We start from the raw sequence: 71,850 nt of genomic DNA, 5'->3' as shown, positions 1-71,850 counted from the left end.
GCACCGGACACAACCGTCTCAACGAAGACCGGAGACAAGCGCGTATCTACCCAAGACAGAGTCTCTCCCGACTTCCTCCCGGTAGGCATGAAAGGTATACGAGGGTGTCTACTATCACAATATATCGAATGCCAACAGCGCAGAATCATCAATATGCACTTATGAGTATGATCACATCATCACATGAAGTAATGGAAACTTCGTGTCGAGGTGGTATTGCGATCGTATCAAACAACACACACAATAATATTATGCCAGGGTTCAAAAATGCTTGCCTTCAAGGTGTGGAGAGGTGAGGTACTCTCCAAAACTTTTGAAAGTCATAAACCCCCCCTTCAAGTTCCTATTTTAAATAAATTTGAATCAACACATACTTTAAAAACAGTACAAAAAATTTGTTTGGAACATTTTCAAATAAATATGAAAATAAACTAGACAATATTTGGGAAACAACAGAAAAAGAATCAAGTCATTTGGATTTATATTTAAAAAGTTATAGTTAGTCAAAGTTTAGTCAAAATTCTGTTTTAATAAAAACCAGAAAAGAAAAACGTTTCGGGAAGAATACGTTTTTGAAGCAGAGGAGACGTGCTTCAGTGTTTTACGCCTCCACTTAAACCACGTGGCGGCGGGGCTGGTCACTGACAGTGGGTCCAGGGGGCCCACTGGTCAGGTTTGACCAGTCGTTCCCCGCCTCCTTCCTCCTCTGCCCGAGCTGAGGCGGGGCTCCGGCGATCGTCGCCGACGAACGGAGGCTCCCCACGGGGATCCAAGGGCATGGATGGATCCGCAAGATCGGGACGGTCCTCCCGGTGGTTGTTGGGTCGGTGGGGGTGGAGGGAGTCGCCGGCGGCGAGCTCCGCGACGGAGGAGGCTTCGGGTGGGTTTGGGGCTTTGCTCTACGGTGGTTCCCGATCACGACTGAGAGGCTGGGCAGCTCCGCAAGACTTAGGGGAAGGGGATGGTAGCGTTGGATGGGTGGGGGAGGCCCTGGTTGCGAAGCATGGCGCTGGGGTGTGGCGGCGGCCGAACCGGCCAGAGTCGGGGGAGAAGGCTTCCCCCCGATGATTTCTGGCCGCGGGGGCTTCGAGAGGATGACCTGAGGCTGCCTGAGTGGCTGATGAGCTCGGGGGCCTCCTTTTATAGCGCGGCTAGGTCGGTTCGCGGCGGCCGTGGATAGGATCGTCGGCGACTGCCGTTCTGTAGTTGCAGGGCGACGTGGCGGCGACGTGCGCTAGCAGACGAGCTTGCGGATGAGATCGAGCTGCTCCAGAGGGCAGCTGGCGAGCGAGGGTGGCTCGGGCGGCGCCGTCCATGGCAGAGCTGTCGGGGCTGCGGTGGTGGCATGCGTCGGTGGCGCTGTGGGGCGCCAGGAGGGGGCCAGGGCGGCTCTGCGGCGAGGGAGGGGTCGGGGCGCTGGCTGCGAGTGGGGAGAGGCCAGAGCGGGCGCGGGGAGGCGGCAGTGCGACGCGGCGACACGGTGTGCGCGCGTGCAAAACGTGCGCTCTGGGCGCGCCCAGAGCACGCACGCAATATGCTCGACATAATGCCAGGGTAGCCTAGAGTGCTTGAGCGAGGCTGGCAATTAACAGGACTAGGTTAGAGTTAGTAAGGAGATTAATGGACATGGTGGTTAGGCCAAGGGATCAAGTTTACAATGTAAACTTAAAATCATGCCAAATCTGGTTATGTGCGCAGGGTGTTTGACAGAACACCAAAGGCATCTTGGTAACTCTTGGGGTGGCCAAAATATCCAGGTTGGGGTCTCTTTAGATGCAGGTGAGGATGGCAAGGTTAGTTTGTCAAATCTAGAAACTTGTTAGTGCAAGTTTTACAAAACTTCAGTTCTGGACAGAAGGTGAATGGCATTATTGCATGTACCAAAAATGCTCCAATGAGTTCAACCTCCTGGACTTTAGGGTTTGGTATGGTTTAATACAAGCAGGAGAAAGCTCATGGTCAGTAGAGCAAGCATAATTAGGGATGCAGTAGAAAACACCCAACTGGGCCAGAATGAAGATGGGGTTGATTCACTCAAATTTTTCAAAGAACATCAGAGGATTTTTGCATAAAGTTGAATAACATATTACTACTAACATCCCATAATTTTGGTGGAAGCTTTAAAGAAATTTTTAAATAGGTTGTAGTGCAAAATTGCCAACTAGACCAGATTTGAAAACTTAGGGTAGAGCTCAAAATATACAACGAATGAAATATATTTTTGCATAAAAGTGATTTAAAAACATCACATGACATCCCCAAATTTTGGTTGGAATGTTAAATAAATTTATCAAATGGTTGTAGTTCAAATAGGTGGGCAACCACTTTCAAGAAATAAGGATCAGGAAAATAATTATGTAATTAATTCCATTGATAAAAGAAATGTTTTTCCTGAGAGGGTAAACAAGTCCAAATAATATATTTGGAAAGTTTTCACTTGGGGTAAAACTCCATAATAGCAAAGAAAAGAATGGTTCTGAAATCAAAAGGAAGTCCAGAAAATAAAAATTTTATTTCCTGGCAAAATTTTAATTAATAAAACAAGGTTAAAAATTTTGGGGTGTCACATTACCACGATGAAGGCATCGTCAAGCAACTATCGTCAACCTGCTTGTGCCGCTCCGAGAGAAATCCTAACCGGATCAGACGATGGCGGTGCTGCGGTGTCGTGTTCCCTCTTGGGGGCATCGTTTGTGGAGCGGTGCCGGATGGAAGAGGCGGGAGGTGGTGTGGCGTCCCTTCTCTCGCGTCGACGACGGCGGGTCTCAACGGCATGGAGTAGCGGGGTCTCGCCGGTGGGCGTGTGATGATGGACGAGCGCAGGATGGTGGCATTGTCTGGCGTCGTGGTGGCGTCAACGGCAGCTAGACTGGGCAAGGTAGATGCAGCAGTACGGCACTGAAGATGTATTGGTGGCAGGTGGCTGCGGCGGCCTCATACCCGGCAGGTGTCCTGGTTGAGGAGTCCGACGAATGCGTCGGATTGGTGGGTGCCCCATACCCGGCAGACGTCCTGGTTGGGATCTCAGGTCTTAGATGTTAGGTTTGGCTGCGAGGTCTGTTTGGTATTAGGCCCAGACTATCAGCATCCCTTTATCAACTGGATAGAAGTAGCGACAAATGTTCCCTAAACGATGGCTTTAGTCTTACTAGTGTATGACTTTGTAAGGTCTTGTGTGAATAATTAATAAAGTGGCTGTATGCATCGTCCAGATGCAGCGGCCGGGAGTCCTCCTCCATTTCTAAAAAAAAAGGTATCAACCCAGAAACATACAGATCATATAAGTGAAATCAGCTAGCTATATCAAGTAAATATGCTGCTGAAAGATATACATGCTAGATTAATGGAATTTATTTTAACTATGGCGATTAATTTTGAAATATCATCTAAGAAACATTTTTTTAGAGATCATTTTACATATCAAGTACCCCCTCTGTCCCAAAATAAATGACTCGATTTTGTACTAACTTTAGAGGGAGTATTAGAGACCATTTTGCATCAGTTGTGCAAGTAAGAAGCAATGGTAAGCTACCAAGCTGGGCAGGCCGGCAGGGCATGCAGTGCCATGATCTTCCAGGATACTGCCATGTACCTTTCACCATAAGAACCTATCTACCTAATTATATATGTTGCACATTATATCCGAGAAAAGAACACATCAGATGTTGCACATTATTCAGTTCCGTCATCAGTCGAAAATTAAGACTCTAGGAATGCAGGCTTGCATAAAACAAATAGACACAAGAAAGTATATAGGGGTACACAAACACACAATCTTGATATTGTACAGAAATGGGTAGTAGGATTCAGACATAGTGTGAATGTGATACAGTATGTAATGGGTGAAGAAAACAGAACCATCTTGTACATTTTATTTTGTCTGGTGGTTTATCTTGAACGAGAAAGTATAAACCCTAGAAGAATATATATAAATATTAGCAATGAGAAATTGATCCATCAGAGCAAAAAGATGCTTACTCTAGTTTCAGTTTATCCACTGTAAAGAATGCACTGTTGCATCATCATCAGTCTAATGGAGGAGGGTCTAGTGTGTCTGCCTGCTTCTAGCATACAAGTTTACACGATGATGAGCACCTACTAGATGTATTTCAGAACGAGAGGTAAAAAATAGGTAAAAATACTGACGCAGGCTATGCTCTACAACAAGTGCAGAGCAACTACACAAGAAAAATACAAGCTCCTATGGAATTGGTGGCTCAAAATCAGGGACGGTGAAGGCATGATTTGAAGAAAAATGTATTTGGGTGGGGGGGGGGGGGGGGGGGGGGGGGGGCTTGATCAGATGAGATGAATACATCCGCGAAACCGTCGTCGTCGTTATCGCCAGAGGGGATCGGAGCATGGAGGCGGAGGGGAGATCTGGGGAAGGAGAACGGTGATGGCCGCGGTCCGTCGCCGTCGCTGGAGGGGCGGAGCTCGGATCCTTGGCACCGGAGGGAGGGAGTCGTGGGTGTCGCTTCTGTCGCCGGCGGGGGAGCTCGGAGGTGGTCGGGGGTGCTGGATCTTGGTCGACGCCGCTGCCATTCGCTCGTCTCGCTCAAGCCGTGGGTTTCCTCCCCGAGCTCTAGGGTCGTGGGTTTCCTCCCCGTGGAAAGGGCGTGGGTCGGGCAGGGTTACCCCGAGAATGATGCGATCCAAATGACCAACTCAATTTTCCTGGGCCAACTCGGCCCGTGGTTCTCCATCCCGAGGAAACAGCGGGGATCCCTCCGGGAAAGCCTGCAACCAAATGAGGCATTGAGGAGGAGGACAATCATCTTTTCGGTTAAAGGGAACAAAAAATAAATTAAAATATATGGGGACAATCATTTTTACTTTGCATATTACATTTCTCAGAAGTCAAACTTCATAAACCTTGATCAAATTTATATTAAAAATCATCAACATTTACTATACCAAATAAATGTGTCGAAAATGCAACGACTTTGGTCCGATTTAAATGAAGATCACACGGTTGCATGAAAATCGTCCGGTTTATTCAAATTCAGTTTGAAATATGCACGGATATTTGGATGACAACATTGGATGACCAGCTCTAGTATCAATGTCCACAAACGCATCCGCACGCATCCGCACAAAGATACAATGTCCGTTTTAGGGTCCACATTAGAGATGCCCTAAGCTGCACACTGCACCCCCGCCACCTCCCATGGACCCCCTACACTGCGCATACCCAGACGCACTTTGCATCAAGAGAAACCACATTCTCCTCTTGCGCTTCCTCGGGCAGCATCCGGTCGTCGACGAGTTCATTCCTGGCGCATGTCGAGCGCATCGAAGAAGGAGTCATCCCGCCCCGTACAGAACGAGGTCTCAAGAGCGTGGAGGACATGGTTGCGGAAGCCGGGAGGCGAAGGGAGGCAACTTAGTATGTGAGGAGGATAGAGGCGCAACGGTGGTCGCCGGTGGGTGAATGGCGTTACAGGGGTGGTTGTTGTCCTTCGCACGGGCGGAAGATAGCAGAGGAGATGCGTCCGGCAGGAGTGAGCCGGTGCGGTGCTCTGCTCGCTGGCTTGGTTGATTGGCCTGGTTCGCGTGTTTGGGTCAAGGTGTGCACTACTTCGGTGTGTGTGCGCTATTTCATTTACTTTGTTCGAAGTGATGCAGTATGCAATTAGTACAACCAAATTCACGTAGGGAAATGAGAAATTCAAATTATACCCCAAATCATAGCCAAAGTTGATATGATAAAATATTTTATACGTTTTTGTTTCTCGATGTATGTGTAGGATTTTAATTTAAAATTGGAGCTTGTGATATTTAACCAAGGTTCAATCGACTGAATAGCCATTAGATCTTTGCATCAAGATTCGTGCTGGACTGAGCACCATTCAGCGGACCACACAATATTTTCTAACATCGTGTGCAACATATCTTCCTACCGGCTGCAGCATCCACTGTCATCGTTCTAAGTCTGACAGTAATGCAGGGGGGTAGGTATGGAGAGGCAAGATCTTAGCTATGGAGAAGTTGTAAGCACGCGAGGTTTACGAGTTCAGGCCCTTCTCGGAGTAAGTAATAGCCCTACGTCTCGGAGCCCGGAGGCGGTCGACTGGATTATGCGTGTATGAATTACAAGGGTGCGAACCCTTTACACTGAGGAGGGGGGTGGCTTATATAGAGTTCGCCGGACCCCTCCGGCCCTCAGTTATGCAGGGTTTTAAATACATTAAGGTCGGGCGTTACTGGTAACGCCCTTAATAAAGTGCTATGATGATCATAAAAGCTACTTAATAACCGACCATTAGCGTGCGGAGTGCCTTTAGGTCTCCTGGCCGTCGAGTGGTTTGGTCTTGGTCGAGTGATCGCTTCTTGGTCGAGTGTCTCCGAGTCTGTCGAGTGGAACACTTTCAAGTCGATTGAAAGGTGATTTCTTCTAGAGATGTCCTTGGGTAGGGCAGTTTGGACAGGTCCATGACCCTACCCTAGGTACATAGCTTCATCATTAGCCCCCGAATGAATCGAGGTTTGAGTGGGGAAGGAGTTGAGAATTTCCCCGACTCATTTTCCATGCCATGAGCATATCTGGTTTCGGATCAATGAACCTGAGTGATGACAGCAACTTCCTTTTTCAGTCGCCTTGATCCATTCTTAGTTTTTTTTTGTCGAGTGAGTTTCTTTACTTGAAAGGATCTGAGTGACGGTGCGGAGGAGATCTTCGGTCTGACAAGTTGTTCTGCTGCCCGCAGATTTCGCGGGATCCGAATTTTGGGAAGCGCGCGGGACGGGGGAGGCCGCAGTAATCGGATGGGATAGAGCGGAGCCGCCTCGATTTCTGCGCCACCTTTTTCGCCATGTATCGCGCGTGTGATTGTTACGGGATTTGACAGGGCCGCTCGGGCCTACCAGTCAGGCACTCGGGAGCGGCCTCATATAAGGCGTCGGACCGGGGTCTCTCGAACAGTGCGTCCCCATTATCTCTTCTCCTCTTCACGCTCCCTCGCCGCGCTCGCTCTCGCCCCAACGCCACCGCTCCGTACGCGTCTCGCCGGCGACGATGGGGAAGGAGAAGACGGCGGCTCTGGAGCGGGCAAAGAAGGCGACGGCGAGGTCGAAGGGGAAGGCGACCAGTCGGGGCGGATCCTCCTCGCGAACCGGCCTGCCGAAGGGCTGGATCCAGGGCGACTGGATCCGCTCAACGATCACCCAAGAAGACCTCGACGACCTAGCCGAAGGAGGGCTGATCCCCTATGAATCGGCGCGGCTTCCGAGGAAGGAATCCGAGCCGCAACCTCGGGAGGGTGAGCGCGTTCTCCTTGCCACCCACGTCGACCGTGGATTTTCCTTGCCTCCTCACCCTTTCTTTCGCGGATTTCTGGACTTCTTTGGGGCACAACTCCACCACTTCACTCCCAACACAATCGTTTATCTCGCCGCTTTCGTTTCTTTGTGTGAGAATTTCCTGGGTTGTCGGCCTCACTAGGGCCTTTTCAAGCACATTTTCACTTGTCGCTCCCAGACGGTGAAAAAGGCCAATCCGAGTGAAGAGAGGACTCAAGTGATTCAGATGTGTGGGGGTCTTGGTGTTCAGATGAGAGGGAAAAGTTCCTTTCCGACCATGATTCTTCCCGACTCAGTTCGCGGATGGCAGTCGATCTGGTTTTACTGCAAAGATCAGTCGACGCCAGGGCAGTCGACTGGCCTCCCTCCTTTCACCATGGACCGAGTGAGGAAACCCTCCCCTTTGAAGCTGCTCCCGGAGGAGAAGGCGCAGGTGAGGGTGCTGGTAGAGCGAGTGGTCCAGCTTATCCGTGACGAGGTCACCGGTATGGATCTCTTGGAGGTCTTCCTTCAGTGGCACATCCAGCCTCTTCAAGCCCGAGACCATCCGATGTGGATGTATTCGGGTCTTGAAGACTCCACTCGAATTCACCCGGAGGAGGTCGATGATGACACACTGGAGAAGTGGCTGTCGGGCATGACCGAAAACAAGGACAACCCCAGGGGAGCCAGGAGAGTTCCTCCATTCGACCAGTCTCATGTACCAGAGAAGGTCCGATTCTGAGTTTTTGTTTGTAATCTGAATTCACTCACGCAGCTGCCTACACTGAGTCGACTGACTTTATTCTTCCTGCTTTCTTTCAGGCCATTATTGAAATGTATTCAATGCCCAACGGAGAGCAAGAGCAGGACCCGGAAGGAGAAGCGAGCGGCGGCGACAGTGGCGAATGGGAGTCTGACGGTGGAGGGGACAAAGAAAGCGACGATCCAAGTGACGAAGAAGAAGTCGAGCCGCCTCCTCGCAGGGAAAGGCGGTCCAAACTTGACCAAGAACGACCGAGCGCCCGTGAAAAGGCGATTGCTCAAGCTGGTCAGTCTTCAAGGCGTCCTCGGACCTCTTCGGCACTTCCAACTGAAAAAGCGTCAAAGTATCCCAAAGTCGCAGAGCCGAAGCTTCGGAAGGCGTTGCCGAAGATCAAGATTGACATCCCAGTCACTTCTGCGTGAGTGTCTCCTTTTATATTCACTCGACGCCCTGTGCTATTTGTTTTTCTTGTTTTAACCGGACGAACTTTGGAGCTGGCAGCGCTGCTACTTCCGAGACCTCAGCTTACAGGGACGATGATGAGGTGATGGAGGATGCGGTCACTTCTAATCTGGGCATGATTTCTGCCATTCTATCTTTATTTTGGTCGATTCAACTGCAATGTGTACCATTGGGTGATGTGATTTTGTTGATTGAACTTTGAACAACCCCTAACATTATTGACCTCCCTGATGATGATGATGAAGAGCCCGAGAGGCCTTTGACGAGGAAAAATAGGCAAGCTCCTGCGAGCGAGGTGCAACAATCGACGCCGAGGGCGGAGCCAGTCGTTCAGGACGCTGGTGATGCCAATCGGGGTTCTGTTACCTTCGTCGTGCCATTGTCGAGTGCCTTGCCTTCCTCGTCGACTGCTCAGGCCCCTGTCGACCCGCCTTCAGTTTTTGCGACCCATCATGTCCCAGAGGACGAAGTGAATGCTGCCAAGGAAGCCATACGCCAGGCGGGCATTATGATGGAGAAGATGAAGACGATGCGGGACGCCAGCCAGGCCACCTACGATGCCAGCTCGGCTCTCCAGAGCAACGTTCAGGTTAGTTGGTCGCCGCTTGTTCTGTTAGGATATTCTATCTGAGGGCTCTTTCCGAAAATCTTTGCATCTGTACACCCACTGGGTGCGTCGATTGAATTTTTGAACTAGTGGGGGCACGCTGAGTGCACCCATTGGGTGTAGTCCCCGAGACTACGGTTGACTGCTGGCAGTTGACTGTAGTCTTTGTATTTTGTCGAGTGTAAACCAAACTGGTAGTTTGTCTCTTCCACTCGATCTGGTCGAGTAGGATCAGAACCGGTGGGGGCACGCCAAGTGCACCCACTGGGTGTAGTCCCCGAGACCACGGTCGACTGCTGGCAGTCGACTGTGATCTGAGTTCTACTTTCTTTCCCCTTTTTTTACTCCCTGCACTCGACTCCGGCGGGCCGGTCGAGTGGGATCAGAACCGGTGGGGGCACGCAAAGTGCACCCACTGGGTGTAGTCCCCGAGACTATGGTGGACTGCGGGCAGTCGACCGTAGTCTTAGTACTTATTTGTCTTTGTCGTTTTTCATTGTAAAATAACTTCTCCCCTTTGATTTCAGAAATCTTGTGATCTTGGAGCTCGCTTTGTTGACTTGGAGAGACAGCAGATCCAACTGAATCTTGACTTGAAGCTGGCCAAGACAGAGCTGCAAAAGGTCAAGGACGACGCCACTAGTAAGACGAGTTTGTCGACTGATCTGTCTTAGGCTTGAGTACCCTTCTGCTCTTTCTGAATCAAGCATCATTTCTTTGCAGAAAAACTAAGAGAAGCTCTGGCGAAGAAGGATCAGGATTTGGCTGCTGCTCGAAAGGAAGCTGACGACAGAACCGCTCTGGCTGAACAGAAACTGGCTTCGGTCGGCCAGTTGGAAGAAGAGAATACCAAGCTGAAATCTGCTCTGAACGAAGCCAACAAGGAGTGCTCGCGCTGGAAGAAGGAGAACCTCAACCTGTGCGAGAAGATGGAAGGCATCGCTCGCAGGAGGGACGATCTGGAGAGCTATCTGAGGAGCCTTGCCAAAAAGTTGTTCATCAAGCTTGAAGGTGCACATGTTGTTCCGACTGATTTTTTTTGTGTCGACTCAGCGTGTGAAAATTGACTTATCCTTGGATCGTGAATACAGAGTTTTGCCAGAACTTCGAGGAGGAGACTGGGTAGATCGAACCAGGTTTGGATCTAATCAATTCTCCCGTGAAAGATGAAACTGCCATGAATCTGCTCCGACTGGAATCCCGCATCGACGGTGTCGTGGACTACTTGGCTTGACTGAAGGTCGCCATGTCACGGATCGACCCGGCACTTTGGCCAGAGGCCACGCTCCAAGATGATCTTGAGTCCCTGATGACTCGACTTAACGAAATCCCTGACCGAGTGCAGGAGTGGAAGCAGTCTTCTGCCCAGTGTGGCGCTGATGTGGCTCTGTCTTTGGTTCGCGTCCATTGCAAGGAGGTGCAACAAGATAAGCTGGCAGCAATCAAGGTCGCCAACACCCAGAAGCATGACTTCCGATCTTTTATGGAGACTTTCATCGCTGTAGCCACTCGGATCGCCGACGGCGTCGACTTAGACGAGTTCGTCGAGCCTGCTAGTCCTCCTCCCGCGGAGTGAACAAACTTTAATGCTTCACCTTAAATTTGCCTCAGAATGCCGAGTGGTTTTTGTAACCGTTAAACTCTTTCGGGCTGAATGCCCGAGCACTTCGATCTGTGCTCCGAAACCTTTAGGATTTTTCTGAACTTGGTTTATCGTTGAATATCTTCATGAATCCACTGCCGAGTGAACTCGTTCTTCACTCGAGACAACTTTTGTATTTGTAGCGCGGCTCCAAAGGAGAAGGAAGCAGTTGACCTATGCCTCGTTGCCCTTGCGGGTCGGCGATGGAGTGCGCATTGTATTTGTGGCGAAGCTCTCCAGGGGAAGGCGGCAGTCGACCCGCACCTAGTTACTGCAGAGCGGGATGGAGCGCACGTTGTATTTGTGGTGAAGCTCCCCAAGAGAAGGTGTCAGTCGACCTGCACCTCGTCGTCCTTGCGGATTGAGATGTGTTTCATACTTAGGCGAGTACTGGACTGCAACTAAGCCCCCGAGTGGGAGGATTGCTCTCCCCTCGGTAGGATTTTTTCAAACTTAGGCGAGTGCGAGACTGCAGCTAAGTCTCCGAGTGAGAGAACTTAGGCGAGTACTGGACTGCAGCTAAGCCCCCGAGTGGGAGGCTGGCTCACCACTCGGTAGGAAATTATTTTTACAAACTTAGGCGAAGCGGATTCGCAGCTAAGCCACCCACTGGGGGATTTCTTACGCAAACAAAAACAATAACAATCACTGGGAAAATTATAACGCTCTTGTCTTTGATAAATAAACTACATGAGTTTTTTTTTCTTACTACATCTCATCCGAGTGAGAATTCAAGTATAAAAGGGGCGGAGTAGTTCCGCATTCCAGGCTCGTGGCTCATCAATCTGGCGATCGACATTATAGAGGTGATATGCTCCATTGTGGAGGACTCTGGTGACTATGAAGGGGCCTTCCCAAGTAGGAGCGAGTTTGTGTGGTTTCTGCTGATCCACTCGGAGGACTAAGTCTCCTTCTTGGAAGGCTCGACTCTTTACATTTCTGGCATGGAATCGACGCAAGTCTTGCTGATAGATGGTCGATCGGATCATGGCCATTTCTCTTTCTTCTTCCAGGAGGTCGACTGCGTCCTGCCGGGCTTGTTCTGCTTCTTCTTCAGAGTAGAGCTCGACCCAAGGGGCGTTGTGAAGCATGTCACTCGGCAAGACTGCTTCGGCTCCGTAGACCAGAAAGAATGGGGTTCTTCCGGTCGATCGGTTCGGGGTCGTCCTCAATCCCCAAAGAACTGATGGAAGCTCGTCAACCCATGCACCTACTGCGTGCTTGAGATCGCACATCAATCGAGGTTTCAGTCCTTTGAGAATTAGGCCGTTTGCTCTTTTCGCCTATCCATTCGACTGAGGGTGAGCGACCGAAGCATAGTCGACTCGTGTGCCCTGAGAAGTGCAAAAGGCCCTGAATTTATCGGAATCGAAGTTCGACCCATTGTCAGTGATGATGCTGTGCGGAACTCCATATCTGAATATCAACTCTCTGATGAAACTGATAGCAGTGCAAGCATCAAGATTCTTGATAGGCTTAGCTTCAATCCATTTGGTGAACTTGTTGACTGCTACTAGCACATGAGTGAAGCCGCTCCTGCCCGTTTTCAGTGGTCCAACCATGTCCAGCCCCCAAACAACGAAGGGCCAGACGAGTGGAATGGTTTTCAGAGCTGACGCGGGCTTGTGCGACATATTGGAGTAATACTGACATCCTTCACATTTGTCGACTATCTCTTTTGCCATTTAATTGGCCCTTGGCCAGTAAAATCCCGCTCGGTATGCTTTAGCCACTATGGTCCGAGAGGACGCATGATGACCATAGGTCCCCGAGTGGATATCATCAAGGATCATCTGACCTTCTTCTGGTGTTATACACTTCTGACTGACTCCAGTCGCGCTTTCTCTATACAACTGTCCCTTTATGACTGTAAAGGCCTTGGATCGACGGACGATCTATCGAGCCTCTTCTTCGTTCTCTGGGAGTTCTTTCCTTAGGATGTACGCGATGTACGGTACTGTCCAGTCGGGAGTGATGACCAAGACTTCCATGATCAGGTCGACCACAGCTGGAACTTCAACTTCAGTCGGATCCGTGGTGCTTTTTGGCTGCGGGGCCTCTTCAGTGAAGGGATCCTCCTGAACTGATGGTGTGTGGATGTGTTCCAAAAACACATTGCTGGGAATGGCTTCTTTTTTGGAACCTATTTTTGCCAAATCATCAGCTGCTTGATTTTTCAGTCGGGGTATGTGATGAAGCTCTAACCCCTCGAATTTCTTCTCCAGCTTTCTCACTACATTGCAATAACCAGTCATGGCTGGACTTCTGACGTCCCATTCCTTCATCACCTGATTAACCACCAAATCTGAGTCGCCATAGACCATGAGGCGACGGACGCCGAGTGAAATGGCCATGCGCAACCCATATAAAAGTGCTTCATATTCCGCCTCGTTATTGGAGGAATCAAAGTGGATTTGAAGAACATATCTGAGCTTATCTCCTCGGGGGGAGACCAACACCACCCCGACACCGGAACCATTCAGCATTTTGGAACCGTCGAAGAACATGGTCCAATGCTCCGAGTGAACCTGAGTCGGCAGTTGCTGTTCAATCCACTCGGCGACGAAATCTGCTATTGTCTGGGACTTGATAGCCTTCTTTGCCTCAAACTTGATATCTAGAGGAAGGAGTTCAATCGCCCATTTTGCCACTCGACCAGTTGCATCTTTGTTATGCAGGATCTCTGACAATGGAGCGTCGCTGACGACTGTAATGGAATGATCAGAGAAGTAGTGAGCAACTTTCTTTGTGGTCATATAAATCCCATATACAAACTTCTGATAATGAGGATATCTTTGCTTTGACGGGGTCAAAACTTCAGAAATATAATATACTGGGCGCTGAACTTTGAAGGCTTTTCCTTCTTCTTCCCGCTCGACCATAAGTACCGTACTGACGACTTGTCCCGTGGCTGCGATGTAAAGCAGCAAAGGCTCCTTGCTGATTGGGGAAGCAAGCACCGGCTGGGTGGAGAGCAGAGCTTTGAGCTCTGCAAACGCTGCATCAGCTTCGGGAGTCCACTCGAACTTGTCGGACTTCTTCATCAATCGGTAAAGAGGCAATGCCTTTTCACCGAGACGAGATATGAATCGACTTAAAGCGGCCAAGCAACCAGTAAGCTTCTGGACGTCGTGCACTTGCACAGGACTTTTCATTCGGAATATAGTACCGACTTTTTCTGGATTGGCGTCGATTCCCCGTTCGGAAACGAGAAAACCGAGTAATTTTCCGCCAGGAACTCTGAATGTGCACTTTGATGGATTAAGCTTGATATCATACCTGCTGAGGTTGGCAAAGGTTTCATCAAGGTCAGCTAGAAGGTCGGAACCCTTCCGTGACTTGACCACAATGTCATCCATGTATGCTTCCATATTCCGACTGATTTGAGTGAGCAAACACTTCTGAATCATCCTCATGAATGTGGCTCCGGCATTCTTGAGGCCGAACGGCATGGTAACATAACAGAAGCACCCGAATGGAGTGATGAAAGATGTTTTGATCTTGTCAGGTCCATATAGACGGATCTGATGGTACCCGGAATAGGCGTCTAAAAAAGACAGTCGCTCACATCCCGCAGTCGAGTCGACTATCTGATCGATGCGGGGAGAGGAAAATGATCTTTCGGGCAGGCACGATTGATATGTTTGAAGTCAATGCACATGTGAAGTGACTTGTCCTTCTTGGGGACCATGACAACGTTGGCGAGCCACTTGGAGTGGTAGATTTCTCGGATGAACTCCGCTGCTAAGAGCCGAGCCACCTCCTCGCCAATAGCCTTTCTCTTCTGGACGGCGGACCATCAGAGATGTTCCTTGACAGGTTTTACTTTTGAGTCGACTCTTAGGCGGTGCTCAGCCAGCTCCCTGGGAACACCCGGCATGTCAGAAGGCTTCCATGTGAAAATGTCCCAGTTCTCACGGAGGAACTGGATGAGCGCTTCTTCCTATTTGGAGTCGAGTGTTGTTGAGATATGAGTTGGAGCAGCGCTGGGATCGGTCGGGTGGATGTGAGCTGTCTTCGTTTCGCTAGACGACTGAAAAGCTAATTCTGTAGCGGGCTTCTTGGCTCGCAACAAATCACTCGGGTCTGCGGTCTTCTGGTATTCCTGCAGCTCCACCACTGCCATCTGAGCATCAACGATCTTTGAACCTTTGTGAAAACATTCTTCCGCTTTCTTCCGATTGCCCGTAATAGTGATCACACCTTTGGGGCCAGGCATCTTCAACTTGAGATACACATAACATGGTCGGGCCATGAAGCGTGCATAAGCCGGCCTGCCCAGAATAGCGTGATAGGCACTCTGGAAGTCTACAACTTCAAACGTCAACTTTTCTTTGCGGTAATTCTTGGAATCACCGAAAACCACATCAAGAGCAATTTGGCCGAGTGATTCAGCCTTCTTCCCAGGAATGACTCCATGGAAACTCATGTTGCTGGTACTGAGTCTGGACATCGGAATGCCCATCCCTTTCAACATCTCAGCATATAATATGTTCAAACCACTGCCACCATCCATCAAGACTTTGGTCAGTCGAGTGCCTTCAACAACTGGGTCGACCACCAAAGCTTGCCTCCCAGGGGTGGCGATGTGCGTTGGGTGATCGGACCGGTCGAATGTTATGGCAGTTTGAGACCACTTCAGATAACTGGGTGTCGCCGGAGCAACCATATTCACCTCTCGATTGATAACTTTCAGTCGACTTTTGCTTTCAACATCAGCAAAAATCATCAGGATGGAATTGACCTGGGGGTATCCATCGTCACTATCTTCCTTGTCCTCAAGTTTGTCCGACTCCTTTTCCTTATCTTTGGGATGCTTGCCCTGGAACTGCTGGATCAAGAGTCGGCACTGTCGAGTGGTATGTTTCGGGTAAATGAAATTACCCTCTTCATCTTTTTTGGTGTGGACGAGACATGGCAAATCCAACACATCATTTCCGTCCTGGTCTTTAATTTTCTTGGGGTTCCAAGGTCCTTTGGGTTTCCCTTTAAACTTTCCTTGGGTTACAGCCAAGGCTTCCCCAGGAGCAGCTGGCTCGGCTTTCCGCTTCTGTTTCTGATTGGAATTTCCTCCGGTTTCTTGAGCGACTGACTTGAGCTTGCCACTCCTGAGTCGATCTTCATCTTCACCATTAGCGTACTTGGTGGCAATCTCCATCATCCGATTCAGAGACATATCTTCGGTCCGACCGAATTTCAGATTCAGTTCTCTGTACTTGACGCCTTCTTTGAAGGCACAGACTGCTTGGTGGTCAGGCACATTCTCTACCATGTGATGTAACGTGATCCATCTCTGGATGTAATCCCTCAAAGTTTCATTCGGCTTCTGCACGCAAGACCGCAGTTCAGTCAGCCCTGCCGGTCGCTTGCATGTTCCTTCAAACGTGGTGACAAACACTCGGGCGAGATCTTCCCAAGTGTAAATGCTGCTGGGGGCTAACTGGTTCAGCCATGCTCTGGCCGAGCCCTCCAACATGAGAGGCAGGTGCTTCATGGCCACTTCATCATTGCCACCGCCAATCTGGACGGCCACTTGGTAGTCTTCAAGCCAAGTATCGGGCTTGGACTCACCAGTGAACTTACTGACTCCAGTCGCCAACCTGAAGTTGGGAGGAATCACAGCGGCCCTGATGGCTCTACTAAAGCACTCTGGCCCCGAAACATGTGCTCTGCTGCTGGTAGGTGCATCTCTGTCGTGACCTTCTCGGTGAGCTCTGTTCCTGTCGACCAAACCTTGAACGAGAATGGATCTCGCATCAAAGCCTGGCTCGCTGGAGTCGACTGGAATCCTTCGCCCAACACTACGAGGGCGCCTGTCATCCTGCTGTCGAGGCGCATACGACCCGCTCCTCGAGGGAGGGGTGGGCACTCGACGTTGATCGTCACGATCGAATCGGTGATCATATTGCTCACGGTTCCCGTACTGACTATGCCGGTCCCCACGTCCCTCACGCCTTGGAAGCGATCTTGGGCTATGAACCGACTGGATTGTGTCTGCAGCAACGAATCTGCTATGAATCCTGTTCCGCGACTGAGAGACAGCGGAATTCTGGTCTCCTGCTGCCCAGAGTAATGCTCTGATCTGCAGTAAGCCTCTGCCAGCCTCCGACTGGGAAGGCTGAATCGATTCTGCTATACGGGTTGCAGCTGCTAAATTCCGAATCGGAGTTCTATATACCTACGGGGGCGGAAAGAGCTGACGCCGACTGGATTCTGGAACCCGTTGTCGCGCACGCTCGTCGAGTGCTCGCTAGAGGTTCTCCAGTTGAGTGCGCTCGGCCAAGTTTGCCAGGCGTGCGTCCTCCAAGGCACGAGCCTCGGGGGTTTCTCCAACGATAGGAGTGTGTAGTGCATCCATGTTCCGGCGACGAAATTCTTCTCTCTACAGCGACGTGAGAGGCTCGGGGAGATATTCCTCATGGGGACGCAACGGGTCGCCTCCACCTGCGCCTCCGTCGGTGCGGGGAAAACCGGGAGGACTGGGCGGTCCATCGACCATCAGAACCTCCGCCGCCGGATCGCTGCTGTCGCACTCGGATGCGGTCTCTGCGGAGCCAGTCGACAGATCGAACAGGCCGTAGAGGGATTCATCGGGCTCGATCGCCGCGACTTGAGGGGTGGCCGACTGGCGTGCCACAGCGTGTCTCACCCACCGCTGAAGTCTCGACCGACCGGAGCGCTTGCGCCGGCGGGAAACAGGGAGGGAGGACAACACAGGAGCCGACCGGTAGGGGGCGACGGTTGCCGCAAAAGGATGCCGCGGACGCACGCGCGAAAGTGCGTCGCCCCGCGGACAGGGAGCGCGTCCGCATCGAGCGCAGCCTCCTGAAGCCAAGCGGAGTCGTCAGCGATGAACGTGAGCGCGCCGAGACGAATCTCGCAGCCCTCCATCAAAACTCCACCGGAAACCATGATGATTCGGATCGGAAAAAATCGCAACTCCTCCAACAAATCGCTAAAACACCTGCCCCAAGGTGGGCGCCAACTGTCGTGGTTCTAAGTCTGACAGGAATGTAGGGGGTAGGTATGGAGAGGCAAGATCTTAGCTATGGAGAAGTTGTAAGCACGCGAGGTTTACGAGTTCAGGCCCTTCTCGGAGGGAGTAATAGCCCTACGTCTCGGAGCCCGGAGGCGGTCGACTGAATTATGCGTGTATGAATTACAAGGGTGCGAACCCTTTACACCGAGGAGGGGGTGGCTTATATAGAGTTCGCCGGACCCCTTCGGCCCTCAGTTATGCAGGGTTTTAAATACATTAAGGTCGGGCGTTATTGGTAACGCCCTTAATAAAGTGCTATGATGATCATAAAAGCTACTTAATAACCGACCGTTAGCGTGTGGAGTGCCTTTAGGTCTCCTGGCCGTCAAGTGGTTTGGTCTTGGTCGAGTGATCGCTTCTTGGTCGAGTGTCTCCGAGTCTGTCGAGTGGAACACTTCCAAGTCGATTGAAAGGCGATTTCTTCTAGAGATGTCCTTGAGTAGGGCAGTTTGGACATGTCTATGACCCTACCCTAGGTACATAGCTTCATCATCCACCTTGTTGGTTATAGCATGTCGTCTAACTCGACACAACATCTGCCCTGATCGATTGTAGCACGTCGTCTCACCGGTCGCAACATCCGCCATCGATGGGTGCAACATTTAGTCACAACGGTTGTAGCATATGTTGTTGTTGCTTGCAACATTTTTCATCGTCGTTTACAACATCTGTTTTGTATCCCATCCATCATCCGATGTCCTGGTCGATTGTAGCACGTTGTTTCACCGGTTTCAACATCCGCCATAGATGGTTGCAACATTTGGTCACAACGGTTGTAGCGTCTGTTGTTGTTGCTTGCAACATTTTTCGTCATCGTTTGCAGCATCTGTTTTGTATCCCATGCATCATCCGAACTGAACATGTGATCAGTTCTGTCACAATCCCATGAGCTTTGTACATCTACCTCCCATCGGTTTTGAGCAAGTCACCAACGCGTGACCCCCTGCACATAATCCTCACCAAGCAGCTTCATACTCTCTCTTCTTGGGATCCAATTGTGATGGGGGATATGGATTGTAACGACATCAACATCAGTAATTGATACTCCCTCCGTCCCACAATGTAAGACGTTTTTTAACACTACATTGATGTGAAAAAATGTCTTACATTATGAGATAGAGGGAGTAGATGATTACTATTCAACATCAACAATAAGAAAGACACTAATCGCTAAGCGCGATTTAGGAAAATAAAATTACAGTCTTTATATTACAATCTAGAGGATAAGTAGCACGACTGTGATTATTTATTTCTAGCGAAAAGTATGTTTTTGGTCCCTTAAGTTCATCAAAAGTATATACTTGGTCCCTCAAGATTTTTTCTAGAAAAAAGTATGTTTTTGGTCAACCCAGTCAAACCCGTCAACGTGGTCAAAATCTGGTTTTGGACCAAACTTATCCGGTTTTGAGACATGAAGGATGAAATGTCTACCAAAAATTCTTAAAAGACCAAGCTTATATTTTTGAGGAACTTGAGGGAACAAAAACATACTTTTTTTTATTTCTATAAGGCATACAGAAAGTACGTACGCACATCCCCAAGTTTTACTTGTTCTGGTTTGCTTCCTTCCTTTTCTGGGCAATGGACTCGAACAGGCTTCCATCGAAGCAGCCACGAACTGCCTCCTTGAAAGGAGCCCGTCGTCGCCTTTGGCGAGCACGTACAACAGTATCCACTCCAGCTTACTCGCCATCCTGAATTAACGCCATGATAACATAAGCATCTCAGCTATTGAGAAACTGGAACTGACAGCATTGCAGAAGTGTTCACCGTCCAGGTAAGTCGAACGCCAGCCGCTGGCCTTCGGTCATCCTCCAGATCTCACCGAAGGTGAGCTTGTCCGGCACCGTGCGCGCGTTCTTGCTGAATATGTTGTCGAAATTCACCGGCATGAACCTAAGCTCCCACGACCGCACAAGCCGGTCATGCATGTAACCAAGCGGAGCAGACAGCGAACAATATGACGTTTTCTGAACTAGTAGAAGGAATTCAAGCTACGTATGTACCTTCCTTCCGTGTCGTACGTTGAGGTGTCGCTGCCATGCTTAGCCCTGTGGATGTTGCTGATGTAGACTGGGAACAGGGGAGATGGTATCCAGCCCTGTGGAAGATGAGATGAATGAGAGCTTCAAGTTCAGGAAAAGAACGCAGTCCAACATTCATTTGAACCTTTTCAAGTTCTGAACCTTTTTGCACTTACAGGCAGAGTCGGAAAGCTTAGGCCAACGTTCATGACGACTGCCATGATGAAGGACGCGACCACGTTGAAGCCCAACGCCCTTAGTCCTGGAATTCGTGCAGGATCAACGATGAACTGAACAGTCGACCGGCGGCAAGTTCATGCCATGAGATGTTTTCCAGAGAACACTACGGATCACCGTGCCTTACCTCCGTAAGTCTCCCAGGGATAGACGACGCCGTCGCCGTCGAGGTCGAAGAAGGCCACATGCTGCTGCAGCACGCTCCTCTGCCGGTGCTCGTGTGGCCCCTCCTTGGTTCCTTCGGGATGGTTCACGTCGGGCGCAATCAGAGCTCGTGCCAGATCTGCGCACATGTTAACCATGCGTTAGTGCAGTGCTGTGACACCATGAATATGGTAGGGAGGAATCGAAGAAGCTGGCCGGGCACTCACAGGGCTTGGGAACGAGCGTCTCCAGGTCTGCCCGGACCGGCCGGTCGGCCGTCACCGGCGCCGCCTTCGCCACGGATGACATCGCGTCAGTGGGCACCTTAGCCTCGTCCGCCATTATGCTCTCTGCCTCTGTGCCACTCTACGTTGCAAATGGCGATCAGTGGTAACGGAGCTCTTCTTATACACGCGCGAGGAGTGCGGACAATGGGCGCGGGAAAGCCCGGCGGAAGTCACGAAGTGTGCGTGCAAGGCAGAGTACGCGAGCTGCCGTGCCGCGCAGAACCTTCTCTGTGCTGCTCGGGAGCTGAACGTACGTACGCCGTGGCGCTCGTTCTCGCCGTCCATCGGAAGACGACAGTGCGGCACGCGTTCATGCACGCCGCGCCAGTCTTTTATCTCCTCACGTGCCGTACGTGCCAGAAACATATAATTGCACTCGATTTGCCGATATGAAAATGTTCATATGCACATCCTACCCCTATGAGTATCTCCGAAAGACTGAGCCGACATATCATTTTAAAATTTATGAAGTTATCGTAGGCACCTCGTCGTCGACGGGAACGTATTCTCCCACTGAGTACGCCTCACCGGAAATTCTGAAATAAATTCATAAATAAATGCGAACATCAGGATTTAAACTCTGATAGACTGAGGATACCACAGTCCCTCTAACCATCCAACCACAAATTGTTTCGCAAAAATGAACGATACAAGTCTGCACGTACATATACAAACTCTCCTCTCTACCTTCGTTCCCGTATCTCCCATACATTCCTTATCGATCAATTAAAGCAACACCTTGTCGATCAATCGCTTAAAGATATTCTGCTATCTTTTCAGTTTTATCATATCAATCTTTACGTGACTTGTACTTTGTTCTTTATGATATAAATGTGACACGTATTATCATGCTAAAAAAAATTAAAGCAACGCCTTGTCGATCAATCGCTCCACCGGCTCGTTCCCTAACTCGATTGCGTTTGCTGATAGTTTGACCTTTTATACACTGATCGTTTGACAGTTGCCAATTTGACCCTTTGACCATTTGACTATGTTGGCCATCGACTTCTTAAAGAATTTGAAAAGGTTCACAAATATGCAAAAGTTTATGAATTCTACTAAACAAAATCATGAATTTGAAAAGGACCGCGCTACAAATCTGATGCCAGATGTTTAAACATGCCAAATCAAACATTTTTTACGGGAAATTACATGTCATGAACCTCACAATTCCCTTCGGCAAGCATGGAAATCTTGGCATGTTCAATTTTTTTCACCAACATTTGCCATGTTTGCTGAAGGAAATTACCTTGCTCTTGACACGTAATTTGTCATTAAAAATGTTTGATTTTCCATGCTTAGAAATATGACGTTAGATTATTACCATTTTCTTTTGAAAATAGTTCACGTATTTGAAAACTTGTTCATGAATACAAAAAATGTTCATGAATTCGAAAAAAAGTTCAGAAATTTGAAGAAAGTTTATGTATTTAGAAAAAAGTTCATGAATTTGGAAAGAAAAGTTCATCCAAATTAAAACTAATAAATAAATACTAAAATAATACATACACGAACAAAAGCTGGCCAAAAACGGACAGAAACAAAACACAAAGAACCGGCCACCAAAAAAGCGCTAGAAGAACCCACTACGCTACAGTCATAAGTGGGCTGGCCCGTTTGGTCCGGGTGTGTGCGCCCCTTACGCATTGGCTCTACTCCGCATTGCATCTCTGCCATGGTTCTAATTAAAGCGTTCAATGTGCATTACAAGATCATAATTATGTACGGCCCGTCCTCCCGCGCTCTCAAGGACGCATTCTTCGCCGAGCTCATCACTCAGAGGCCTCCCACTGGTACCCTTTGGCTTTATCTGGGAGATTTTAACCAAATTTACAGAGCGTGTGACAAAAACAAGAGAAACATCGACACTAGACATCTTAAACGTTTTCGTGCAACGCTCCAAAGTTGTGGCTTGATGGAGATCCACCTCCAGAATAGACGTTTCACGTGGTCAAACGAGAGGGAAACCCCGACCCTTTGCAAGCTCGACTCGTTCTTTTGCAACGCGGAGTGTGACGATCAGTTTGGCAGCCACATCCTTCATGCACTCTCGTCCTCGCTCTTTGATCACTGCCCCCTCCTCCTCGCCGAGGTTAGGGGACCCCAGAGACCGCGAAGCTTCAAGTTCGAGAATTTTTGGGTTTCTCTTCCAGGGTTCAAGGAGGTCATCCTCAAGGCATGGAATGAGCACACAGACCATACCGAGCCGTATCAAATCCTACACTACAAGCTCAAGAAGACCGGTGCCCGCCTTTCCGAGTGGAGTAGGGGGTTGTTCTCCAAAGCGAAGGTCCATCTCCACGCCGCCCTCTTGATGATTTTGCACCTTGACATGGCCCAGGAAAATCGGCAACTCTCTGTGGAGGAAGGGGACCTCCGCAAGCGGCTCAAAAGACGAGTCATCAGCTTAGCGGTCATGGAGAGGGCTCGTAAGAAGCAGTGCGCGAGACTGGCCAACATCAAGGAGGGTGATGCAAACACCAAATTTTTTCACCGGAGGATCAATGGGAGACGCCGCAAAAATTTCATCCACATGCTTAAGCATAATCAAGGATGGATCACCGACCATGATGCCAAAGAGAAGGTTGTCCATGACCACTTCACCGAGGCCATGGGAAAAGGGCGCCCGCGGGTGCGCGACTTCAATTGGGAAGAGCTTGGCTTAGAGGTACACAACTTGGACTCCCTCGCGGACCCCATCACCACGGAGGAGGTGCACGAGGCCATTAAGAAAATGCCAAGCGATAAAGCACCTGACCCAGACGGTTTCACCGGATTGTTCTTCAAGAGTTGTTGGAACATTATCAAGGAGGACATCATGAGGATAGTCTCTCTTTTTGGCAACCTACACACGACAAACCTCACTGGCTCAACTCTGCAAACATTGTACTAATTCCTAAGAAGGAGGGTGCTGAGGGGATCACCGACTTTCGGCCTATTAGTATCATCCACTCCATTGCGAAGATTGTTGCCAAAATTTTAGCAATTCGGCTAGCGCCTCTCATGAACAAGCTTGTCTCCAACGCGCAAAGTGCTTTCATCAAGACTAGGAGTATCCATGACAATTTCATGTATGTGAAAAATCTCGCGCGTCGCCTCCACAAGAGCAAAACTCCGTCCCTCCTCTTCAAGCTTGATATAAGAAAGGCTTTCGACTCTATGAGATGGGAGTATATCATTGACATCCTCCAGCAGAGGGGGTTCCCGAGCACCTCTCGGAATTGGATCACCGCCCTCCTATGCACCTTCTCCTCGCGGGTTCTCCTCAACGGCATCCCGGGCAACCCCATTACCCACGGAAGTGGCTTCCGGCAGGGGGGGGGGGTCCTCTCTCACCCCTGCTATTTGTCATTGCCATTGACCCCCTTCAAAAGATCCTTGAGTTGGCAACTAGGAAGGGGTTGCTTCACAAAATCCGTGGCCGTGGGCCCATCATGAGAACATCCCTCTACGCTGATGACGCAGCCGTCTTCGTTGCACCCATCAAGAAGGATATTGACAACCTCTCTGTGTTGCTCGGTGCGTTTGGTGATGTCACGGGACTATGCACTAACTTCCAGAAGAGCTCTGTGGTCCTGATTCGATGCAGACACCTACAACTCGACAACATCCTCCAGAATTTCCCCGCTGCCCGTGCTTCCTTCCCAATAAAATATCTGGGGCTACCTATCTCGGTTTGGCAACTAAAAGTTCGGTATTTCCAATTCCTCGTGGACAAGGCCGCTTCCAAACTTGTTCCATGGGACGGGCAAAATATCACTGCCATTGGTCGGGCTGCCCTTGTCAAGTCTGTGCTATCCTCACAAGCCATCTACTTCATCACCCCACTGGTCGTTCCACCGAGCATCCTCCACAATATCAACAAGCTTGAGAGAGCTTTCCTTTGGGCGGGAACATATAAGACTACCCGCGCGAAGTGCAAAGTTAATTGGGAATCCGTATGTCGGCCAATCGAATATGGAGGTCTTGGGGTGCTAAACACGGAGAAATTTGTAAAGGCTCTTTGTTTGCGTTGGCTTTGGTTCGAATGGAAGGAACCCACCAAGCTATGGGTTGGGACGGGCAACCCGTGCGACGAGATGGACAAAAATCTCTTCTATGCTTCAACGATCATAACTGTTGGCAACGGTGCACGCACGTCATTCTGGGACTCCCCTTGGGTGCGGGACCAAAAGCCAAGAGACATCGCACCACTTATTTACGACGCTTCCTCTTGGAAGACTTGAAAACTTCGGGAAGCCCTCCAGGATGATGCTTGGGTTCGCAAGATCAAGGTCACTTCCAACTTCACTTTCGGACATCTTCGACAATTTATTGAGCTTTGGTCCACCATCCGCGATTTTCATCTTGAGGCGCACGCTGAAGACGACATCGTGTGGAAACACATAGAGAGCGGGATATACACTGCCAAATCCGCCTACTTGGTCCAATTTTTCGGCATCATCAGCTCCCTCATGGAGCTTGCAGTGTGGAAGGCCTGGGCCCCGCCCAAGGTCAAATTTTTCGCGTGGTTGGCCATGTAAAATAGGGTTTGGAATGCCGACCATTTGACCAATCGGGGATGGCCCAATTGCGGGCTTTGTCCTCTTTGCAAGCGTGGGTAAGAATCCATCGACCACCTCCTCTTCAGATGCTGGTACACTACTACTTTGGGAAATGATAAAAGATTGGCTCTAGCTCAAAAGCATCAACACTTCCGCTTGGCACCTGGCCCGGTCAACCGAAGAGTGGTGGATCGGGCTCTCCGACTCTATCATACCAAATAGGAAGGCCATGGCCACCCTCTCCATGCTCACCTCTTGAACAATCTGGAATGAAAGGAATGGCCGCATCTTCCAACTCAAGAGTGCCCCGCCGACGATTCTACTAGCTAACATCAAGATTGAGGCTCATACTTGGATCACCGCGGGTGCAAAGAAATTGGGATCCATCATGCCACGAGAGTAAGCCTTTTGTAGTGGTGTTGTAGCACGATGTGTGTTGTAACACAAAATTCAAACTCTCTTTTCCCTCTTAATTAATGGATGAGGCAAGTCTTTTGCCTCCTTTCAAAAAAAAAAATTTGACGTCAAATAGGACTTTGTACCAAACATGGCCTAACTTCGAAAAGAAAAAGTATATCGGGATCCTCTTTCTGGAGTTTCAGTGAATGCAAATTGTTGAGCCGTTACCCAACTAATGGCAATTCCATGCGAGCAGCCTCAATTGTTTCAAATTATCATTGAAAACGACGACGGTGTTTCTTTTCCTGATGAAACTTTGAGGAGGGCACAACTTATTACTTCATGGTAGGAATACATGAGGCGGTAGCTAGTCCACAGTCTTACACAATACACATGAAGACGTTCCGGGCCGGCAGCGTTGCATGCTACTGCCGCTTCCCGTGTGCCTGCCTCCTCTCGTCGGCGATGAACTCGAAGAGGCTACCGTCGAAGCAGCGGCGAATAGCCTCCCTCGGAAGGTTCCCCTCCTCGTCCTTGGCGAGCATGTACAGCAGCATCCACTCCCCCTTGCTCGCCACCCTGAATCAACAAGTACCCACGGATTTATCATTAGAACACATTTCTGCCGTTTCACCCGAGAGAATGGAGCACAAGATCAGCGTGCAAATGGTCCAACGTGTAAAACGAAATCAGACCATCCAAATGGGTCGTTCGCCTGCCGTTGGCCGTCGGTCATCATCCAGATTTCCCGGAATGTGAGCTTATCCGGCGAGGCGTTCTTGCTGAATATGTTCTCGAAGTTCACCGGCATGTACCTATGAGCATTCACACAATCGCACATATATGCCGGTCATGTAACTAGCAGATCACAGACCATTCTTAGCACTACTGGGAAGTGTTTGATCAGTTACATACCTTCCCTCTGAGTCATAAGTCGCGGTGTCGCTCCCATGCTTGGCCCTGTGGATGTTGTCGATGTAGATTGGGAAAAGGAGAGATGGCACCCAGCTCTGTGTCCGGAATACAATAGGTACAACAGGGAATTGTATCAGCCGGGGGCCGTGGAGGATGTTCCTCGAGTTAATTCTGACCATTTCGAGACTTACATGCAGAGTTGTGTAGCTCAGGGTAGTATGTATGCCTATTGCGATGAGGATGGAGACGATCATGTTGAAGCCCAATGCCCTCAGTCCTGAAACCAGTGCAATATTATATTACCAACAACGAACACTTTTACTGGCTGCTCAACATGCTATCCGTGGAGGAAAACTGATTAAAGTTTACTGACTGCTACAGTACGAACTGACGTAACTGAAAGTTTACCTTGGTAAGTTTCCCATGGATAGATGACGCCGTCGCCATCCATGTCGAAGAAGGCGACGTGCTGCTGCAGCACGCTCCTCTGGCGGTGCTGGTGCCCGCCCTCCTTGCTCCCTCCGGGATGGTACACGTCCGGCGCCACCAGGGCTCGGGCCAGGTCTGCAAGTCACGGGCCTGTAAGAATTCGCCGACCGGGCCAGCGGGGAGGGGAAGAACAATCGAAGAAGAATCTGGGCTGGGCACCCACAGGGCTTCGGGATGCGCTTCTCCAGGTCCGCTCGGACGGGCCGCCGGGCCGTCACGGGCGCCCCCTCCGCCACCGGCGACAGCTCTTCTTCCCTGACCGCCCTTGTTGCCTCCTCGGCCATGGCGCTCGGCTCGATCGCTATCTCTGCGTATCACACTGTGCGTTACGGAGGGGTCGATGGTGTGTGTGGGTGAGTAAATTCTGTGGCCTTCTGCTCTTCTTATACGGGGCGGGGGCGGCAAGGCCCGGGGGAGGTGTGTGCCGTGTACGCATATGGGCAGCCCGGGGGAAGGGATGAGTGTGCTGACTCGTCGGTCATGCGGGGCACCAACCTTCGCCGTGGCGGTCGGGTGGCCAAACGTGGTGGCATTCGTCGTGGCACTCTTTCACGGCGCACGTCACGCGCGTGCCTGTGTGGCGGTGTGCCTGCCTGCCTGCCTGCCAGCACATAGTTGCGGTCGATCTGCTCGGCAAACTCAAGGGAGAGTCAGGCGGCGCCGTCGGTTTGGCCCGTCCGCAAAAGTAGTGTCACGGGTATCGTGGCGTGACGCCCATGGAAGTTAAATACCTCCTCTGTTTTTCTAACACGGTACAGACGCACATACATTCACACTCCCTCTGTTTCTTTTTATATGAAAGTTATAAAACTGGTGAATGAAACTTGTGTTAAAAATGATATTATAGACGAACTGAGCGTAGCTCACATGGTTAGGTTCCTTGTAGTGAAACCAACTCATCAGTGTTCAAGTCCTAAACTTGATATTGGTGTTCGTATTTTTTTGAATTTATTTCAGCTTTCTGACGATGTTCATTCAGTGAGAGGGGACGTTCTCGTCGACTACAAGGCGCTTGTGCTGACTTCATTGATTTCAAGATGATTTACTAGCTAAGTATCTCACGGATGCTCATACGCCTAGAGTGTGCGTGCATACATTCATCTCTGTGTGTAAGCATCTACAATTGTACTTTCTCCGTTTTAAAATAAGTGTCTTAAGTTTAGTATAACTTTGTACTATAAAGTTAAGACTTATTTTAGGATGGAATGAGCATTGTGTTTAAAGAAAACGATATCACAGAACTGATGAACGATGTCAAGTGAATCTCAACTTCAAGTAAACAAAAGTATTGTGTTTAAAGAAAACGATATCACAGAACTGATGAACGATGTCAAGTGAATCTCAACTTCAAGTAAAAAAAAGTATTGTGTTTAAAGAAAACGATATCACAGAACTGATGAACGATGTCAAGTGAATCTCAACTTCAAGTAAACAAAAGTATTGTGTTTAAAGAAAACGATATCACAGAACTGATGAACGATGTCAAGTGAATCTCAACTTCAAGTAAAAAAAAGTATGTGTGAATCTGGGCATGGAGACCTATCGCTTTTTTTGACTAATTAATTGCCGGAAAAAGTCTAAAATAAACCTTGAATTTGTAGACAAGTGTTAAATCAAACCCTAAATTTTTAATCCCTGAAATCAGCACACCAAACTCTTCGATCCCGGTCTATTTTAAACCTTAAACGCATTACCAAACAGGGATTGCGGATGTGGCAGCTCAAATCCGGGATTTGATTGCGACCCGACACGACTTGGGATTCGGCTGTGACGGGTACAGTGAGTCGAACTTCAGACCTGGCCGTGCAAAACTCGTATTGCTTGCCACTCCCACTGCAAGCTATTTTTGTGATAGACAAGAGCGACTTTGTTTAACATATAACAGCGCCGAGATTTGGAAACATCTCGGAAATTTTATGAAACATTTTCTTGAAAATTGTCATAACAAAATTGAAATCCGAACATTTTCGCGAATTTTTGGAATTGCGATCTTTTAAAAAAACACAAACAAATTTTGAAAACATGAACCCTTTTTAAATCACCAAAAGAATTTTTTGTAAAAACTGATTTTTTTTTAAAACCTGAACACAATTTTAAAGTGCGGAAAAATTTGAGACCTGAACAAATATTTTAGATTTGTTCCCATTTTTAACAAAATAGAAAGTGCTCACACTTTAATTTTTTGAGGTTTTAAAACTATGTTCACATTTTTATATAAAAATGTGTACGTTTCAAAAAAAAATTTAATTTTATTTTGAAAAGTTTCTTGAAAATTGTCAAAAAAATTGGAATGAACATTTTGTTCAAACACAAAGAAATTTTGAAAATGAGAGCTATTTTTTAAACCTGAACATTTTTTAAAGTGTGAACACTTTTTGAAAAAAAACATGTTGTGGTATGTAATTAAATAGTTTCGTGCTTCTTTGTTTCAACTAATTGTCATCGGTTAGGTTGGCTAGCGGGAGTTCGGTGTGCTGATTTCAGGGATTAGAAATTCGGGGTTTGATTTAGCTTTCAACTACAAATTCAAGGTTTTTTTGTAGACTTTTTCCTTAATTGCCCGTGCATTGCAACTAGGCATGAATGTTTTAATAGCTCAACACTTATCTTGACAATCATATATCTTTAGAATTCTTCATCCATCTTCCTAACAAAAGATCCTTCAAGCAACATTGTCATTGTTTATAGATAGATAAATCAAACTCCTTAATCCTCCTCGATCTGCCATCTTGGTCTCCCCAATCCTACGACGTTTCACACCCACGCATCAAATTTTGAGGAGGTTTTTTGCCATATCTTTTCGCCAAGAATTAGCGTTGAGGCCTCTCCCGTCGTTCCCTTCCTACACCTGTCCTCTGTGAGGACGCGAGCTGGCTGAGGCTATCAGGGGCCCCATATGTTTGGAGGGATGCATATGCCGCCATTTTCGTAGCGGTAGCTCCACCTCTCTTGCCTCGTGCGCCGGCCTCCCCTGTGTGGGCCACTGTGAAGTTTGTTGATGTGTTGGTGTGGTCCAAGTCCTCTAGGTGTTTTTTTTTACATTGAAATGTTTTTATTCCATTAACCAACGAGCGCAGCGCGACCCGGCCATACGGCTTGGGGACTGGCGTCCATCTTCCGCCGCGAGGGCGTCAACTACCGTCCGCTAGAGTTGCTCTCACCTTCCGGTCGCCGGCGAAACCCTGCCGCGGCTAGGAGGTGACACACTCCAACACTGAAACAAAATTCCATTACCTGTTCTAAACACAGGGGGAACTTTTTTTTGCGGGATACAAGGGGAAAACTCTAACAAGTACTCCCTCCGTTCGAAATTACTTGTCGTAGAAATGAATGTATCTAGATGTATTTTAGTTCTAGATACATCAATATCCGAGACAAGTAATTCGGAACAGAGGGAGTACTATACTAACATATCAACAGTGGCGTAACGTAGCTACCCTTTTTCCAAAGAACCAAGAAAACTGCCGTAACGTAACTAGAAATGACTAAACGCAACGGAGGCCTCTACACGCTAATCTTGTGCTGTAATACTATTGCTACTTACAGTAGAACCGAAGAATTCAAACAGCTACCGTCGATGCAGATTTCATAGCATAGCGGGCCCAATCTCGCGCCCTTTTGTCGGTGCCTCGGGGTGGTACCGCTTCCAAGGCCTGTAGTTCTTGCTCCCAAGCATCTTCTCCACCTCCTCGAACTGCAGGCCCTTGGTCTCCGGCACGGTGAGGAACACCACGATGAGCGCCATGAACGACACACCGCAGAAGAGTAAGAAGGTGGCCGCCGAGCCCAGCGCCTTGGTCAGGGTCAGGAACGTCTGTGTCACGATGAGGTTGGACACCCAGTTGGCCACCGCGGCGATGCCGCCGCAGACTCCCCTGAACCGCAGCGGGTATATCTCCGAGTTGACGATCCATGGCACGGTGCCCATGCCGGGCGAGTAGAAGATGATGTATGCGCCCAGCGCGAGCAGCGCCAGCCACCCATACTTGTTTGGGCACCCTTCTGAATAGAACTCACGGTGGTCGGCATGGCACACCCCTCGCGTTTCGTTGTTGAGTGCCAGGCAAGCGCCGGGAAGAAGCTGTGCATGGAAAGATTCGCCGATCATGAGCAATTCCTGCAAAAGAATGACACCAGTTTTACAATGATGAACAAGGGACCGAATTTACCGTGTTTCCTTGATGAGCACAAAACCCGCACGTGGATGCGGCCCTGAGGCAGTCCATGCAGCTCCAGTGGACGTTGGGGTTGTACTCTGGGCACGTCTGGTTAGCGAACGGACGCATCTCCACATCCCTGACAGGTGGGGCATTGTGCGCGGCTCTGAGGAAAGTGCTGCCAAGCACAGCGAGCCACACGACGATGCCAACAAGACTGAGGAGCATCAGGCGCCTCCGGCCGACCCTGTCCACGAAGAACATGCTGACGATCGAGCCGACGGCATTGAGTCCTGAGGTGATGAGTGAGAGGGCCATGGCCGTGTCGTTGGACGCGAAACCCGCCAGCTGGACGATCGTCGGACTGTAGTACATGACGGTGTTGATGCCGACAAACTGCTGGGCGACCTGCACAATGACACCGGCCATGAGGCCACGGCGGACAACCTTGCTTCCAAATGCTTTCTTCAGCTTGCCAAATACGCTCTGCCCGCCTATGGACCCCTCCAGGACCATCTCATCTTCAACTGATTTTCGCAAGGACTCAATCTCTTCTTCCACCTCATTTGCAGGGTAAATCTTCCGCAGAATGGTGGCAGTTTCCTGTTTCCTACCCTGTTAGCCAAGAGAACGAAACCTTTTAGAAATTTTAAGCACATTTCCTTTGAAAAGACATACTGCCAACATTTTAATTTCTCAGCAACAATTTTCTAAGATATTGTACTATGTACAGACACTAGGCTATGTGACAATGGTGTTTTCCAATAATCTGACAGCTCATTTGTGCAGAAATACTGACCTGCCTGTATAACCATCTTGGTGATTCTGGGAGCGTCAACATTAGTATGAACTGAAGAAGGGCAGGGAATCCTGCAATGCCAAGCATCCACCTCCAAGTTCCCGGCACCTGACGGAATTCACAGAGATATCATTATTGCTACTATTTGATGAAAAGATTTGATCATGTATCAAATAATGGAACTTTTTTTTGAAGGAACATGGCAGTAGTTCTGCCTTCTCATATTAAGAAGAGGGAAAGGAACCAAGGTTCCAGGTGTTGTACAGAGCGACCAGAGCCCACACACACATTTAAAAGAAACAAAACTCAGGAAACCCAAAAAGGAAATAAAGACACTAAAAAGTAGCCTCCTTGAACATTGCTATTTCATCTCTAGCCATAGCAGCGAGAGTCTCGGGGGAGCATCTCTTCACTTCAAAAGTCCGCCTATTTCTCTCTTTCCAAATAATAATGGAACTTCAAAGTCAGTCATCTAGTACCTTGGTGAATGCCAGATTAATAAGGTATGCCATGAACTGCCCTCCAGTGATAAGAAGGCCATTTGTGCTCACTAGCGCCCCTCTTATTCTAGCTGGGGAGACTTCAGAGATGTACAGAGGCGCAGTCATGGAAGCCATTCCAACTCCAAGACCAACAAAGCCCCTCCCAACAATGATAACAGCAGGTGACGGGGCAAAGGCCATGATAGCGGCACCTGCAAGGAACAGAACATCTGCGATGATGAGGGAAGGCCTCCTTCCAAATCTGTCATTCATCCAGCCACCAAGTCCAGCTCCAACAATAGCTCCAGCTACAGCCATACTCACTATTGTTTCCTGCATTGGAATCAATCACACCATGAGATGTTATAGCTACATGAGTAATTTACTTAAGGGCTTAAGATTGCAGAAACTGAAGTCGAACCAGATTGCAAAATCCATTAATATAACCACACGTACCCTTAGAGTGGTGTTCTTTTGTAACTCGATAAAATCATCTCGGATGAACAGAAGTGCTCCAGATATGACACCTAGCAACAAAAACTATATGTCAACAATGAGATAAATTTGCCATCAACTGCAACCCCAAAGTTTAGGTAAACATATATAGAAGAAACATAAGCATCATCATGGTACCTCAGCAAGTCAGCGGTAGAAATAGAGACCAGTGTGCCTGTATCTTGTGACGTGTAAGAACATAGTTCATACCTGTATCATACCCGAAAAGAAGACCGCCGATGCCAGCAGAGAAAACAAGTCGAAGAATATAAGGTTGGCTACAAGTCAGGCGTAAGCACTCCTTAAAGTCAGCCTCGTCTGCTACACTGGCGCCCCCTTCCATTGCATTCAACGGCCCTTGTGCACCTGACATACGTTCAGAAGAGCTTGGTCACTCACGCACCAGTAAGAAGAAATCCAAATGTACTAGTATATAGAGAATACAGGCTTTGGGCCAAATAAATACTATATGGTTGCTAAATAAATATAGAATGATTACTGAAATTTAAACAACTTGAGTAAATTATCCCGTTCACAGATAGGCCCTGTTCGGAGGTACTCCGCTCCACAGCTCCACTCCTGGAGCTGGTGGAGTTATAATTGAAATTTACGGAGCTCCAGTTTACTGGCTCCGCAGCTCTCCGGAGCTGGTGGGATTCCGAACGGCCCCATAATATATACTTTTATTGGATCACAGAATCTCAACATCAACATCAGTGAACGCAAACTGGGAAAGGAATCTGGACAGACATTGGGTACTAGAAACTGACATTCATGGGTGGGCAGCCTTAAACAATGCCACTTTAGGCTCGGCCAACAGAGAAAACAATGCTACTTCAGGAATCTAGCCATAAATCGAGAAGATGGAATCGATATGTCCTACGTAGTAGATATCGTAACTATAATATGTACAAAGTTGAGTCATCTATTTTGGAACGGAGGGAGTATATACAAGATCCTATGATCCTGCGCTGTCGTGGTAAACGAAACCTCAATCTACGAGAATCTGCAGAAAACAATGATAAAACCAAATTTCTCCTTTCCAACCCGAAACTAATCTCGCACCCAGGATTCGCAGGGTCGGATCCAGATTCTAGATGGTGATGTGGAAGTCAGTGGGATGTAACCAATCGCCCGATTCGGAAGGGGGAAAAATCGTCGAGACCATCGGATGAGTGAAACGGCTTATACCTCAGCAACCAATTTCCAAAACTGCCGACGGGGCAGCGGCAGCAGCGTCGACTCGACGGGGCAGAAACGGGAGGGACGCGCGCGCGTCAGCGGCGAAAGGGGTTTGCCGGGGCTGAGAGGCGTCGGCGGCGGCAGTCCTGGGGCGCGGCGGTGGGCGGAGGAGAAGTGTAGGAGAGATCTTTATGGCCGCATTGGGCCCGAGTGGAGCTTGAGTGGGCCAGGAGCACGGCACAGGCAGGTCGGGGGGAGGGGGCGGACGGGGCGGCGGGGAGCGATGGATTTTTGAGGCGACGCTGGACGGGAGGTTCGGGAGTCCACCACGGGTCCGACGCCACGACGGGCAAGTGGTGCGCGCTTGCGGCCGGGTCCTTTCTCCGGAGAGGGCGGGAGCGCCTCCATTGCTGTCATGCTGTGTGCGTGTGCGTGGTGTGCGGGGGAGAAACGGAAAGACAAATCCCACGGCAGCGTATTCGGTGCTCTTGCTGGTATCTTGGGATTTGTTGCGTCTGGCGTGCTTCCAAATCATACTAGCGTAACCAGAAATTCAGGAGAACCGATTGAGGCCTCCTTTGGTTTACATGTACTTTTGCAGGAATTTTTCGGATGGATATGAATTTGTAAAATTCATTTGGAGCCGTCTGGTTCGTACACGTGAATTCCTTGCCTATGTGGGATAGAGACCTATCATTCGCATTTCAAACGAAATAAAACAATAGCCTGGACCCGATGAAAAAATTGTTATCATATGATTCAAGTGACATCTCTTTCCTTATAGAAACTTAGATACGTGCTATCTCATTTCTTATAATATTCTCGATAAATTTGACAATTTTAACTTGTGGATGAAATCATTTCATAAAATAAATTGCTTCTAAAAAAATTTCATTTAGCTGACCTTTTTGACTAGCGCCCGATACGAAGACGCCACACTACACTGTGCAACGCCTGACAGATAGGCGCTACACGTCTGCCAGCGTCGCATCTCGGACTGCCTAAAAATTACTAAATCAGTGCGCAGCCCCTGAGAGCTAGGCGCCGCACTATACAGTGTAGCGCCTAGCCTCTGGGCGTTGCACAAAACGCCTAGAGGCTAGGCGCTACACTGTATAGTGCGGTGCCTAACTCTCAGTCGCTGCACGTTGACTTAGTAATTTTCGGATCATACGGGTGCAACACTGGCTAGGCGTGCAGCGCCTCTCAGTCAGGCGCTGCATAATGTAGTGTGGCGTCTTCGTGTCGGGCGCCACTAAAAAGGATCAGTTGAGTGAAAAAAAATTAGAGACAATTCATTTTGTAAAATGATTTCATCCACAGGCCAGAATTGTTAAATTTGCCAATATTCTTATCTTATAAATTAAAGAAGGCCGATCGCTACGAGCTACATCTGAGGAAACACAAATATGTTGGTCGTACATCAAATTGTGCGGGATGATCATTTTGGTGACTAAAGTCAAAAAATATGTGAAACTGATGCTCAAACTTGACTCATGGTGTAAATACGATGCAACTTTTGTTTGAAGCCGTCAACGACGCATGTGCGGCGTGCTAGCATGGTGCTTGGCCCACTGTCAATGACTGAAAGGGAAGGACATTAACATCGCATTTTTTGGAAAACCTCCCAAACAACATGAATTAGCACCAAATCTGGTTTAAAAACCCCAGAACACTACTATGCGTGTCTAACAGACTAACACGTCAAGTCCCATCGGTTGGTGAATAGTATGAACAAAAATAATTGATATGTACTCCCTCCGTCCGAGTTTATTAGGCCCGGAGACGAGATCGGCATGACCAAAAAACCTAGTAATTCGTCTTGATTAAGGCGAAAATTTCTGGTGTTTAATTGCAGCGTACGCTTTGGGAGCCACGTAAGTTAATGCGCGCATTAGCTAATCCATCCAGTGGCCCAGAGTCCATGCGCGTGCTGATGCATGGCTGCCGGCATGACCAATCAGATGAGCAGGAGAAGTGCATGCGTCCGTTTCGGTCGCTGCATGCAGCCGGCTAGTTAATTTTCCTCAGATCCGTCCCAACTGAATGGGTTTGATTCCAAGGAAATTAATTAGAAGGGCCTAATAAATCGAGACATGTTATTATGACTGAAAGGACTAATAAACCCGGATGGAGGAAGTAAAATGGTAGCGAACCTGCAACCTCGTGTTAAGGATGCTATCCACTTCACTAGATCTCACTGATAAACGGAAAGGATAACAAGACTTAGGGGTTGTTTAGTTAGTGCCCAGGCCTGCCGGACCAAATCATGGCGAGCCAAAATTGGCGCAGGGATCAGCCGCCACCAGCTCTCTAATGAATAGGCATGAAGTACGTACGTGTGACCAAAAAAATTGGCAGCAACTATAAAAATTGGCATCAGTCCAAACCCCTACCAATGCTGGTAGTCACGATAATTTAATTCGTGTCCAGGCTAATCTACACCTGATGGACAGTAAAATAAAAACAAATAGCATAATTCTTTTTTAAAATGTTTTTTTAAATGCTAGATGCTCAAATGTGTGATGTTGGTGCAAAAACTAAGTGTGTTTGGACATTTGAGGAACTCATGGCAAAAAAAGACAAAATCAGGTGTGAAATGTTTTGTTTTCAGAAGTTTCTCAGCCATCCGATTTTTTTTTTGCCACGAGCTCCTTGAATGTACAAAGTTCATCAAAATTTGCATGGGATCACGTACATGAGCATCTTGCATAATCTACTCTTTTTTTCTATTCAAAACGATCTTATTGTTCATAATAGCTACATTCGTAGTCAATGCCAAATTTTGGTATGATAGCTCAAGGCTGTCATCCGAACACACCTTACCATGTCTTGTAACTAAACACGCTCGTGGAGCTTAAATGGGCTGCAATCGGTGCGACCTATTTTTGACATGGTAGTTTTTTTTTTCTTTTTTAGAAACTTGTAAACCGTAATCACAATAAAAATAATGTTTGTATCTTGTAAACAAATACATACAAATAAATAATTTACTTTAAAAATATTCACGTAATTAAAATGATATTTATAAATTATAATTATTTTTGTAGAATTAAAATAATATTCATTTGAGGACCTGCAGTCTGGAGGCACACTATTCTCGTATTTATGTTTTCATATATCTTTTCTATTTATTTTGTTTAATATACATGTATGTATATTGCAAACACACAAACTTTATTGACACACATGAATAGTCTTAAAACACATAAACATTCTCTTAAATATGAACACTTTTGTATACTACATGGACACTTTATGGGTGCTACTACGCGTCGGCCGGCGGATCTGTAAAAAGATCTGTCACCTCCCGAGATGTTGGATCGAGCGAAGTGAGAGACCGAGCGTCATCCTCTACCATTGCAACAAAGGCTGCGTTGCAGTGGAAGGAAATATGCCCTAGAGGCAATAATAAAATTGTTATTTATATTTCCTTATATCATGATAAATATTTATTACTCATGCTAGAATTGTATTAACCAGAAACTTAGTACATGTGTGAATACATAGACAAACAGAGTGTTACTAGTTTGCCTCTACTTAACTAGTTCGTTGAATCAATGATGGTTATGTTTCCTAAGCATAGACATGAGTTGTCATTTGATTAACGGGATCACATCATTAGAGAATGATGTGATTGACTTGACCCATCCGTTAGCTTAGCACGATGATCGTTTAGTTTGTTGCTATTGCTTTCTCCATAACGTATACATGTTCCTATGACTATGAGATCATGCAACTTCCGAATACCGGAGGAACACTTTGTGTGCTACCAAACGTCACAACGTAACTGGGTGATTATAAAGGTGCTCTACAAATGTCTCCGATGGTGTTTGTTGAGTTGACATAGATCAAGATTAGGATTTGTCACTCCGATTGTCGGAGAGATATCTCTGGGCCCTCTCGGTAATGCACATCAATATAAGCCTTGCAAGCAATGTAACTAATGAGTTAGTTACGGGATGTAGCATTACGAAACGAGTAAAGAGACTTGCCGGTAATGAGATTGAACTAGGTATTGAGATACCGACGATCGAATTTCGGGCAAGTAACATACCGATGACAAAGGGAACAACATATATTGTTATGCGGTTTGACCGATAAAAATCTTCGTAGAATATGTAGGAACCAATATGAGCATCCAGGTTCCGCTATTGGTTATTGACCGGAGACGTGTCTCGGTCATGTCTACATAGTTCTCGAACCCGTAGGGTCCGCACGCTTAATGTTCGGTGACGATCGGTATTATGAGTTTATGTGTTTTGATGAACCGAAGGTAGTTCGGAGTCCCAGATTTGATCACCGACATGACGAGGAGTCTCGAAATGGTCGAGAAGTAAAGATCGATATATTGGAAGCCTATGTTTGGACATCAGAATGGTTCTGATGAGTTCGGGCATTTTCTGGAGTGCCGGGAGGTTACCGGAACCCCCCCGGGGGGAGTATATGGGCCTTATTGGGCTTTAGGGGAAAGAGAGAGGGGCTGCCTAGGGCAGGCCGCGCGCCCCCAAGGCCTAGTAAGAATTGGACCAGGGGGAGGGGCGGCGCCCCCTCCTTCCTTCTCTTCTCTCCTTCCCTTCCTCCTCTCCTACTCCTACTTGGAAAGGGGGAATCCTACTCCCGGTGGGAGTAGGACTCACTAGGGCGCGCCATAGTAGAGGGTTGTCCCTCCCCCTCCTCCACTCCTTTATATACAAGGGAGGGGGGCACCCCATAGACACACAAGTTGATCATTGATCTCTTAGCCGTGTGCGGTGCCCCCCTCCATCATAATCCACCTCGGTCATATCATAGCGGTGCTTAGGCGAAGCCCTGTTCCGGTAGCATCATCATCACCGTCATCACGCCTTCATGCCGACGAAGCTCTCCCTCGACACTCTGCTGGATCGTGAGTTCGTGGGACGTCACCGAGCTGAACGTGTGCAAATCGCGGAGGTGCCGTACCTTCGGCGTTAGGATTGGTCGATCGTAAAGACGTACGAATACATCAACCGCGTTGTCATAACGCTTTTGCTTACGGTCTACGAGGGTACGTGGACAACACTCTTCCCTCTCGTTGCTATGCATCACCATGATCTTGCGTGAGTGTGGGAATTTTTTTGAAATTACTGCGTTCCCCAACAGTGGAGTCCGAGCCAGGTTTATGCGTAGATATTATATGCACGAGTAGAACACAAAGGAGTTGTGGGCGTGGGTATATACATATTGCTTGCCGTCACTAGTTGTTTCTTGATTCGGCGGTATTGTTGCATGAAGCGGTCCAGACCAACATTACGCATACGCTTACGCAAGATTGGTTATACCGACGTGCTTCGCACACAGGTGGCTGGTGGGTGTCTGTTTCTCCAACTTTAGTTGAATCGGATTCAATGAACAGGGTTCTTTCTGAAGATCAAAAAGCAATCACTATACCTCATTGTGGTTTTTGATGCGTAGGTAAGAACGGTTCTTGCTCAGCCCGTAGCAGCCACGTAAAATTTGCAACAACAAAGTAGAGGACGTCTAACTTGTTTTTGCAGGGCACGTTTTGATGTGATATGGTCAAGACATGATGCTAAATTTTATTATATGAGATGATCATGTTTTGTAACACAGTTATCGGCAACTGGCAGGAGCCATATGGTTGTCGCTTTATTGTATGAAATGCAATCGCCCTGTAATTGCTTTACTTTATCACTAAGCGGTAGCGGTAGTCATAGAAGCAATAGTTGGCGAGACAACAACGATGCTTCGATGGAGATCAAGGTGTCGCGCCGGTGACGATGGAGATCATGACGGTGCTTCAGAGATGAAGATCACAAGCACAAGATGATGATGGCCATATCATATCACTTATATTGATTGCATGTGATGTTTATATTTTATGCATCTTATTTTGCTTAGATTGACGGTAGCATTATAAGATGATCTCTCACTAAATTTCAAGGTACAAGTGTTCTCCCTGAGTATGCACCGTTGCGAAAGTTCGTCGTGCCGAGACACCATGTGATGATCGGGTGTGATAAGCTCTACGTTCACATACAATGGGTGCAAGCCAGTTTTACACATGCAGAATACTCGGGTTAAACTTGATGAGCCTAGCATATGCAGATATGGCCTCGGAACACTGGAGACTAAAAGGTCGAGCGTGAATCATATAGAAGATATGATCAACATATTGATGTTCACCATTGAAAACTACTCCATCTCACGTGATGATCGGACATGGTTTAGTCGATATGGATCACGTAATCACTTAGATGATTAGAGAGATGTCTATCTAAGTGGGAGTTCTTTAATAATTTGATTAACCGAACCTTAATTTCTCATGAACTTAGTACCTGATAGTATTTTGCATGTCTATGTTATTGTACATAGATGGCCCATGTTGTTGTTCCGTTGAATTTTAATGCGTTCCTTGAGAAAGCAAAGTTGAAAGATGATGGTAGCAATTACACGGACTGGGTCCGTAACTTGAGGATTATCCTCATTGCTGCACAGAAGAATTACGTCCTAGAAGCACCGCTAGGTGCCAAACCTGCTGCAGGAGCAACGCCAGATGTTATGAACGTCTGGCAGAGCAAAGCTGATGACTACTCGATAGTTCAGTGTGCCATGCTTTATGGCTTAGAACCGGGACTTCAACGACGTTTTGAACGTGGCATATGAGATGTTCCAGGAGTTGAAGTTAATATTTCAAGCAAATGCCCGGATTGAGAGATATGAAGTCTCCAATAAGTTCTACAGCTGCAAAATGGAGGAGAATAGTTCTGTCAGTGAACATATACTCAGAATGTCTGGGTACCACAACCACTTGACTCTATTGAGAGTTAATCTTCCTGATGATAGTGTCATTGACAGAGTTCTTCAATCACTGCCACCAAGCTACTAGAGCTTCGTGATGAACTATAATATGCAAGGGATGGGTAAGAGGATTCCTGAGCTCTTCGCAATGCTAAAGGCTGCGGAGGTAGAAATCAAGAAGGAGAATCAAGTGTTGATGGTCAACAAGACCACCAGTTTCAAGAAAAAGGGTAAAGGAAAGAAGGAGAACTTCAAGAAGAATAGCAAGCCAGTTGCTGCTCAAGTGAAGAAACCCAAGTCTGGACCTAAGCCTGAGACTAAGTGCTTCTACTGCAAAGGAACTGGTCACTGGAAGCAGAACTGCCCCAAGTATTTGGCGGAGAAGAAGGATGGCAAAGTGAAAGGTATATTCGATATACATGTTATTGATGTGTACCTTACTAATGCTCGTAGTAGTGTCTGGGTATTTGATACTTGTTTAGTTGCTAACATTTGCAACTCGAAACAGGGGCTACGGATTAAGCGAAGATTGGCTAAGGACGACGTGACGATGCGCGTGGGAAATGGTTCCAAAGTCAATGTGATCATCGTCGGCACGCTACCTCTACATATACCTTCGGGATTAGTTTTAGACCTAAATAATTGTTATTTGGTACCAGCGTTGAGCATGAACATTATATATGGATCTTGTTTGATGCGAGACGGTTATTCATTTAAATCAGAGAATAATGGTTGTTCTATTTATATGAGTAATATCTTTTATGGTCATGCACCCTTGATGAGTGGTCTATTTTTACTAAACCTTGATAGTAGTGATACACATGTTCATAGTATTGAAGCCAAAAGATGCAGAGTTGATAATGATAGTGGAACTTATTTGTGGCACTGTCGTTTAGGTCATATTGGTGTAAAGCGCATGAAGAAACTCCATTATGATGGACTTCTGGAATCACTTGATTATGAATCACTTGGTACTTGCGAACCATGCCTCATGGGCAAGATGACTAAAACTCCGTTCTCTGGAAAAATGGAGCAAGCAACAGAGTTATTGAAAATCATACATACTGATGTATGTGGTCCAATGAACATTGAAGCTCGCGACAGATATCATTATTTTCTCACCTTCACAGATGATTTGAAGCGGATATGGGTATATCTACTTAATGAAACATAAGTCTGAAACATTTGAAAAGTTCAAAGAATTTCAGAGTGAAGTGGAAAATCATCGTAACAAGAAAATCAAATTTCTGCGATATGATCATGGAGGTGAATATTTGAGTTATGAGTTTGGACTTCATTTGAAACAATGCGGAATAGTTTCGCAACTCATGTCACCTGGAACACCACAATGTAATGGTGTGTCCGAACGTCGTAACCACACTTTATTAGATATGGTGCGATCTATGATGTCTCTCACTGATTTACCGCTATCGTTTTGGGGTTATGCTTTAGAGACAGCTGCATTCACATTAAATAGGGCATCATCTAAATCCGTTGAGACGACACCTTATGAATTGTGGTTTGGCAAGAAACCCAAGTTGTCATTTATTAAGGTTTGGGGATGCGATGCTTATGTGAAAAAGCTTCAACCTAGTAAGCTCGAAGCCAAATCGGAGAAATGTGTCTTCATAGGATACCCAAAGGAGACTGTTGGGTACACCTTCTAGCACAGATCTGAAGGCAAGATATTCGTTGCTAAGAATGGATCATTTCTAGAGAAGGAGTTTCTCTCGAAAGAAGTGAGTGGGAGGAAAGTAGAACTTGACGAGGTAATTGTACCTTCTCCCTTATTGGAAAGTAGTTCATCACTGAAATTAGTTCCAATGATTCCTACACCAGTAAGTGAGGAAGCTAATGATGATGATCATGAAACTTCTGATCAAGCTACTACCGAACCTCATAGGTCAACCAAAGTAAGATCCGCACCAGAGTGGTACGGTAACCCTGTTCTGGAAGTCATGTTACTTGACCATGACAAACCTATGAACTATGAGGAAGAGATGATGAGCCTAGATTCCGTAAAATGGCTTGAGGCCATGAAATCTGAGATGGGATCCATGTATGAGAACAAAGTGTGGACTTTGGTTGACTTGCCCGATGATCGGCAAGCCATAGAGGATAAATGGATCTTCAAGAAGAAGACTAACGCTGATGGTAATGTTACTGTCTACAAAGCTCGACTTGCTCCAAAAGGTTTTCGACAAGTTCAAGGAGTTGACTACGATGAGACCTTCTCACCCGTAGCGATGCTTAAGTCCGTCCGAATCATGTTAGCAATTGCCGCATTTTATGATTATGAAATTTGGCGAATGGATGTCAAAACTGCATTCCTTAATGGATATCTTAAAGAAGAGTTGTATATGATGCAACCAGAAGGTTTTGTCGATCCTAAAGGTGCTAACAAAGTGTGCAAGCTCCAGCGATCCATTTATGGACTGGTGCAAGCCTCTCGGAGTTGGAATATACGCTTTGATAGTGTGATCAAAGCATATGGTTTTATACAGACTTTTGGAGAAGCCTGTATTTACAAGAAAGTGAGTGGTAGCCCCGTAGCATTTCTGATATTATATGTAGATGACATATTGTTGATCGGAAATGATACTGAATTTCTGAATAGCATAAAAGGATACTTGAATAAGAATTTTTCAATGAAAGACCTCGGTGAAGCCGCTTGTATATTGGGTATCAAGATCTATAGAGATAGATCAAGATGCTTAATTGGACTTTCACAAAGCACATACCTTGATAAAGTTGTGAAGAAGTTCAAAATGGATCAGACAAAGGAAGGGTTCTTGCCTGTATTACAAGGTGTGAAGTTGAGTCAGACTCAATGCTCGACCACTGCAGAAGATAGAGAGAAAATGAAAGGTGTTCCCTATGCTTCAGCCATAGGCTCTATCATGTATGTAATGCTGTGTACCAGACCTGATGTGTGCCTTGCTATCAGTTTAGCAAGGAGGTACCAAAGTAATCTAGGAGTGCATCACTGGACAGCGGTCAAGAACATCCTGAAATACCTGAAAAGGACTAAGGATATGTTTCTTGTATATGGAGGTGAAAAAGAGCTCGTCGTAAACAGTTACGTTGATGCAAGCTTTGACACTGATTCGGATGACTCTAAGTCACAAACCGGATACATGTTTTTATTAAATGGTGGAGCTGTCACTTGGTGCAGTTCCAAGCAGAGCATCGTGGCGGGATCTACATGGGAAGCGGAGTACATAGCTGCTTCGGAAGCAGCAAATGAAGGAGTCTGGACGAAGGAGTTCATATCTAATCTAGGTTTCATACCTAGTGCATGGGGCCCAATGAAAATCTTTTGTGACAATACTAGTGCAATTCCCTTGGCAAAGGAATCCAGATTTCACAAGAGAACTAAGCACATCAAGAGACGCTTCAATTCCATCCGCGATCAAGTCAAGGAGGGAGACATAGAGATTTGCAAGATACATACGAATCTAAATGTTGCAGACCCATTGACTAAGCCTCTCTCACGAGCAAAACATGATCAGCACCAAGACTCCATGGGTGTTAGAATCATTACAATGTAATCTAGATTATTGACTCTAGTGCGAGCGGGAGACTGAAGGAAATATGCCCTAGAGTCAATAATAAAGTTGTTATTTATATTTCCTTATATCATGATAAATGTTTATTATTCATGCTAGAATTGTATTAACCGGAAACTTAGTACATGTGTGAACACATAGACAAACAGAGTGTCACTAGCTTGCCTCTACTTGACTAGCTCGTTGAATCAATGATGATTATGTTTCCTAAGCATAGACATGAGTTGTCATTTGATTAACGGGATCACATCATTAGAGAATGATGTGATTGACTTGACCCATCCGTTAGCTTAGCACAATGATCGTTTAGTTTGTTGCTATTGCTTTCTCCATAACTTATACATGTTCCTATGACTATGAGATCATGCAACTCCCGAATACCAGAGGAACACTTTGTGTGCTACCAAATGTCACAACGTAACTGCGTGATTATAAAGGTGCTCTACAGGTGTCTCCGATGGTGTTTGTTGAGTTGACATAGATCGAGATTAGGATTTGTCACTCCGATTGTCGGAGAGGTATCTCTGGGCCCTCTCGGTAATGCACATCAATATAAGCCTTGCAAGCAATGTAGCTAATGAGTTAGTTACGCGATGTAGCATTACGAAACAAGTAAAGAGACTTGCCGGTAACAAGATTGAACTAGGTATTGAGATACCGACGATCGAATCTCGGGCAAGTAACATACCGATGACAAAGGGAACAATGTATATTGTTATGCGGTTTGACCGATAAAGATCTTCATAGAATATATAGGAACCAATATGAGCATCTAGGTTCCGCAATTGGTTATTGACCGGAGACGTGTCTCGGCATGTCTACATAGTTCTCGAACCCGTAGGGTCCGCACGCTTAACGTTCGGTGACGGTCGGTATTATGAGTTTATGTGTTTTGATGAATCAAAGGTAGTTCGGAGTCCCGGATTTGATCACGGACATGATGAGGAGTCTCGAAATGGTCGAGACGTAAAGATCGATATATTGGAAGCCTGTGTTTGGACATCGGAATGGTTCCGGATGAGTTCGAGCATTTTCCAAAGTACCAGGAGGTTACCGGAACCCCCCGGGAGTATATGGGCCTTATTGTGCTTTAGGGGAAAGAGAGGGGCTGCCTAGGGTTGGCCACGCGCCCCCAAGGCCTAGTCTGAATTGGACTAGGGGGAGGGGCGGCGCCCCCTCCTTCCTTCTCTTCTCTCCTTCCCTTCCTCCTCTCCTACTCCTACTTGGAAAGGAGGGATCCTACTCCCGGTGGTAGTAGGACTCCCTAGGGCATGCCATAGTATGTTGGGTTTCGTAGTAATTTCAAAAAAATTCCTAGGCACACGCAAGATCATGTGATGCATAGCAACGAGGGGAGAGTGTTGTCTACGTACCCAACGCAGACCGACTGCGGAAGCGATGACACGACGTAGAGGAAGTAGCCGTACGTCTTCACGATCCAACCGATCAAGCACCGAAACTACGGCACCTCCGAGTTCGAGCACACGTTCAGCTCGATGACGATCCCCGGACTCCGATCCAGCAAAGTGTCGGGGCAGAGTTTCGTCAGCATGACGGCGTGGTGACGATCTTGATGTACTACAGCAGCAGGGCTTCGTCTAAACTCCGCTACAGTATTATCGAGGAATATGGTGGCAGGGGGCACCGCACACGGCTAAGGAATAGATCACGTGGATCAACTTGTGTGTTCTAGGGTGCCTCTACCTCAGTATATAAAGGATCCAAGGGGGGAGAGGGGCGCCGGCCAGGGAGAGAGGCGCAGGAGGAGTCCTACTCCTTCCGGGAGTAGGACTCCCCCCCAATCCTATTCCAACTAGGATTCCCAAGGGGGGAAAGAGAGAGAGGGGGGCCGGCCACCTTCTCCTAGTCCTAATAGGACTAGGGGAGGGGGAAGTGGCGCAGCCACCTTGGGCTGCCCCTTTCTCCTTTCCACTAAGGCCCATGAAGGCCCATATGGCTCCCGGGGGGTTCCGGTAACCTCCCGGTAACCCGGTAAAATCCCGATTTCACCCGGAACACTTCCGATGTCCAAACATAGGCTTCCAATATATCAATCTTTACGTCTCGACCATTTCGAGACTCCTCGTCATGTCCGTGATCACATCCGGGACTCCGAACAACCTTCGGTACATCAAAATGCATAAACTCATAATGTAACTGTCATCGTAACCTTAAGCGTGCGGACCCTACGGGTTCGAGAACAATGTAGACATGACCGAGACACGTCTCCAGTCAATAACCAATAGCGGGACCTGGATGCCCATATTGGCTCCTACATATTCTACGAAGATCTTTATCGGTCAGACCGAATAACAACATACGTTGTTCCCTTTGTCATCGGTATGTTACTTGCCCGAGATTTGATCGTCGGTATCCAATACCTAGTTCAATCTCGTTACCGGCAAGTCTCTTTACTCGTTCCGTAATACATCATCTCACAACTAACATATTAGTTGTAATGCTTGCAAGGCTTATGTGATGTGTATTACCGAGAGGGCCCAGAGATACCTCTCCGACAATCGGAGTGACAAATCCTAATCTTGAAATACGCCAACCCAACATCTACCTTTGGAGACACCTGTAATGCTCCTTTATAATCACCCAGTTACGTTGTGACGTTTGGTAGCACCCAAAGTGTTCCTCCGGTAAACGGGAGTTGCATAATCTCATAGTCATAGGAACATGTATAAGTCATGAAGAAAGCAATAGCAACATACTAAACGATCGGGTGCTAAGCTAATGGAATGGGTCATGTCAATCAGATCATTCAACTAATGATGTGACCTCGTTAATCAAATAACAACTCATTGTTCATGGTCAGGAAACATAACCATCTTTGATTAACGAGCTAATCAAGTAGAGGCATACTAGTGACACTTTATTTGTCTATGTATTCACACATGTATTATGTTTCTGGTTAATACAATTCTAGCATGAATAATAAACATTTATCATGATTATAAGGAAATAAATAATAACTTTATTATTGCCTCTAGGGCATATTTCCTTCATAGTAGAGGGTCGTCCCTCCCCCTCCTCCACTCCTTTATATACGGGGGAGGGGGGCACCCCATAGACACACAATTTGATCATTGATCTCTTAGCCGTGTGCGGTGCCCCCCTCCACCATAATCCACCTCGGTCATATCGTAGCGGTGCTTAGGCGAAGCCCTGTTCCGGTAGAATCATCATCACCATCATCATGTCGTCGTGCTGACGAAGCTCTCCCTCGACACTCTGTTGGATCGTGAGTTCATGGGTCGTCACCGAGCCGAACGTGTGCAGATCGCGGAGGTGTCGTACCTTCGGCGCTAGGATCGGTCGATCGTAAAGACATACGACTACATCAACCGCATTGTCATAACGCTTCTGCTTACGGTCTATGAGGGTACGTGGACAACACTCTTCCCTCTCGTTGCTATGCATCACCATGATCTTGCGTGTGCGTAGGATTTTTTTTGAAATTACTGCATTCCCCAACAGTGGCATCCGAGTCAGGTTTATGCGTAGATGTTATATGCACGAGTAGAACACAAAGGAGTTGTGGGCATGGGTATATACATATTGATTGCCGTCACTAGTTTTTTCTTGATTCGACGGTATTGTTGCATGAAGCGGCCCAGACCGACATTACGCGTGCGCTCACGCGAGACTGGTTCTACCGACGTGCTTTGCACACAGGTGGCTGCTGGGTGTCAGTTTCTCCAACTTTAGTTGAATCGGATTCAATGAACAGGGTTCTTTCTGAAGATCAAAAAGCAATCACTATACCGTGTTGTGGTTTTTGATGTGTAGGTAAGAATGGTTCTTGCTCAGCCCGTAGCAGCCACGTAAAACTTGCAACAACAAAGTAGAGGACGTCTAACTTGTTTTTGCAGGGAATGTTGTGATGTGATATGGTCAAGACATGATGCTAAATTTTATTGTATGAGATGATCATGTTTTGTAACACAGTTATCGGCAACTGGCAGGAGCCATATGGTTGTCGTTTTATTGTATGAAATGCAATCGCCATGTAATTGTTTTACTTTATCACTAAGCGGTAGCGATAGTCGTAGAAGCAATAGTTGGCGAGACAACAACGATGCTTCGGTGGAGATCAAGGTGTCAAGCCAGTGATGATGGTGATCATGGCAGTGCTTTGGAGATGGAGATCAAAGGCACAAGATGATGATGGCCATATCATATCACTTATATTGATTGCATGTGATGTTTATCCTTTATGCATATTATTTTGCTTAGTTCGGCGGTAGCATTATAAGATGATCTCTCACTAAATTCCAATGTATAAAGTGTTCTCCCTGAGTATGCACCGTTGCTACAGTTTGTCGTGCCGAGACACCACGTGATGATCGGGTGTGATAAGCTCTACGTTCACATACAACGGGTGCAAACCAGTTTTGCACACGCAGAATACTCACGTTAAACTTGACGAGCCTAGCATATGCAAATATGGCCTCGGAACACTGAGACCAAAAGGTCGAGCGTGAATCATATAGAAGATATGATCAACATATTGATGTTCACCATTGAAAACTACTCCATCTCACGTGATGATCGGACATGGTTTAGTTGATATGGATCACGTGATCACTTGGATGATTAGAGAGATGTCTATCTAAGTGGGATTTCTTAATTAATTTGATTAATTAAACTTTAATTTATCATGAACTTAGTACCTGATAGTATTTTGCATGTCTATGTTGTTGTAGATAGATGGCCCGTGCTATTGTTCCATTGAATTTTAATGCATTCCTAGAGAAAGCTAAGTTGAAAGATGATGGTAGCAACTACACGGACTGGTTCCGTAACTTGAGGATTATCCTCATTGCTGCATAGAAGAATTACGTTCTGGAAGCACCGCTAGGTGACAAACTCGCTGCAGGAGCAACGCCAGATGTTGTGAACACCTGGCAGAGCAAAGCTGATGACTACTCGATAGTTCAGTGTGCCATGCTTTACGGCTTAGAACCTGGACTTCAACGACGTTTTGTACGTCATGGAGCATATGAGATGTTCCAGGAGTTGAAGTTAATATGTCAAGAAAATGCCCGGATTGAGAGATATGAAGTCTCCAATAAGTTCTACAACTGCAAAATGGAGGAGAATGGTTCTGTCTGTGAACATATACTCAAAATGTCTGGGTACCACAACCACATGACTCAACTGAGAGTTAATCTTCCTGATGATGGTGTCATTGACAGAGTTCTTCAATCACTGCCACCAAGCTACTAGAGCTTCGTGATGAACTATAATATGCAAGGGATGGATAAGACGATTCCTGAGCTCTTCGCAATGCTAAAGGCTGCGGAGGTAGAAATCAAGAAGGAGCATCAAGTGTTGATGGTCAACAAGACCACCAATTTCAAGAAAAAGGGTAAAGGGAAGAAGGGGAACTTCAAGAAGAATAGAAAGCCAGTTGCTGCTCAAGTGAAGAAACCCAAGTCTGGACCTAAGCCTGAGACTGAGTGCTTCTACTGCAAAGGAACTGGTCACTGGAAGCGAAACTGCCCCAAGTATTTGGCGGAGAAGAAGGATGGCAAAGTGAAAGGTATATTCGATATACATGGTTCCGGATGATTGGGTATTTTCCTGAGTACCGGGAGGTTACCAGAGCCCTGCGGGGAGTATATGGGCCTTATTGGGCTTTAGGGGAAAGAGAGAGGGGCTGCCTAGGGCAGGTCGTGCGCCCCCCCCCAAGGCCTAGTCTGAATTGGACTAGGGGGAGGGGTGGTGCCGCCTCCTTCCTTCTCTTCTCTCCTTCCCTTCCTCCTCTCCTACTCCTACTTGGAAAGGGGGGAATCCTACTCCCGGTGGGAGTAGGACTCCCTAGGGCACGCCATAGTAGAGGGCCGGCCTGTAATGCCCCGAGACCGTTACGCTAGGTGTCTTATAGTTATTCGCTGTTGTTGCCTTGTCAGTCGCTTGCATGTTGCATCTTGCCATGTCATCATGTGCATTGCATCATCATGTTTTTCAAAACTTCCATCCTTCCGGGTTCCGCCAGTTCTCTCCGTTGTCCATTCTGAGCCCACACACACTTGCACGCGCCTGCGACACCTTCGAAATATTATTTTATAAGTGGCTGGAAAATTTTCTCGGAATGGGTTGGAAGTTGGCATGCGGTGTTGTTATGTTGTCAGTAGGCCGCCTGCAATGTTTCGTCGCATTCAGAGCTCGTTTGATAGCCCAACCGTTAAACATATAGCAGCATTGTAGCCGGTCATACGTCGGACGTTTTCAGTCTCTGTAAACAGTTGCCGGGCTGCACTCCTTCCCTCTCATCTTAGTCCAACCCCCTCTACACAGTCCATCTAGCCCATCGACCTACCCCTCTGCCCCGGGCCGTCCGATGATGATCGAATGGTCTGAAAACAAATGAAAACCCCCCTAACCTAATCCAATAACATATATAAAGAGAGCAACCCTAAATTTTAGGGGAGCTGTCCCATCCTCCACTCTTCGCCGCCGCCACTTCAAATCATCTCGGGATCATCGCAAGATCCACCTCATTTTTCCCCATCCACCCAAATGGCAGCCTCCTCTGCCTTCCCGATCCACCCATCGATCCACCCCCACCGAGCTCCTCTGCTCGACCCCCAGACCCTGCGTCGCCTCCGGCCACCTCTAGCCGCCTCTCCGCTGACCCCGCGCCGCCCCGTCACGCCACCTCTCCCTTCCCTTCCTTCCTCCTATTTTCTTCCTTCTCTCACATCTGGCTCCCTCTCTATTTTCCTCGCAGGAGCCCGCCATGGGGGAATTTCAAGCAGCTCCGCCCCCGAACCTCCCTAGCGCTCCTCCTCGCGACCCGCCGCCCCGGCGAACCACACCGCCGGCACCACCAGACCACCCTCTCCTTCAGCGTCAAGCCCTGCTCGTCATCACCCGCTCGCGCCTGCACCAAGGGCCCCCTTCCTCCTCCAGCTTCCCTGCAGCCACGCATACACCTCCTACCCGAGCCATCCCATCCGCCGCCTCCCATGCGCTGCCGTCCAGGACCCCGACAGGTCACGCCATGCGTCGGAGATGGAGCTCCGCAGGAGTTCGCCGCCGCCAATTGCCTCGCTCTGGCCAGAACGAGCCGTCCCCGGCCTCCTCGTCAGACCGGCTCCCCTCCGCCAAGTCCTACATCGTCGTCCAGGCCCCGACGGCCTCAACCCCTGCCTTTTATCACGTCGCCCGCGCGAGCCCTCCTCTGCTTCGCCTTCGCCGGAACCGCGCCATCCTGTCGCTCGCCGGAGTCCCACGCACCCCTGCGTCGTCGCTGCCTTCTGACGAGCACGAGCTCGATCCCCTGCTTCCCTGCATCGAAGGAACCAGGCACGTTGACTGCGCCTGGACCGGCCTCGCCTAGGCCCAGCACCATCCTCCCTCTGCTCGGCCGAACGCCTTAAAGCCCAGCCGGCCTGTCTCCACCTCTCCAACGAGCTGGGCTTGGCCCTTGGGTGAGCGCCCACAACCCCTCCTCTCTGTTGGGCCAGACGGATTCGGCCCGTTGATGTTTTTTTCCTTGGTTGCGAATTCTACCAATTATCTAGAGATTTACAGTTTTGTAGATTAGTCCCTAGGATCATGCTTCTAATAACTTTTCACCCGTGCATCGGAACCCAATAAACTTTACATGCAAAATGCTTAGAATTTCATCTAGTTTCATAATATGCTATTTTCACCTATGTTTAATATGTTTAAAACGTTGTTTTTTAAATTTGCTCAAATGCCATGCTAAAATGTTTTATTTCATAACTAAATAAACGTAGCTCCGATTTCAATAAACTTTATATGTAAATGGGGTAGAAAAATGCATAGATTAACATGGTGGCATTACTTTGCATGTTTAAAAACTCTAAAATATGGTTTAGGGTAGAACAGTTCAACTCTAAAATTTGCATATGAGGATTTTCCGGAATTGTTATTGTTGTTGTTGTTTCCAGCCTCATTTAAACTTGCTTAAATGTGTAGTTTTCATATGCTTCACCCCTTGCCATGTTTAATAACATTTAATTTTGTTGGGTACACAACCGGGAGAGAACTAAATATATGAATGTGGTGTTTCATCGATATGCAACTCGTTGCATATTGAGCTCCACTTAATTTGTAGTTTTGTTTGTGCACTTTGTCATGCCATGCATATTTAAACCGGACATGCATCATACTTGATTGTACATCATGCCATGTTTATGCTTGTGTGTTTACCATGCTGATTGCTTCTTTCTGGGTTGCTTCTCTCGTTAGCTTCGGTTTTGGTCCGGAGTTGTGAGGATTCGTTCGACTACATCCGTTTGTCTTCTTCATGGACTCGTTCTTCTTCATTGCGGGATCTCAGGCAAGATGACCATACCCTCGATATCACTTCTATCTTTGCTTGCTAGTTGTTCGTTCTGTCGCTATGTCGCGCTACCTACCACTTGTTATATCATGCCTCTCATATTGCCATGCCAAGCCTCTAACACACCTTCCTGGCAAACCGTTGTTTGGCTATGTTACCGCTTTTGCTCAGCCCCTCTTATAGCGTTGCTAGTTGCAGGTGAAGTTGAAGTTTATTCCATGTTGGAACATGAATATGTTGGGATATCACAATATCTCTTATTTTAAGTAATGCATCTATATACTTCGTAAAGGATGGAAGGCTCGGCCTTATGCCTGGTGTTTTGTTCCACTCTTGCCGCCCTAGTTTCCGTCATACCAGTGTTATGTTCCTTGATTTTGTGTTCCTTACGCAGTTGGGGTTATGGGACCCCCTTGACAGTTTGCTTTGAATAAAACTCCTCCAGCAAGGCCCAACCTTGGTTTTACATTTGCCTACCTAAGCCTTTTCCCTTGGGTTCTGCAGACTCAAGGGTCATCTTTATTTTAACCCCCTCCCCCCGAGCCAGTGCTCCTCTGAGTGTTGGTCCAAACTAGAGCCCTTTGCAGCGCCACCTCGGGGAAGCTTGAGGGCTGGTTTTAGTTGTACGGATTGCTCATCCGGTGTGCCCTGAGAACGAGATATGTGCAACTCCTATCGGGATTTGTCGGCACATTCGGGCGGCTTTGCTGGTCTTGTTTTACCATTGTCGAAATGTCTTGTAACCGGGATTCCGAGACTGATCGGGTCTTTCCGGGAGAAGGAATATCCTTCATTGACCGTGAGAGCTTGTGATGGGCTAAGTTGGGACACCCGTGCAGCGTATAAACTTTCGAGAGTTGTGCTCGCAGTTATGTGGCATATGGGAATTTGTTAATATCCGGTTGTAGAGAACTTGACACTTGATTTAATTAAAATGAATCAACCGCGTGTGTAGTGATACGTCTCCAACGTATCTATAATTTTTGATTGCTCCATGCTATATTATCTTCTATTTTGGATGTTTATGGGCTTTATTATACACTTTTATATTATTTTTGGGACTAACCTATTAACCTAGAGCCCAGTGCCAGTTTCTGTTTTTTCCTTCTTTTAGAGTATCGCAGAAAAGGAAAATCAAACGGAGTCCAATTGACCTGAAACTTCACGGAACTTATTTTTGGAAGGAAAGCAACCCGGGAGACATGGAGTCCACGTCAAGGAAGCTTCGAGGAATCCACGAGGTAGGGGGGCGCGCCCACCCCCCTGGGCGCGCCCTCCACCTTCATGGGCCCCTCGTGGCCCCCCTAACGTACTTGTTCCGCCTACATATCTCCATATACCCTAAAACTACCGGGGAGCACAATAGATCGGGAGTTCCGCCACCAGAAGCCTCCGTAGCCACCAAAAACCAATCTAGACCCATTCCGGCACCCTGCCGGAGGGGGCAATCCCTCTCCGGTGGCCATCTTCATCATCCCGGTGCTCTCCATGACGAGGAGGGAGTAGTTCTCCCTCGGGGCTGAGGGTATGTACCAGTAGCTATGTGTTTGATCTCTCTCTCTCTCTCTCTCTCTCTCTCTCGTGTTCTTGAGGTGATACGATCTTGATGTATCGCGAGCTTTGCTATTATATTTGGATCCTATGATGTTTCTTCCCCCCTCTACTCTCTTGTAATGGATTGAGTTTCCCTTTGAAGTTATCTTATCGGATTGAGTCTTTAAAGATTTGAGAACACTGGATGTATGTCTTGCCGTGCGTATCTGTGGTGACAATGGGATACCACGTGATTCACTTGATGTATGTTTTGGTGATCAACTTGCGGGTTCCGCACCTAAGCATAGGGGTTGGCACACATTTTCGTCTTAACTCTCCGGTAGAAACTTTGGGGCACTTTTTGAGGTCCTTTGTGCTGGTTTGAATAGATGAATCTGAGATTGTGTGATGCATATCGTATAATCATACCCACGGATACTTGAGGTGACATTGGAGTATCTAGGTGACATTAGGGTTTTGGTTGATTTGTGTCTTAAGGTGTTATTCTAGTACGAACTCTAGGGCTGTTTGTGACACTTACAGGAATAGCCCAACGGATTGATTGGAAAGAATAACTTTGAGGTGGTTTCGTACCCTACCATAATCTCTTCGTTCGTTCTCCGCTATTAGTGACTTTTGAGTGACTCTTTGTTGCATGTTGAGGGATAGTTATGTGATCCAATTATGTTATTATTGTTGAGGGAACTTGCACTAGCGAAAGTATGAACCCTAGGCCTTGTTTCAACGCATTGCAATAACGTTTACGCTCACTTTTATCATTAGTTACCTTGCTGTTTTTATATTTTCAGATTACAAAAACCATTATCTACTATCCATATTGCACTTGTATCACCATCTCTTCGCCGAACTAGTGCACCTATACAATTTACCATTGTATTGGGTGTGTTGGGGACACAAGAGACTCTTTGTTATTTGGTTGCAGGGTTGCTTGAGAGAGACCATCTTCATCCTACGCCTCCTACGGATTGATAAACCTTAGGTCATCCACTTGAGGGAAATTTGCTACTGTCCTACAAACCTCTGCACTTGGAGGCCCAACGACGTCTACAAGAAGAAGGTTGTGTAGTAGACATCAAGCTCTTTTCTGGCGCCGTTGCCGGGGAGGTGAGTGCTTGAAGGTATATCTTTAGATCTTGCAATCGAGTCTTTTAGTTTCTTGTTTTATCACTAGTTTTGTTTATAAAAGAAAATTACAAAAAATGGAATTGAGTCTACCTCATACGCTTCATCTTTTTAATATCTTTCGTGAGTATGATGGGAAGAAAATTGTGCCGAAGTGTTAGAAGAAGAATGCATTAAAATGTTTGGCACTAAATCTTTGAATGATGAGCATGATTGCAATGTTGTTAGTATGAACTCCTTGAATATCCATGGTACTAATGATGATTGCACTAGTTATGATGAAAATGTCTCCTATAAACATGTAAATTTTTGTGTAGTGCATTGGGTTTGTAAGTACACACCAAATAGGGAAGATAGATATTGCAAGAGGCATAAGTACTTAGAAACTAAATTGTTGCAAGAAAGGCTAGATGATTGTGCTGAAAATTTAAATTTTCTTGGCCATACTTGTGAGCTTTGCAATGAACGTGGTCATTTAACCATCCGATGCAAATTGTTTCATGATCTAATCGTGTCCAAAAATTATGATGAGTTGATTTCCCTTGCACATTATAATGAACTTAGCTTGCTTATGGGTTGTGAATAAATGAAACATATAACTGGGGATCTTCCAGAATTTGCCCGTTATAAACTGCTTGGCTTTGATCTAGAGGAACTTTATATGTATTGTGCGGTGAATTGCATTGAAAATCCTTATATTGCCAATTACATAAAGAAAAGAAAACAAATAGAGGATGAAGAGAATACTAACGAAAGGGAAGAGACTTCTCAATACCCTTGTATTATTTCTTATGATGAATCGGGTAACGAGGAGGAGCCTCCTATTGAACCAATCTCATTAATAAGGAGCTCCAAAATAGGATTGAACCCACACATGATGTGGTGAAGAAGAAGAAAATAAAAAGGAAGAGAGGTAAAAAGATATCTCTCCCAAATAATGCTGCTCATATTACTATTATGCCTAATGAAAATATAATTGTGGAAGATAATGATACTTCTTATGATCTTGAAAATCTTTTTGGCACTTGCTTGGAAGAATATGATAATTGCTATACTATTGATGCTATCCAAACTATTAATGACGAGAGTGATTATGCTTATGATATGAAAAGGCCCAAGCTTGGGGATGCTATGTTTGATGAAGATGATGTTTTTGAGAATATATTTGCTGCAATTAATGTTTGTCCCAATCTTGGGGAAGCTATGTTTAATGACGATATTTTTAGTCTCCCAAGTTTTAACATGCAAATTTATAATGATGATAGCATGCCTCCTACCTATGATGATTATTGTGATGATACTTATGCTATAAAAAGTAGTGATTATATTTATAAAACTTGTCATGATTATGATTACCCTTTTTCTGAACATTACTCTTTTAGTGTGGAAACAATTTATAGTATTCGAGTCTCTTATGATACTCCCACTATTCCGAATGAGAAGAATCTTGCTTATGTGGAGAGTAATAAAAATTCTATGCTTGTAGATCATGAAAAGAATGCTTTAGGTGCTGGTTATATTGTTGAATTTGTTCATGATGCTACTGAAAATTATTATGAGGGAGGAATATATGCTTGTAGGAATTGCAATAATACCAAGTTTCCTCTCTATGTGCTTAAAATCTTGAAGTTTTGCTTGCTTTACCTTCCTATGCTAATTGACTATTGTTTCCATAAGTTGTTTGCTAAAAAAATCCATATGCATAGGAAGTGGGTTAGACTTAAATGTGTTAGTCATATTCTTCATGATGCTCTCTTTATGTTTCAATTCTTATATTTTATATGAGCATCATTGAAATCATCATGCCTAGCTAGGGGCGTTAAACGATAGCGCTTGTTGGGAGGAAACCCAATTTTATTTTTGTTCCTTGATTTTTTCTCTTGTTTACTAATAAATAATTCATCTAGCCTCTGTTTAGATGTGGTTTTATTCTTTTAATTAGTGTTTGTGCCAAGTAGAACCGTTGGGAAGACTTGGGGAAAGTCTTGTTGATCTTGCTGTAAAAAACAGAAACATTAGTGCTCACGAGAATTGCTGCCATTTTTTATTAGAGAGTGCTATTTAGTTAATTATTTTTGCAGATGATTAATAGATAAATTCCTCACGTCCAGAAATTTATTTTAGAATTTTTGGGGTTCCAGAAGTTTACGTTAGATACAGATTACTACAGACTGTTCTGTTTTTTACAGATTCTGTTTTTCGTGTGTTGTTTGCTTATTTTGATGAATCTATGGCTAGTAAAATAGTTTATAAACCATAGAGAAGTTGGAATGCATTAGGTTTAAAACCAATATAAATAAATAATGAGTTCATTACAGTACCTTGAAGTGGTGTTTTGTTTTCTTTCGCTAACGGAGCTCACGAGATTTTCTATTTAAGTTTTGTGTTGTGAAGTTTTCATGTTTTGGGTAAAGATTCGATGGACCATGGAATAAGGAGTGGCAAGAGCCTAAGCTTGGGGATTCCCAAGGAACCCCAAGGTAATATTCAAGGACAACCAAGAGCTTAAGCTTTGGGATGCCCCGGATGGCATCCCCTCTTTCGTCTTCGTTCATCGGTAACTTTACTTGGAGCTATATTTTTATTCGCCACATGGTATGTGTTTTGCTTGGAGCGTCATTTTATTTTATTTTAGTTTCGCTTGCTGTTTGAATAAAATACCAAGATATTAAATTCTTAAATGATAGAGTCTTCACATAGTTGCATAGTTATTCGACTACTCATTGATCTTCGCTTATATCTTTTGGAGTAGTTTGTCGTTGCTCTAGTGCTTCACTTATATCCTTCTAGAGCATGGTGGTAGTTTTATTTTGAAGAAATAGATGAACTATCATGCTTCACTTAGATTATTTTGAGAGTCTTAAATAGCATGGTAATTTTCTTTAAATCCTAATGCTAGGTATTCAAGATTAGTAAAAATTTCTGATGAGTGTTTTGAATACTAAGAGAAGTTTGATGCTTGATGATTGTTTTGAGATAGGGAGGTAATAATATCAAAGTCGTGCTAGTTGAGTAGTTGTGAATTTGAGGAATACTTGTGTTGAAGTTTGCAAGTCCCGTAGCATGCACGTATGGTAAACGTTATGTAACAAATTTGAAACACGAGGTGTTATTTGATTGTCTTCCTTATGAGTGGCGGTCGGGGACGAGCGATGGTCTTTTCCTACCAATCTATCCCCCTAGGAGCATGCACATAGTGCCGAGGTTTTTGATGACTTGTAGATTTTTGCAATAAGTATGTGAGTTCTTTATGACTAATGTTGAGTCCATGGATCATACGCACTCTTACCCTTCCATCATTGCTAGCCTCTTCGGTACCGTGCATTGCCCTTTCTCACATTGAGAGTTGGTGCAAAATTCGCCGGTGCATCCAAACCCCGTGATATGATACGCTCTTTCACACATAAACCTCCTTATATCTTCCTCAAAACAGCCACCATACCTACCTATTATGGCATTTCCATAGCCATTCCGAGATATATTGCCATGCAACTTTCCACCGTTCCGTTTATTATGACACACATCATCATTGTCATATTGCTTTGCATGATCATGTAGTTGACATCGTATTTGTGGCAAAGCCACCGTTCATAATTTTTCATACATGTCACACTTGATTCATCGCAATCCCGGTACACCGCCGGAGGCATTCATATAGAGTCATATCTTGTTCTAAGTATCGAGTTGTAATTCTTGAGTTGTAAGTAAATAGAAGTGTGATGATCATCATCCATAGAGTATTGTCCCCAAAAAAGGAAAGGCCAAATAAAAAAATAAAATAAATAAATAAAAGGGACAATGCTACTATCCTTTTTCCACACTTGTGCTTCAAAGTAGCACCATAATCTTTATGATAGAGAGTCTCTTGTTTTGTCACTTTCATATACTAGTGGGAATTTTTCATTATAGAACTTGGCTTGTATATTACAACAATGGGCCTCCTCAAGTGCCCTAGGTCTTCGTGAGCAAGCAAGTTGGATGCACACCCACTTAGTTTCTTTTGTTGAGCTTTCATACATTTATAGCTCTAGTGCATCCGTTGCATGGCAATCCCTATTCCTTGCATTGACATAAATTGATGGGCATCTCCCTAGCCCATTGATTAGCCGCGTCGATGTGAGACTTTCTCCTTTTTGTCTTCTCCACATAACCCCCTCATTATATTCTATTCCACCCATAGTGCTATGTCAATGGCTCGCGCTCATATATTGCATAAAGGTTTATGAGTTTGAGATTACTAAAGTATGAAACAATTGCTTGGCTTGTCATTGGGGTTGTGCATGATGAGAGTATTCTTGTGTGACGAAAATGGAGCATGACTAAACTATATGATTTTGTAGGGATGAACTTTCTTTGGCCATGTTATTTTGAGAGGACATGATTGCTTAGTTAGTATGCTTGAAGTATTATTATTTTTATGTTAATATGAACTTTTATCTTGAATCTTTCGGATCTGAATATTCATATCACAATTTAGAAGAATTACATTGAAATTATGCCAAGTAGCACTCCGCATCAAAAAATTTGTTTTTATCATTTACCTACTCGAGGACGAGCATGAATTAAGCTTGGGGATGCTAATACGTCTCCAACGTATCTATAATTTTTTATTGCTCCATGCTATATTATCTTATGTTTTGGATGTTTATGGGCTTTAATATACACTTTTATATTATTTTTGGGACTAACCTATTAACCTAGAGCCCAGTGCCAGTTTCTGTTTTTTTCCTTGTTTTAGAGTATCGCAGAAATGGAAAATCAAACGGAGTCCAATTGACCTGAAACTTCACGGAACTTATTTTTGGAAGGAAAGCAACCCGGAGGATTTGGAGTCCACGTCAAGGAAGCTTCGAGGAAGCCACGAGGTAGGGGGCGCGCCCTCCACCCTCATGGGCCCCTCGTGCCCCCCCCCTGACGTACTTCTTCCGCCTATATATCTCCATATACCCTAAAACTACCGGGGAGCACAATAGATCGGGAGTTCCGCCGCCAGAAGCCTCCATAGCCACCAAAAACCAATCTAGACCCGTTCCGGCACCCTGCTGGAGGGGGCAATCCCTCTCCGGTGGCCATCTTCATCATCCCGGTGCTCTCCATGACGAGGAGGGAGTAGTTCTCTCTCGGGGCTGAGGGTATGTACCAGTAGCTATGTGTTTGATCTCTCTCTCTCTCTCTCATGTTCTTGAGGTGATACGATATTGATGTATCGCGAGCTTTGCTATTATATTTGGATCCTATGATGTTTCTTCCCCCCTCTACTCTCTTGTAATGGATTGAGTTTCCCTTTGAAGTTATCTTATCAGATTGAGTCTTTAAAGATTTGACAACACTGGATGTATGTCTTGCCGTGCGTACCTATGGCGACAATGGGATACCACGTGATTCACTTGATGTATGTTTTGGTGATCAACTTGCGGGTTCCTCCCATGAACCTAAGCATAGGGGTTGGCACACGTTTTCGTCTTGACTCTCCGGTAGAAACTTTGGGGCACTCTTTGAGGTCCTTTTTGTTGGTTTGAATAGATGAATCTGAGATTGTGTGATGCATATCGTATAATCATACCCACGGATACTTGAGGTGACATTGGAGTATCTAGGTGACATTAGGGTTTTGGTTGATTTGTGTCTTAAGGTGTTATTCTAGTATGAACTCTAGGGCTGTTTGTGACACTTATATGAATAGCCCAACGGATTGATTGGAAAGAATAACTTTGAGGTGGTTTCGTACCCTACCATAATCTCTTCATTCGTTCTTCGCTATTAGTGACTTTGGAGTGACTCTTTGTTGCATGTTGAGGGATAGTTATGTGATCCAATTATGTTATTATTGTTGAGGGAACTTGCACTAGCGAAAGTATGAACCCTAGGCCTTATTTCCACGCATTGCAATACCATTTATGCTCACTTTTATCACTTGCTACCTTGCTGTTTTTATATTTTCAGATTACAAAAACTATATTCTACTATCCATATTGCACTTGTATCACCATCACTTCGCCGAACTAGTGCACCTATACAATTTACCATTCTATTGGGTGTGTTGGGGACACAAGAGACTCTTTGTTATTTGGTTGCAGGGTTGCTTGAGAGAGACCATCTTCATCCTACGCCTCCTACGGATTGATAAACCTTAGGCCATCCACTTGAGGGAAATTTGCTACTGTCCTACAAACCTCTGCACTTGGAGGCCCAACAACGTCTACAAGAAGAAGGTTGTGTAGTAGACATCATGTAGCCGTGATGATCTCTTTTCGGCGGAGTCCGGGAAGTGAACATGGTCTTGTGTTATGCTTGAACGTAAGCAGTTTTAGGATCACTTCTAGCTTCACGACCGTTGCGTAGCTTCTCATCTTACTCTTATTTGCGTATGTTAGCCACCATATTTGCTTAGCGCTTGCTGCAGCTCCACCTCACTACCTTATCCTACCCATAAGCTTAAATAGTCTTGATCTCACGGGTGTGAGATTGCTGAGTCCTCGTGATTCATAGAGACTTCCAAACAGTTGCAGGTGCCGATGATACCAGTGTAGGTGGCGCAACCCAGCTCAAGTGGGAGCTCGATGAAGATCTTGGTCATTGTTATGTGTCTTTTCCGGTTGATCAGTAGTGGTGCCCAGTTGGCACGATCGGGGATCTAGCATTTGGGGCTGTCTTCCTTTATTTTGGTTCCGTAGTCGGACCTTGATTGTACTCTGGATGATGTATGTTTAACTTGTTATTTGTGTGAAGTGGTGATTGTAAGCCAACTCTTTATCCCTTTCTTATTCAGTACATGGGATTGTGTGAAGATTACCCCTCTTGCGACAAAACCACCATGCGTTTATGCCTCTAAGTCGTGCCTCGACACGTGGGAGATATAGCCACATCATGGGCGTTACCAGTTGGTAATCAGAGCCATCCCCAACTTAGGAGCCCCCTGCTTGATCAAATCGCTGACATTGTTCAGTCTAGAACAAAATGTTTTGAGTCTTAGGATTATATATATATCGGAGAGTAGGATTCTTTTACTCCTTAGTCCCTTCGTCGCTTTGGTGAGCTCGCCCGACATAGATGTTTTGACTTTCCTCTCCTCAAATTTCACGAATTTTTTTTAGGATCACGCAGGTATCTTGGGATCGTTTCGATAGTCTTGTGACGAGAACATTGTTCTTGGTGCCTCCTGACATTTAGGGGTTGTGGCAGTGTCCCGGGGAGTTGAGCTCCGAGGTGTTGTCGTCACAATTTTATCGTTGCAGTTCTGGAATACCTGAGTTCACCAACATAAAAAATCTCTTTTATGCAGTTGTTGGTGAGATAACCTCGACGCCACGCAGTACTGGGGCAGGAGTTCGGGAGTGTTGCCATAACTCGTATAACGGATGCTTTTCGAAGGTTGAGGTACATGATTTCCGAAGGTTTCTTGGTCATGTGTTGAAGGATGGATACAGTTGGATGTAGGGATTGTTAGTTTGGGTGAGATATTATGCTTCCCTTGTATCCCCAAAAACAGATTGCATAACTAGAAAGTTTCGGGATTTTATAGGTGGTAATTCAAGTAGCTCCTAGGATATCTTTCCGACAGATGCATGATATGAGATTGGGGTTCGTCGTCTAGTGGTCCGCCTATCCACGGTTGGTTTTACAGTGGTCTCATTCTGTCTTAAAGAGTCCTTGACTATGCTGACTCGGGGACGCTTCGTATGTCATGTGCACTGCCTTGTACATGATGGTGATGTACAATCGAGCCCGTGTGGGCCCCACCATGAAAATTTCAGATGAAATCTCTATCATATGTTTGTTTCTGGCTTATTTTGCAAGTCAATCCTTTGTTTTGTTTTGAGTTGTGGTATTCGAGTTGCTTTGATGTCAAGTGTTAATCCATACCTTCCCTAAATGGTGTTCTCATATTTCTATGGGAGTGCTAATCCTTCTTGATCATCGAGGTTGCCATGTTAATTCTTTTTCAACCGGCGTGCTTCTCTTCAAGTGGATCCGATCATTTCAACATCTGCAAGATCAACCCTAAGTTTTCTCAATGGTATCCTTTCCATCTGCCCAAGTTGCCTTTGTTTTTCCCGCCCTCCCACCCTTTTCTGCAAGGACTCAGATTTCTTAATCAAGTATCCATTTTATTGATGTGAAGTATCTTCACTCTTTTCCTTCAATGTTCTTATTCAGTGTTTCTCATGAAGATACTAAGGAAGCTTCAAGTTCATCATTCTTCATTTATTTTCTTTTCCAGTGGATTCAATTCAAGCTTTCCCGATCATATCCTTTCCTCGTTTCAAATGTTTTCTCATGCCGGTGCACCTCTTAATCATCCACTTCTTGCTATTCAATTGTTCCGGAGTGCTGAAGATATCTCGAAGATTCGTGTTTCCACTCTGCATTCGTTCAAGCTCTTTCGAGGATGTTATCTCATTCAAGCCATTTAATTCAACTGGTGCAATCTCTCTTTTCAAGAAATCATTCGAAGGTGTTTCTTTTGAGTGGGCCCTAACCCACAGGTCTTTTCCCAGGATCTTACCTGACTCTTCTAATTTTCCCGGAGTTATTCCCAAATTCATTTCAAAATTTGACGCAAGAATGAATTATCATCAGTCATATGTATTTCTCCAAGATCTTTCAAATTCTTTTCATCGTTGGCTCAACCTCTTCGCTTTTGATTCTCCCGGAGTGTCTAAAAAATTCTTGGTGGTGTTTCTCGTCATCATTCTCGGATTTTGAAGACCGAAGAAGAGTTTCTCTTAAATCTTGCTCCGTTCTCTTGAAGATGTGCATTTTAAGCTTGGTGCCATCCTCTCATAACTGTTTGCGATTGTGAGAATTCTTTTCACCCATCCGGAGTAATTCTGGAGCCTTTTCAGTTTGATTCTTTGGAGCCATCATCTCAGAATTATTCATTCCAGCCTTCAGCTCCCGTTCTACAAATCTTACTGATGCATCGTTCAAGTACCCTCTAATCAACTCGTGATATCTTCGTTCTCTTGTATCTAAATCCCCTCAAGTATCTTCACTCGTTTTCCAAATTCTTCCTGGTGAATTGTGCCTTTGCTATGATCGTTTTCAATTCTTACGGTGGTTCGTCCAACATTCCTTTTCCGTTGTTATCGTATCAATTCATTCGTTCTTCCAGATCCTACCATTGGTTCGTGAAGACCTTATCAAGTTTGCACTATATCTCTCTTAATCCTTTCTATGAGAATAAGTAATATGCCAAATCCATTGCTTGTCATCAATTTAAATTGGTGAAGGATACGCATAACATAATTCTTATTCTTGCTTCTTTCAAGTGATTGATTCATTCTTCCGGAGTTTGTTCATGATGAGTAAATTCTTGGTTCAAGTGCTTCATACTTTTCCCGAAGTTCCAAGATCTCTCAATTATATCACCATGAAGATTCATCTAAATCATTGCAAGGATTCACCTTGTGTTTTCAACTTCTCTTTCTTTCTATCATCCTTTTAGTACCGGAGTTCTTCATGGAGGCTCTACATGATGGTTCATCAAGGATTTAATTCCTTCTCGAAGTGTTCATCGAGATTCTTTTCAGAGGAGCTCAGGTATTCTTCATCTTGCATTCTGATGTGCAATTCTTTCTACCTTATCCTTTGAGGTGGTGTTATGTCATTCTTGACAATTTCCCTTCGTGTGTCATGATTCAACAGTTGTCAAGAATGAGATAGTTAAACCCATCACTTTCTTCCTTGGAGTTATCTTAGTATAGATTTCACCTAAAGTATTCCATTGGGAATGTTGCTCTTTGTGGTGATTATCTATGATCCAAGTTTTCTCTTTATCACCTCGGTGGAAGAAGCTTTCTATCTTTTCTAGCTCTCAATCAAATCTTTTTCCCGTGAGTGGCAGGTTGTCACCTCATAATTTTGAGATGTTTTCCATAAGCCCACAACAACCTTATTCTTTTGTTGTTGATTTTTCAACAACTCCATTCAATCCTTCTTTCTAAGGATGCCTTCAAATTCATTGGTGGTAGAAGTTATCATTTTTCAAGTTCTTCACATTCTATCAAGTTTTGCCTTCCTTCTCAACTGGAGTGCTGTCTAAAATCTTCCTTACCCATTGTGCCATTCTTTCAATAGTTCCGGAGGCAGTGTGTTGTTGATTTCATCAAGTATCCTCTCATCTTGTCAACTTCATGTTCAGTTCCTTCCATTTACAGTCGGAGTGTTGTCCAAATTATATCATTCTTATTTCTTCTCTATCTTGTTTTAACCGGAGTGTTGTGGCTATCATTCCTCTTCTAACCGGAGTCTCATCCAAGTGCTTTCTTTTTGCCAAGTTCATATTCTATGCCTTCCATTTACAACCGGAGTGTTGTCGTAATTGATTTTTATCGTTCCTTGTACATCTCGTTTCAACCGGAGTGCTTGCATGTACTTCTTGTCCATTGTAACACTTTTCTTATGTCTTTCAACCTACATGGTTCTCGTAATGTTCCTTGTTACTCTTTTCTAACGGAGTGTTTTCAACTTTGTTCATCTTCTTTGTATTCTTTCTTTAAATTTGTTCAACCTCTCAAGGTTCGTGGTTTCACTCATGTTTCCAAGGAACTTTGTTTTACCCCTTCCTCTTCCGTTTCCTCGGTGCCATCCTACATCTCGGGACGAGATTCACTTGTAGTGGTGGAGTGTTGTAACGCCCCGACACCGTTGCGCCAGGTGTCTTCCAGTTATTCGCTGTTGCTGCCTTGTCAGTCGCTTGCGTGTTGCATCTTGCCATGTCATCATGTGCATTTCATCTCCGGGTTCCCTTAGTTCTCTCTGTTGTCCGTTCTGAGCCCACACACACTTGCACGCGCCCGCGGAACCTCCGAAATATTATTTTATAAGTGGCTGAAAAATGTTCTCGGAATGGGCTGAAAGTTGGAGTGCGGTGTTGTTATGTTGTCAGTAGGCCGCCTGCCAAGTTTTGTCGCATTCGGAGCTCGTTTGATAGCCCAACCGTTAACATATAGCGGCATTATAGCCGGTCATACATCGGACGTTTTCGGTCTCCGGAAATAGTTGCCGGGCTGCACTCCTCCCATCTCATCTTAATCCAACCCCCTCTACACAGTCCATCTAGCCCACCTACCTACCCCTCCGCTCTGGGCCGTCCGATGATGATTGAATGGTCTGAAAACAGATAAAAACCCCCTAACCTAATCCAATAACATATACAAAGAGAGCAACCCTAAATTTTAGGGGAGCCGTCCCATCCTCCACTCGTCGCCGCCGCCACTTCAAATCCTCCCGGGATCATCGCCAGATCCACCTCGTTTTTCCCCATCCACCCAAATGGCAGCCTCCTCTGCCTTCCCGATCCACGCATCGATCCACCCCCACCGAGCTCCTCTGCTCGACCCCCAGACCCGGCGTCGCCTCCGGCCACCTCCAGCCGCCTCTCCGATGACCCCGCGCCGCCCCGTCACGCCACCTCTCCCTTCCCTTCCTTCCTCCCGTTTTCTTCATTCTCTCACATCTAGCTCCCTCTCTATTTTCCTAGCAGGAGCCCGCCATGGGGGAATTTCAAGCAGCTCCGCCCCCGAACCTCCCTAGCGCTCCTCCTCCTCGCGACCCGCCGCCCTGGCGAACCACACCGCCGGCACCACCAGACCACCCTCTCCTTCAGCGTCGAGCCCTGCTCGTCATCGCCCGCTCGTGCCTGCACCAAGGGCCCACTGAGGGAGTCCTGGATTAGGGGGTGTTCGGATAGTCAAACTATACCTTCAGCTGGACTCCTGGACTATGAAGATACAAGATTGAAGACTCCGTCCCGTGTCCGGAAGGGACTTTCCTTGGCGTGGAAGGCAAGCTTGGCGATACGGATGTTCAGATCTCCTACCATTGTAACCGACTCTATGTAACCCTAACCCTATCTGGTGTCTATATAAACCGGAGGGTTTTAGTCCGTAGGACAACATATACATCAACAATCATACCATAGGCTAGCTTCTAGGGTTTAGCCTCTCTGATCTCGTGGTAGATCTACTCTTGTACTACCCATATCATCAATATTAATCAAGCAGGACGTAGGGTTTTACCTCCATCGAGAGGGCCCGAACTTGGGTAAAACTTTGTGTCCCTTGCCTCCTGTTACCATCCGGCCTAGACGCACAGTTCGGCACCCCCTACCCGAGATCCACCGGTTTTGACACCGACATTGGTGCTTTCATTGAGAGTTCCTCTGTGCCGTCGCCGTCAGGCCCGATGGCTCCTACGATCATCAATGGCGATGCAGTCCAGGGTGAGACCTTCCTCCCCGGACAGATCTTCGTCTTTGGCGGCTTCGCACTGCGGGCCAATTCACTTGGCCATCTAGAGCAGATCGAAAACAACGCCCCTGGCCGTCAGGTCAGATTTGGAAGTTTAAACTACACAGCTGACATCCGCGGGGACTTGATCCTCGACGGATTCGAACCACTGCCAAGCGCGCCGCACTGTCACGACGAGCATGATCTAGCTCTGCCGCCGAACAGTGCCCTGGAGGCCGCACCCGCATCAGCTCCGACCCTTAGTTCGGAGCCAACTGTGCCGATCGAGGATGGGCGGTTGGACGCCACCTCGGGGGCTGCGATCCAAACGGCGATTGAGCCAAACACCAGCCCCGTACTCTGCGAGGCTCGTGACTCCAAGGAGCCGGACTCCTCTCCGGACTCCGAACCCTCCGCGCCCCTGCCAGTCAAATCCGATTGGGCGCCGATCATGGAGTTCACTGCCGCAGACATCTTTCAGCACTCGCCTTTCGGCGATATCCTGAAGTCACTGAAGTCTCTCTCTTTATCAGGAGAGCCCTGGCCGGACTACGGTCAGCAAGGTTGGGGTACAGACAATGAAGAAATTCAAAACCCACCCACCACCCACTTTGTAGCCACTGTCGATGACTTAACCGACATGCTCGACTTCGACTCCGAAGTCATCGACGGTATGGACGCCGGTGAAGGAGATGATGAAGAACCAGCGCCTACTAGGCCCTGGAAAGCCACCTCGTCATATGACATATACATGGTGGACACCCCAAAAGAGGGAGAGGGTGATGGAACAGCGGAGGATGACCCCTCCAAGAAACAGCCCAAGCGCCGGCGTCAGTGGCGCCGCTCAAAATCCCAGCAACACAAAAACGGCGATTCCAGCACGGGAGACAATAATACTCCGGAGAGTGCCGAAGAAAACCCCCTCCAGCAAGACTTAGCACAGGAGGATGGAGAAACCAGCCCTCATCAGAGAGCGACAGACAAAGAGGTCGAGGACGATAATTATATGCCTCCCTCCGAAGACGAGGCAAGCCTCGACGACGACGAATTCGTCATGCCAGAGGATCCCGTTGAGCAAAAGCGTTTCCAACACAGGCTTATGGCCACGGCAAGAAGCCTCAAGAAAAAACAGCAACAGCTCAGAGCTGATCAAGATTTGCTGGTTGACAGATGGACTGAAGTCCTTGCGGCCGAAGAGCATAAACTCGAACGCCCCTCCAAGAGTTACCCAAAGCGCAAGTTACTACCCCGATTAGAGGAGGAAGCACTTGATGCGGCCTCCCGGCCACCTCATGGCCGCGACAGAGAGGCCTCCCGGCCCTCCACTCAAGCCGCACCCCGTACCAAGGCACGGGGATATGCGCCGGACTTACGAGACATGTTGGAGGACAAGGTAGGGCAAACACGATTGATCTACAGATCACGTGGGCACCCCACGGCTTGAGACGGTAACCGTCATGCCGGCCACAAATTCGGCAGGGCCGAACATAGTAGACAAAGCTCATTGGAGCTACGTCATGATATCGCCTAGTACAGAGGCGCCGCACACCCACTGTGCTTTACAGACGAAATAATGGATCATCAAATCCCCGAGGGTTTCAAACCCGTAAACATCGAATCATATGATGGCACAACAGACCCTGCGGTATGGATCGAGGATTATCTCCTTCATATCCACATGGCCCGCGGCGACGATTTTCACTCCATCAAATACCTCCCACTCAAGCTTAAAGGACCAGCTCGGCATTGGCTCAACAGCTTGCCAACAGGGTTAATCAGTTGTTGGGAGGACCTGGAACTGCATTCCTCGACAATTTCCAAGGCACTTATGTGCGACCCCCAGACGCCGATGACCTAAGTCACGTAATCCAGCAGCCAGAGGAATCGGCCAGACAATTCTGTACACGGTTCCTAACAAAGAAAAATCAAATAGTCGACTGTCCGGACGCTGAAGCCCTAGAAGCCTTCAAGCACAATATCCGTGACGAGTGGCTGGCTCGGCACCTCGGACAGGGAAAGCCGAAATCTATGGCAGCACTCACGACACTCATGACCCGCTTTTGCGCGGGAGAAGACAGCTGGCTCGCTCGTAGCAACAATATGACCAAGAACCCTGGTAGTTCGGACACCAGGGACATTAGTGGCAGGTCACGTCGCAACAAGAAGAAGCGCCGCATTAACGGCGACAATACTGAGGATACGGCAGTTAATGCCGGATTCAGAGGCTCTAAATCCGGTCAGCGAAAGAAGCCATTCAAAAGGAATCCTAGGGGCCCGTCCAGCTTGGACCGAATACTCGACCGCTTGTGCCAAATACACGGCACCCCCGAAAAGCCGGCCAATCACACCAACAGGGATTGTTGGGTGTTCAAGCAGGCAGGCAAGCTAAGCGCCAACAATGAAGATAAGGGGCTGCATAGCGATGACGACGAGGAGCCCCGGTCGCCGAACAACAATGGACAGAAGGGTTTTCCCCCACAAGTGCGGACGGTGAACATGATATACGCCACCCACATCCCCAAAAGGGAGCGGAAGCGCGCGTTAAGGGGCGTATACGCGGTAGAGCCAGTCGCCCCAAAGTTCAACCTATGGTCCTCCTGCCCGAACACCTTTGATCGAAGAGACCATCCCACTAGCATCCGTCATGGCGGATTTGCCGCATTGGTTCTAGACCCAATTATTGACGGATTTCATCTCACTAGAGTCCTCATGGACGGCAGTAGCAGCCTGAACCTGCTTTACCAGGATACAGTGCGAAAAATGGGCATCGATCCCTCGAGGATTAAGCCCACCAAAACGACCTTTAAAGGCGTAATACTAGGTGTAGAGGCCAACTGTACAGGCTCAGTCACACTTGAAGTGGTCTTTGGATCCCCGGATAATTTCCGAAGCGAGGAATTGATCTTCGACATAGTCCCATTCCGCAGTGGCTATCATGCACTGCTCGGACGAACCGCATTCGCCAAATTCAATGCGGTACCGCACTATGCATACCTTAAGCTCAAAATGGCAGGCCCTCGTGGAGTGATTACAGTCAATGGAAACACCGAACGCTCCCTCTAAACGGAGGAGCACACGGCGGCCCTTGCAGTGGAAGTACAAAGCAGCCTCTTCAGGCAGTTCTCCAGTCCGGCCATTAAACGTCCGAACACCGTCAAGCGCGCCCGGAGTAACCTACAACAAGACCGCCTGGCACGTTCCGAGCAGGCGTAGCAATGCGGCCCCAACCCCAACCCTCACAAAAAGGCGACGCCAGTACTTCGCGTCCATAACTACGCTCTGGAAATACCATGGGCATAGGGGGAGGGGCACCATCACGGCACACCCAAAACACGGCTTAAACCGCACCAGGGGCTGCCGATTTTTTTACTTTTCTCTTACTTCCAGGACTCTACTCTTCGGAAGGCCTGTTTGGCAGTTCAATTGCCGCACAAACGATGCAAGGACCAGGGAAGCAGACAAGCCATGCCGCATTACGGAAATCCCAGGTGGTCTCTATCACGAGCAGTATACCTGTTTTGCATACTATTCAACAGCTTGCCCCTGGAGCGGACATGTTAAATAGTCCAACTTTTCGTTTATCGCATTACTTGTATCGTTCTGCTTTGATCACAGCTATTTTTAATAAGAATGCATAGCTTTTGTCTATTTTTTGCATTATATTTTTATAAATAAATGTTCCTTAATGACATGTTGCACCCGTACAACTTGGTACGGCCAAAATATGCCAGGGGCTTTTAGCACCCCTCAATATGGTGTGAAAAGTCCGAACACTTTCACAAGTGCGGCACCCCAAACTTATAGCACTATATGCATCGGCTCCGAATCATGTTTTGGGTCAATAGTTGGGTTTGCCCGGCTCCTATGTTTTGGTGCCTTACGTTCCGCTATATCGGCTAAGGTAGCACTAGGAGAACCACTGCGATTGTGCCCCAGTTGAGCTGGGTCGAGCACCTTAGTGGAGAAAGCTAAAACTGACTGTCATGATGAAGCGAGAGCTGGTCGCTGTTCGAGAGGTCTTTCGAGTCCCTAAAGACTTATGCCGCTTAGGGCGAGGAGCCGACTCTGTCCAGCCAAGGTGTGGATAGCGCCCTGAACTCGGTCTTCCGAATACTAGGGGCTTCACCGAAATTTAAAATTATAGAATTCTATGACTAAGTGAGAGTGTTCACGCATTATAGTCCGATTGCCTCCGTTGGGCTGAGCGCCTCCCTCGAAGGACCCAAATATGGGAAAAAGAGCGCCCAGGTTTATCCCCGAACACCCCAGCACTAGCGGCAAGGGGGAAGAAGCCGACGACTCGCCATCTCTT

The 71,850-nt window shown here is 46.7% G+C and overlaps 2 protein-coding genes and 1 pseudogene across 3 annotated transcripts; all 3 read right to left on the bottom strand.

The window, feature by feature from the left end:
• Window positions 1-19,193: 19,193 nt before the first annotated feature.
• Window positions 19,194-20,676, bottom strand: LOC125539187 (annotated as a pseudogene).
• A 4,959-nt stretch (window positions 20,677-25,635) lies between these two features.
• LOC125539186 (peroxygenase 1-like) lies at window positions 25,636-27,211 on the bottom strand. The gene is made up of 6 exons (XM_048702557.1): window positions 27,000-27,211; window positions 26,756-26,911; window positions 26,539-26,624; window positions 26,348-26,442; window positions 26,128-26,247; window positions 25,636-26,011 (listed from the first exon to the last, which is right to left on the bottom strand). The coding sequence occupies exons 1-6, from the start codon at window positions 27,118-27,120 to the stop codon at window positions 25,858-25,860; spliced, it is 732 nt and encodes a 243-aa protein (XP_048558514.1). The 5' UTR covers window positions 27,121-27,211; the 3' UTR covers window positions 25,636-25,857.
• A 2,840-nt stretch (window positions 27,212-30,051) lies between these two features.
• On the bottom strand, window positions 30,052-34,418 carry LOC125539185 (inositol transporter 4-like). 2 transcript variants are annotated; one of them, XM_048702555.1, is made up of 7 exons: window positions 33,961-34,418; window positions 32,980-33,135; window positions 32,731-32,801; window positions 32,272-32,607; window positions 31,793-31,900; window positions 31,006-31,608; window positions 30,052-30,917 (listed from the first exon to the last, which is right to left on the bottom strand). In XM_048702555.1, the coding sequence occupies exons 2-7, from the start codon at window positions 33,110-33,112 to the stop codon at window positions 30,423-30,425; spliced, it is 1,746 nt and encodes a 581-aa protein (XP_048558512.1). In that variant the 5' UTR covers window positions 33,113-33,135; window positions 33,961-34,418; the 3' UTR covers window positions 30,052-30,422. The 2 variants fall into 2 exon arrangements, with proteins under 2 accessions (XP_048558512.1, XP_048558513.1); XM_048702556.1 differs by lacking the exon at window positions 33,961-34,418 and having other exon boundaries at window positions 32,731-32,814; window positions 32,980-33,117.
• Window positions 34,419-71,850: the final 37,432 nt, after the last annotated feature.

This window comes from Triticum urartu, chromosome 2 (genome assembly GCF_003073215.2).
Source record: "Triticum urartu cultivar G1812 chromosome 2, Tu2.1, whole genome shotgun sequence".
NCBI lineage: Eukaryota > Viridiplantae > Streptophyta > Magnoliopsida > Poales > Poaceae > Triticum > Triticum urartu.
Note: the sequence above shows the minus strand (reverse complement) of the source record. Positions and strands in the feature narration are given on the sequence as shown.

Excerpts from the sequence above, each read along its gene's own strand:
- LOC125539186 (XM_048702557.1), bottom strand. The coding sequence starts at position 27,120 with ATGGCCGAGGAGGCAACAAGGGCGGTCAGGGAAGAAGAGCTGTCGCCG. Across the intron at positions 26,443-26,538 it reads TGAGCTACACAACTCTGCAT|AGCTGGGTGCCATCTCTCCT; the intron begins GTAAGTCTCGAA and ends TTCCGGACACAG. Across the intron at positions 26,248-26,347 it reads ACTTATGACTCAGAGGGAAG|GTACATGCCGGTGAACTTCG; the intron begins GTATGTAACTGA and ends GAATGCTCATAG.
- LOC125539185 (XM_048702555.1), bottom strand. The coding sequence starts at position 33,112 with ATGGAAGGGGGCGCCAGTGTAGCAGACGAGGCTGACTTTAAGGAGTGC. Across the intron at positions 32,608-32,730 it reads AAAAGAACACCACTCTAAGG|GAAACAATAGTGAGTATGGC; the intron begins GTACGTGTGGTT and ends ATTCCAATGCAG. Across the intron at positions 30,918-31,005 it reads GTGCTCATCAAGGAAACACG|CTTCTTCCCGGCGCTTGCCT; the intron begins GTAAATTCGGTC and ends TTCCATGCACAG.